Source organism: Leucoraja erinacea, chromosome 12, assembly GCF_028641065.1.
Source record: "Leucoraja erinacea ecotype New England chromosome 12, Leri_hhj_1, whole genome shotgun sequence".
Classification (NCBI taxonomy): Eukaryota; Metazoa; Chordata; class Chondrichthyes; order Rajiformes; family Rajidae; genus Leucoraja; species Leucoraja erinaceus.
The window spans coordinates 34375086-34447174 of record NC_073388.1 but is presented as its reverse complement, the minus strand read 5'-3'; the positions used below and the strand labels follow the sequence as shown (position 1 = coordinate 34447174).

The following is a 72089-nucleotide window of genomic DNA, read 5'->3' as shown; positions in this document are numbered from 1 at the left end:
CAAAACAGCAGGTGGACGTCCTCTACGCCGTGGAGTAGCCACTGTTACTGGGCTATCCTCGTCAATGTGTGCAGGCTTAAGGCGGCTCACAGAGACGAACTCCTCCTTGCCACCCATGTCCAATGTGAATGTCGAAACACCAGTACTGAGCACCCTGTACGGATGAGCATCTCTTCGGAGAAAAATTTAAGCACAATCCCGTAACATAGTAGGCACATGCACTGAAGACGAACCATGCCGGGAAGTGGGAACTGGGACCAAAGCACGCACCAGCTCGCGAAGGTCCGCCAACAACTGTGAGGTTGGAACCTCCTGGTCTGGAGGGACAGGCAAGAAATCCCCGGGAACCTGCAAAACTGAGCCATAAACCAACTCGGCCGAGGAGGTTTTGAGGTCCTCCTTAGGCCTTGTTCTGATGCCAAGGAGGACCCAAGGTAACTGGTCGACCCAATCAGGGCCGGTGAGTTGGGCTTTTAATGCCGACTTAAGGTGCCGGTGGAACCGCTCAACCAACCCGTTATACTCCGGGTGATAAGCGGTAGTCTGGTGCAGCTTCGGGCCGTACAGCTGTGCCATACCACATCACAATGAAGACGTGAACTGGGCCCACCTATCGGTGGTAATATGTGAGGGGACCCCGAAACGAACGATCCAATGGGATACCATGTCCCTCGCGCATGCATCAGCAGAGATATCCGCCAACGGGATTGCCTCCGCCCACCTGGTAAACCTGTCTACGATAGTTGGCAAGTAGGCAGCCCCGCGCGAACAAGGCAAATGACCTACCAGGTCTACATGGATGTGCAGGAACCTTACGTCTGGGATGGCGAAATCCTGGACCGGCGGGTGCACATGTTTCTGCATTTTGGAGTTCTGGCATGGGATGCAGGAATGGGCCCATGCAGCAATCTGCTTCCTTAACCCGTGCCAGACGAACTTCGCCATGACCAAGGCAGAGGTGGTGCGAATGGACAGGTGCGCTAGGCTGCGGCTGGTGTCGAAAATCCGACGTCGCCAAGCGACCGGGATAATAGGACGGGCTTTACCGGTGGAAATATTACAAAGGACTTGCACGCCGGAGGTGCCACATGGCACCATGACCAGCTTCAGCCCTGATTCAGCATTGCGATAAATCTCCATACCGGCATCTGCCCGTTGGGCGGCTGCCAGCTCCTCATAATCAATGCCGAGACTAAGCGCTGAAACTTAGGGCAGCGCTGGACGGGACAATGCGTCGGCCACAACATTCAGCTTGCCTGCCACATGCCAAATGTCAGATGGTAATTCAGAAATGTAGGCGAGGTGCCATTGATGTCTGGCAGACCAAGGGTCCGAAACTTTGGACAAGGCAAAAGTTAACGGCTCGTGGTCGGTGAATGCAGTGAAAGCGCACCCCTCCAGGAAATAACGAAAATGGCGGATTGCTAGGTAAAGCGCAAGGAGCTCCCTGTCGAAAGCGCTGTATTTAACTTCAGGGGCTCGCAGTTGCCTGCTGAAAAATGCCAGCGGCACCCAGCGATTACCCGCCCGCTGCTCGAGAACGGCGCCTACCGCGACGTCGGAGGCGTCCATGGTGAGGGCCATTTGGGCTGAAGCCCTAGGGTGTACCAGCATAGTAGCGTTGGTCAATGCGGTCTTAGCCCCATCGAACATCTTCTGTGCCTCTTCAGACCAGAGCAGGTCCTTGGGCTTACCAGCCAGACATTGGAACAACGGCCGCATGATGGCGGCTGCAGATGGGACGAATTGGTGATAAAAGTTAACCATCCTGATAAATTCCTGCAGGCCTTTGACCGATAATGGCTTGGGGAAATGACGGATAGCGTCGACTTTCTCGGGCAATGTTTGCGCTCCCTGAGAGGTGATACTTGGCCCTAAGAACGAGATGGAGCACAGACCAAACTGGCACTTCTCGGGGTTGATCAGCAACCCTTGTTTATGCAGTAATTCGAAAAGTAGGCAGAGGTGCTTGGTATGCTCTGCCTGCGAGCGGCTGGCTACCAGGATGTCATCTAGGTAGATGAAAATAAACGACAAATCCCGGCCGATCTGATCCGTTAGCCTCTGGAACGCCTGACCTGCGTTCTTCAAGCCAAAAGGCATTCTGAGCCACTCGAAAAAGCCGAAAAGGGTAATGGTGGCCGTTTTAGCATAAGGTCGACCTTCGAGAAAATGGTCGCACCTTCCCAGATGGGCCGAGAAATCCTGGATGTACGGGACTGGATACCAATCGGATGTAGTTACTGCGTTCAAACGCCTGTAATCGCTGCAAGGTCTCTAACCCCTGGACGCTTTGGGCACCATGTGTAACGGGGAAACCCAGGGGCTATCCGCCCACTGGACGATCCCCAGGTCCTCCACTAGTTGGAACTCATCTTGTGCAATGCGCAGTTTATCGGGCGGGAGACGGCGCGCGCAGGCGTGTACCGGTGGGCCCTTGGTGGGAATGTGGTGGACCACGGCCCTGTCGAACAGGGGCTTTAGCAACCCTGGTTTGTCAATGAGCAGGACTGCGAAAGGTTGCTGATCTCAGCTACCTCGACGAGTTGCTGTAGGGGCGTTGACGGGTTTTGCGGCCTGGCAGGGCGTGGGTCCGACACAGGGACCATGCGACCACCTCGCACATCGACTAACAGGGAGAACGCGCGCAATAAATTGGCCCCCAGGATCGGTTGTGTGACATCAGCAACGATAAACTTCCACCTGTACTGGCGGGAGTCGAAATCTAGATTCGCGGTCCGCGTGCCGTAGGTGCGAATATCGCTCCCGTTAACGGCCGAACGGACGGGTCCCACCTTACCAGTACGAACGTCTCGGGCGCTTGGAGGCAGAATACTGGCATGGGCACCGGAGCCCATCAGGAAACGGTGGCCGGAATGGCGACTGCGGACGAAGAGGCGTGCATTGGGGCCGATTGCGTTTGCGTCTAAGGACGACCGGCCGGGTCATTTCCCGGAAACAAACAAGGGCTCCGACATCTTCGAGCTTCGGGTCCATATCGTTGGTGGTAGTCGCACCATCTGCGTTGACTGTGGACCACTGGCCACGGCGATTCTTCTTCGGTGCTGGGCTGGACTTCCTCTTCTTCTCCTCGGCTGCACACATTGTGTGAACAGTGGGCTGGCGAAAAAAACACATGTCCCACCATCTGTGCGCCCACAATTCGTCAGCTCTCTCCGCAAGTTGTTGGGGGTCGCTGAAATCAGCTCCAGCGAGCATCAGTTGGACTTCGTCAGGAATCTGCTCCAGGAACGCCTGTTTGAAAAGCAGACTTGGGTTCCCATCCATCAGGGCTAACATTTCCACCATGATGGTGGATGGCCCGCCAGTCGCCGGCACTGTCCATGTGCAGCAACCTCGCTGCCCTGTCTCTGCGGCTGAGACCATAAGCGTGGAGCAGCAGGGCCTTCAGCCCTTCGTATTTGTCGATGGACGGCGGGTCCCTAATGAAGGGCAACAACCTCGAGGCACAGTCCTGTGGCAAAGCGCCCACCACATGGAAATACCTTGTGTCGTCCGCTACGATGCTATGGAGGTGGAACTGTGCCTCAACGTGGGCGAACCACAACTGAGGTTGATTAGGCCAAAAGGCTGGAAACTTGAAGGCTGGCGAGTCCTGCCTTGTGCTGGCCGATTCTGCGGGAAACCCTTCTTCCTGCATAATTCTTCAGGCTAATGATGGCTAGACAGGTCGGTGTCACCAATTTAGTGGTCTGAGAAACGACTACTGGAGTATCCAACAGATCTTTATTCGAAAATCAAATGTCCAGCGTACAGGCTTATCAGACATGTTTGCCCACAACGGTGGTCAGCGCTGAACTAATGCGCACAAGGGAAAAACCGCACAAAAACAACAGCCCCTCCCGAGTCACGTGACTGCGGCTTCTGAAAGCCGGGTTCGATATCTGCGTGCACTAGCAGGCGCCGCTACAACAGTGCTGGAGGAATCAGCGGGTCAGGCTGCATCCGAATAACTTCAGTTTGAGTCTTTTGCCCAGAGTTGGTAAATCAAGGAGCAGAGGACATTAAGGTGAAGGGGAAAAGATTTAATAGGAATCTGAGGGGTATATTTTTCACACAAAGAGTGGTGGGTGTATGGAACAAGCTGCCAGAGGAGGTAGTTGAGGCAGGAACTAATGCAACATTTAAGAAAAAGTTAGACAGATACATGGATAGGACAAGTTTGCAGGGATCAAACATGGGCAGGTGGGACTAGTGTAGATGGGACATGCTGGGCCGAAGGGCCTGTTTCCACACTGTATCACTCTATGACTCTATCTATCTTTCCCTCTCAAACCCATTCTCCTGCCTTCTCCCTATTACCTCTGACACCCGTATCAATCAAGATTCTATCAATCTCCTCCTGAAAAATATCCATTGACCTGGCCTCCACAGCTGTCTGTGGCAATGAATTCCACAGTTCACCACCCTCTGACTTAATAAATTACTACTCATCTCCTTCCTAAAGGAATGTCTTTTAATTCTGAGGCTGTGGCCACTGGTCCTAGACTCACCCACTAGTGAAAACATCCTCTACACAACCACTCCATCAAGGTCTTTACCAGGCTGGGACAGACGGCACAGCTTCACACAGTGTCCCAAAGATCATGTCCTGTCCTGCATCACCCAAAGCAGCAGAGACATTATAGGAGAGGGCAAACACCGTAACAAAGTAGCTCACAATGGTTTGGGTAACATTCAGGAATGTCTATGCATGTCACATCATGCATATTACTGATGAAGGGTCTTGACCCAAAATATAATCTATACTTTTTCTCCAGAGATGCTGCCTGACCAAATGAGTTACTCCAGCACTTTGTGTCTATTTCCCCTTCACCCATCTGACCAAGTCCACCTTCCCCCCTGCTTTCCTATGTTCCTTTCCACCCATAAACCTCTCTCTGCCTTTACATTTCACTCCTCTTTCAATTCTGCTCTACTTATCTACATGCATTTTTCTTCTTAACATTTTAGTCATAGAGTGATGCAGTGTGGAAACAGTCCCTTCAGCCCAACTTGCCCACACCGACCAACATGTCCCATCTACACTAGTCCCACTCACACACGTTTGGCCCATATCCATCTAAACCTGTCCTATCCATGTACGTGTCCAAATGTATCTTAAAGATTAGGATAGTCCCAGCCTTAACTACCTTCTCTGGCAGCTCGTTCCATACACCCACCACCCTTTGTGTGAAAAATCTACCTCAGATTCCTGTTAATTTCAGAAATATTGGTCATAAACTTGGTGCAAAAAATGTTCCAAAATAAGGCTCAGAATGCATCAGCGACCATCTCATACCTCATAGCTTCCAGGGTCCTCAAGCGGGCCCTGGACCCTGGCATCGAGGGACTTCACACTTCACGCAGCACGCACATTATTTCACATTAAAGTTTTTGTAATCCTGTCATACCACTCCCCTATTTGAAAATCATTCGTAGGGCCTGGAGATGCTCCTATTCAATATAGGAGATGCTGTTTTTTGAAGGTAGATAAATCTCCCAGGCCTGATCAGATATATCAGAGGATGCTGTGGTAAGCTGGAAAATAAATTGCAGGAGTCCTGGTTAGATAGATGAATCATCATTAAACACAGGAAAGGTGCTGTAGGAATGAAGAGTAGCTAATGTTGTGCCTTTATTTAAGAAAGGCTGCAAAGAAGAACCTGGGAACTATAGACTAGAAAGCCTAACACCCATGGTAGGAAAGTTACTGGAGAGAATTCTGAGTCAATATGGACTTCAACATGGCTTTTGTTAAGGTTACACATGGTTCTCTGCCTCTGGAAGGCTAGATGCATGGGACATAGGAAGAGTGAGTTAATTGGATACAACATTGTATTAATGATAGGAAAAAGAGTGGTGATGGAATGTTGTTTTCAAAATTGGAGGCCTGTGACTAATGGTGTGCCTTAGGGTGAGGAGGCTGAGGGTTGATCTTATAAGGATGTATAAAATATTGAAATAAATAGACAGAGTAAAAGTACAGTGTAGGGAAAGCAAGAACTAAAGGACATAGGTTCAGCACACAACAAGCACGCAACAAAACAAGTACCATAACATATACACTTTTAGAATCTGTCTCACACATGGCTCATGCTTGGCATAGACGTTGTGGGCTGAATGACCTGTTCTTGTGCTGTATTCATCTATGTTCTATATTCTTAGACAAAGCCAAAATGGGCTCATTGACTGAATGGCCTCTCTCTTGCTGAGTTGATTCCATGAATCTTTGAAACCAGTTGAAAAGTAAATAGGGTAGGGAGTAAAGACCTGAGATACATTTAGGGAACATGGGTTTGGAGAGATTAGCAGACCTGGTATATAACGCAGTAACCAGTTCTATAATGTAACATTTGAGAGGCTAAATAGCATTTCAGAGACTTGGATAAATATTTAGCAGGAGAATAGAATTTCTCCAATGAAGTTAATTTGGCTGAATGATCATCTTTCATATACTTACGCATACAGTAATTCACAATGTCAAAAGTGGAAAAGGACGATCCATTGCTTTGTTTGCGGCTGCTCTAGGCTTAGAGTGAACTGCCTGCAGGTCTCGCTAAAATTTGAAATGATGCCATTGCTGCTATTACAAGGTTTGGCAGAGGTGAAGGATTCATCAAGTCTAGTCCCATTCAGTGAAATAATAGCATTCAAGATCTGCCAAATATCATTACACATCAGCAGCATTATAGATAGGAAGTTGGTTTCTACATCAATGAACTGTCTCACAAAGGCTGCAACAGATATCTATCAATATGCTTTTTAGGCAGCTGAAGCCATTCTTTCCAGCTGCCCATTTATTCCAATTGGCGTCAGTTCGCAACTCTCTTCCCATACTCCTGGAGTCACTGTACAATTACCGTCACTGGACAATCAGGAGACGATAAACAAAAACATAAAATCAGATTCGGTGTAGCCAATGTAAAAGGCATTAAAAACAGTAGACAAGGTTTGAAGAGGTGCACATGAACCTTTGTCTGATCGGAAAAGGGTCTCTAGATGGAAGTGAGGGAGGAGGCGTAGAAACATGTGTTACATTTCCTGTGCTTGCAGGAGAAAGTATTTGGGGAGGGAGCAGTTTGGGTAGGACCAGTGATGAGTGAACAAAGGAGTTGCATAGGGGATGGTCTCTGCAGAAAGGGAAAATGAATAAAGATGGGAAGACGTGACTTGTGGTTGGATCATGTTGGAGGTGGTGAAAATGTCGAGAATGATGTGTTGAGTGGGGTGGTGGGGTGAAATATGGGGAGACGGATGGGATGCGATAGGTGGAGGTAAGCAAGGTAAGATGTTCAGAGTAAGATGTTCCATCTTATTCACAAGCACCATTTCAAACCTCACCTATAACATTTGGTGCTCCTGATTTAAAATCCTTTACATCACCTAGATCAAATATGGACTTGACGAACGTTTTGCATGGGTAGATTACCTTTGTCACTTACTCTACCCTTCTCCTCACCTGTATCCACCTATCACTTGCCAGGCTTTGTCCACTCCCACCTATTTTCCTGCTTATTCCCTCACTACAATCAGCCTGAAGAAGGGTTCCAAACCGAAACATTTACCCACAGATGCTGCCTCACCAGCTGAATTACTGTGTTCTACTCAAGACTCCAGTTTTTTGCAGCTCCTTGTGTCCCCATCTTAAAGGGAAATGAGCAGTCAACAATTTGGTTCAAAACCCTTCCGTTGGAGTTAAAGAGTGGATGGGATGTGATTGGTGGAGCTAAGCAAGGACTCCACATGGTGAGTCTGTCAAAAAGGGAAGGTGGAGACCAAATGAGGGAGATGGGATGGATAATTGGGAACAGTGGGGGGAGGGGACACAATAGAAAGAGACTGTTGATGATGGAGAGATGGAGTGGGTGAGGACGATGTTGGTGGAGTGATAAGCAAGGACCAAAAGGACTCTATGTATCTTGGGGAAAGTGGGGTGAGAACAGATGTGCAGGAAATGGAGGAGTTACAGGTGACAGCACCATGGGGGAGAGTAAGCCCTGTTACCTGATGAAGGAATAATCTCCAAAGCCCTGCAGTGGAATGCCTCACTCGAGAAAAGATGCGGCAGAGGCAGAAAAACTGAGAGAAAGAAATTATGTCCTTACAAGGGACAAGATGGGAAGAGGTATAGTCTAGGTAGGTATGGGAGTTGGTAGGTTTGCAGTGAATGTCAGTAGACAGTTAGTCTCCTGAGACAGAGACAGGGAAATCAAGAAATGAGAGTGAGGTGTTGAAGTGAATTTGAGGGCAGGGTGGAAGCTGGTGACAGTTTATAAAACTGATGCAGTTGTTGATGTCGTGGAGAAATAGTTAAGTAGTGGTGTTCTTATAGGATTGTGTGCTCAGCCCGCTGTTGTTCACATTGCTCACACATGACTGTGCTGCCAGATTCAGGGACAATAAGATCATCAAATTCGCGGATGACGCAACAGTGGTGGGACTTATCAGCGGAGATGACGAATCAATGTACAGGGAGGAAGTAAAACAACTAGTGGACTGGTGCGGCAAAAATAATCTAGAATTAAATGTCGACAAAATGAAGGAGATGGTTGTCGACTTCAGGAGGGCGCAGCCAAAGCATACACCCCTCAACATCAGTGGCACTGCAGTGGAGAGAGTGGAGAGCATAAAGTTCCTCGGTGTGCAAATTACAGACAGCCTCACCTGGTCCAGGAACACCACTGGGACCGTCAAATGGGCCCATCAGCGACTGCCTGAGGAAACTAAAACAGGCCTCACTTCCTGAGGAAACTAAAACAGGCCTCACTCCCCACCAACATCCTCAGGACTTTCTACAGGGATACGGTGGAGACTGTACTCACGTACTGCATAAATACGTGGTACTCCACCTGCAACTGCTCGGACAGGAAGGCTCTGCAGAGGGTAGTGAGGGGAGCAGAGAGGATCATTGTCGTCTCCCTACCCTCGGTACAAGAACTGTTCCAGAGCCGCTGTCTGAAAAAAGCTCAGAGAATTACTAAGGACAAACTGCACCCCCTCCACATACACCTGGATCTCCTGCCGTCAGTCAAGAGATATCGAAGCATCAAAGCCCGGACTACAAGACTGCTAAACAGCTTCCTACCACAGGCTGTGAGGTCACTCTATACTCACAGTCACTTGATTCTGCAGCTGGCACGGACACTTTAATAACTGGCACTGGCCACTTTAATAAATGGCACTGGCCACTCAAATCAGCTGCCCCGGACATTTTTATGATTGGTTTATTGTATTTTAACGTTGTGTTTTACCTGCTTTTAGCTATTTATTTATACTGTTCCATCAGGAAAGGGAAGACTAGCTTGGACCCATGCGTGTGCCCATGGCTATACCGTCGTGGAAGGTGGGAAAAGAGCAGGTAGTAACGATGGTTCTGCCAAGGCAACCTTGTTTGTGAGAGATAGAGATAAGAGATGTAAGAGATAGAATAAGTAGTATGGGGTGATGAACAATAGCTTTGGAGGCTGTGGAGGAGGAATCTCCTGAAGTAATGAAATTTGTAACGGTTTGGGAGACAGTGGTCTGGTGTTTGTTGATGGGCTCATGGTCAAGGGGTAGGTATTAGGAGGTTTCCAAGACCTTTGCTTCACCTCGGCATGGTAGATGTTAGTCCAACAGACTACAACGGCACTGCCCTTATCTGCAGGTTAATGAACGCTGTTATTTAAACAAATCACAATGATATTACTTAGTAGAACTAATTAATGTTGTTGGCAGGTAATTATCTCATAGCTAGCTGCCTTTGCCAAAAGGTATCACTCATGAGCAAATCTCTCTCCTCCTCACTGGCAGTTGAAACATAATGTGAAAAAATTTGAGGTCATCCATTTTATCAGAAAAAATAGAAAGGCGATTTCTTAAATAGTGAGTGGTTGAAAGTTATTGGTGTTCAGAAGCACTTGAGTATCCTTGTGGATGATGCACTGAAAGATAATGTGCAGCTTCAGCAGCAATCAGAAAGGCATTTGGTACGTGGGCTTCATTGCAAAGCAATTTTAATACAAGAGTAGAGAGTGGAGCAATAAAGGGACAAGAGAGACAAGAGTAGGGCAATAAAGACGCAGCATCTGGAATATTATGTGCAGGTCTGTCTGCTTTACCATAGAAAGGACATTTTTACAAATTAGGGATTGCAACCAAGTCTCTCCAGATTCATTGTTTTCAAGAAGGAACTGCAGATGCTGGAAAATCGAAGGTACACAAAATTGCTGGAGAAACTCAGCAGGTGCAGCAGCATCTATGGAACGAAGGAAATAGGCAATGTTTCTGGCCCTCAGGCTTCTGAAGAAGGGTTTCGGCCCGAAACGTTGCCTATTTCCTTCGCTCCATAGATGCTGCTGCACCCGCTGAGTTTCTCCAGCAATTTTGTGTACCCTCTCCAGATTCATGTTGTAGGAAGGAACTGTAGATGCTGGTTTAAACTGAGAACAGGCACAAAATGCTGGAGTAACTCAGTGGGACAGGTAGCATCTCTGGATAGAAGGAACGGGTGACATTTTGGGTCGAAACCCTTCTTCAGTCTCAGTCTGAGTACGAGTCCGAGTCTGAGTCTGAAGAACGGTCTCGACCCGAGACATCTTGACCTTGATTCCTTCTATCCAGACATGCTGCCAGTCCCGCTGAGTTACTCCAGCATTTTGTGTCTCTCCCCAGATTGATTCCTGGGATGCAGGATTTCTCAAATAGGAAAGTAGGCAGATGAGGCTTGTAATCTCTAGAGGACAAAATAATAATAAGTGATCTCATGAAACGTACATAAATCCAAAGAGGCTTGTCAGGCTAGGGGTGGATTTGATGACTCCAATGATGGTGGTTCCCAGAACTGCAGAACTCTGTTTCAATTAAAGAGTCAGCCATTCAAGAGAGAGCTGAGAAGAATCTTTGGAATTCACTATCTATTGTACGTATTTTGTGAATGTCTAGTCATTAAATATACTTAAAACTGATTGATAATCTATGGGTATTAGCTGAATCAGGGAATATGGGGAGAATGCAGTAAATTACTGTGGTTGCAGCGCAGTTCCACAGCTGGTAGAACTGCTGCCGAACAATATCAGAGACTTGGATTTCTTTCCCATACTATAATCAGTCTAAAGAAGGGTCCCGACCCTAAACATCACTTGTTCATGTTCTCCAGAGATGCTGCCTGACCCGTTGTGCTACTACAACAATTTGGCCTGTTTTTGTAAATCAGAATCTGCAGCTCATTGTGTCTGAACATGTTCCTTACAGCTGCTTGTGAAAGCTACCATTATATTAAAAAAGTTAATTATTATTGTGCTTTCAGGATTATTTCAATGAAATCCTGAAAGTTGCTACATGAATGCAAGTTACTTCTTCTATTACTTGAATGTGTAAAACTAAAGGAGAAATTCTTCTTGATGAGTGCCTTGAAGAATTTCATGTTGAAGCTCACATTAACTGCTACAAAAGCACTTAAAGTCCTCAATGGCTGTAAATACAAGTTCCTAAATAATAATTATTGTATGCAAGGCGAGATCGAATTATATCTATTGTGTTATTTTGCAAACATCTTGCAAACATCTTAAGGTTCAAATTTCTCTTTGCTGAGGTGCAAAACTGACTAAGGTCATGAATGTATTTGTGCTTAGCTCACACGTGAGTGTATAAATTAATTTTAAAAGATGTTAAACTCACAACCTTCCCAGATTAAATATCTAAATGATTATCCAGGTCTTTCATGAATCTATATGCTAATTTTTTTTTTGCAGATGTTCTGTTAGTTAAGGATGATGAAAAAGTTTGCAAACTTAATTTAAAAGCGGCATCTGAGTGTCGATGTTCAGCAACCATGGATGACCTATTAATTGTAGGCTAGGAGAGACCTTACAAGGGTAAGGTAGCAATCCTTTCACATCACATTCATTGTCTGTTAAGGAACTGTTAACATAGTCAATTTATCGGTATGGTCCGCCTTTCCATCTTCAATGTGGAATGTGCAGTTTCAGTGACATACACCAAAAGTCAATCACAGTGACATAAACTGAATTACAGTACATTACACTGATCATTACTTCCTGTCTATGTGGGTTAGTGCAGCTCCTGGCTGGGATCTGATCTTCAGTTCTTTACAGAAAGTAAGGAACACCTCTTGGAAGTGAATTATGCATTGCAAATCCAAAGCATTATTGAAGGACCACATTGAGAACTGCCATAACACATATTAAGATATATCAATGGTGACTCACTGAGACTACTCTTACACTGATATTTAGTGAAATAGTGCAGAAGAAATTTAGAAATACATTTTATCCTTTTAAAATCTTCCACAAACTGGATACTGGAAAATAAGTTAAGTGCTACCTGAAGGATGAAGGTGAGAGGTCTGATTATTTAAGTTTAAAACCTTCAGTTGTATGGGGATGAGGTGGTGGATAAGGAAGTTACATGGATAGGGAAGAAACCAAAGTAAAGTGAAAAATAAGCTCAGGAACTTAATAAATAAGGGATCTCGTGTATAGTTAAAATAACATGGATTAGAATCTCCTGTGAAAGATATTGAAAATCAAATAAAGTTATAAACTGGTGATGAAATAGGATAGAATACGTTAAAGCCAAGCTAAACAGTCGAGTACTGAATAGACTAGACTCAACAAAGAAACGTCTTTCATTTATCACTTGCCATCTGCGTCACTCAATGCGTTTCAAAATGTTTTGTGTTCTATAAATTTCCTCCAGTGCAGTCAGTTTTGAATGCAGATAGCTGTGACAGCCATTTCACATCCAGAACTAGCTCACAACCAAAGGCTGAGTTCTATGCAGAGAAAAAGGAGGAATCTGTTTGCTGTAAGTGGACCACCCAAAAAAATATCTTTCCACATTATTGGTTACTTAATCAGATTTTTGCCACAATAGTTGAATAGTTGAATAGGACATAAGGAAGGCTTTCTGTTCTTCTGTAAACAGCGTCAGGAGATTTTTAAAATTTACTTGATTTCCAGCCAACACCTTGAACTGAACCATATGGCTCTTTCCCTGCCATTTTTTTGGTTGCCATTAGCCAGGGTCTTACTCCAGTTTCATTGGTGGTTGAAGGTGCATAGATTGTCGATTGCATCTTGCATCAATCCTGACAGCAGAGAACAGCACACACTTTAGGGAAACACAAGGAACTGCAGATGCTGTTTTCTTTTAAAAGCAGAAAGTGCTGGCAGCATCTCTGAAGGACATAGAGAAGTGAAGTTCCAGGTTGGGACCCTTCCTCAGACTGTTTGTAGCAGAGGGGAGAAAGTTGGAAAATAAGTGGCTAAGGACAAATCCTGGCAAGTGATTAGATGCAGATGGAAATTAACAAAGAGGTGAGATGAAAAGGAGACAAAAGAATGCAAGTTAAGGAGTGAAGATGAGTGAAATGTGAAGAGAGAGGATGGGATATAGGTGGACAAAAAGAATATGCGCAGATGTAGTAAGATATAAACCTACTATACAACACTGTATTCCACACCCTTGAGTCTTCAATTGCTAAATATCAGCTGCCAATAGAAGCTGCCAAAACAGATCATGTAGATTCTGTTAAATCTAAGGCTACATCTAATGAGGCAAAACAAAATAATTGTCTTCATTGTTAAAGAATAGGGAGTTTCAATGGATTTATTTTATTGGTATTTAAATCATATCCATCTACGAAAGTGTACATCTATATAACTAAAAGTCTCATCTTGACCACTTCCTGTCTGCACTGTATATTGATTTAAAAAAAACCCTACCATATACCGCTATTGGCCATCTTACTCAGTCTTCCTCCGCTGAGGCAGCCCCAAGGATTTTTCAGATCAATGAAAAATAAAAAAAGATAAGCATATATAAAAAATCTTGAGATCAGCTGATTGGTCCTCTCGCCTGTGAATCACCATGATGAAGGTAACGCCCCTTCCGGGGGGGGGGGGCAGGACTATAAAACCCTGGATGCCTGGATGTGAGTCAGTCACGTTGGAAGATCGCGAGGGAGAGTCCACAACTGTGATTCTAAGCTGTGAATCAACTGAATTTTCAGTCTGCAATGTACTTGCAATAAATTATTTGTTAGCCCTTATTGATAATGCAATGAGTTGTTTGGCAATTTGGTGGCCTGCACTGCTTGAAATGCTCTGAAATCGAATGTGATGGTATGCACTGTTTGAAATGTTATGAAATTGAATGTGGTGGCCTGCACTCTGCCTGAAATGCTATGAAACTGAATGTGGTGGCCCGCACTCTGCCTGAAATGCTATAAAATTGTGCCACTGTGCCTGAAATGCTATGAAACTGAATGTGGTGGGCTGCACTGTGCCTGAAATGCTATGAAAACTGAATGTGGCGGCCTGCACTCTGCCTGAAATGCTATGAAATTGAAGATGGCGCCCTGCACCCTGCCTGAAATGCTATGAAACTGAAGCTCAGCCCACCAGCCCTGAGTGACTGAGCTGCCAGCCCACCAGTCCTGAGTGACTGAGCTGCCAGCCAAAAAGGCCCGAGTGACTGAGCTGCCAGCCTACCAGGCCTGAGTAACTGAGTCACCCAGGTGGGACAGCCCCTTGAGAACTGTAGATTGCAGATCTCTTTAAGAACTGTCTTTTTATAGTGTTACCAAGGCAGGCATGGCTCCTCAGGTAAGTGAGCAGGTGTCTCTGGGGAGTTAAACTTTTGGGTAAAACACCTTTCCACATTTCTTCCCGCATACTCTTGTACTTTCGCAGGAAGCCTTTAAGACATTACCAAGCCATTTGCATTGTCACAGCATCCAGCAAGGGAATTATTAAGTGTCGGCAAACATTAATCATATTTTTAAATAATCAAGCACCATTCTGAGTGAAAGTAAGTCATTAACGATTCACCTCCTGCGCTCCAAGGAGTAGAGTCCAGGCCTACTAAACCTCTCCCTCTAGTCCTGGCAACATCCTTGTAAATTTTCTCTGTAGCCTTCATATAGAGATGAAGGAATAAGTAATCATTCTTTTGAAAATTTAAAAAGAGAGATTGTTATTGCTTCAGTGAAGGGTGGATGAAATGTGAATTGAGTCGTTGAAATGCAAGGGAATTTAAAGTTAGGAGCTTGAGGGCATATGATAAGCAGCAGAAAACATCAGTGTTAGGAGTGAAATAATTAATTATGTATTTATTCTAAAACCTTGTTCATGGATCTTTCACTGCTTTGCTTGTCAAGAACAACTGAATGTGCCTCATAAATCAATAGAATATAAGGCCCTTAATCATAAAAAAACTTAATATATGCAGCAAGTAAGAATGTCATTGTTCTATCAGGGACACCTGACAATAAAACATTCTCGGAGGTACACAAAAATGCTGGAGAAACTCAGCAGGTGCAGCAGCATCTATGTAGCGAAGGAAATAGGTGACGTTTTGGGCCGAAACCCTTCTTCAGAATAAAACATTCTCTCTCTCTTGACTATATGTGTATTGATTCATTCATTTTATTGCACATTTAAAAGCATTCACTGGTTTTGCTCCAGGAAGTAGCTTGTCTGGATAGTTCAATCCAACTTACAAAGACTGTTGCCAGATTCAAATCATGCTCACTCTCTGAAGAAAACAAGAATGCAATCTGTATAACATACAATCAATGCAAAGTTAAAGCAACTTCAAACTGAACTGACTGTTATGCAAAACAGTTCAATTTTCTGCTTTTTCCCCATTTCACCAAGTTATCCATGTACCATTCTAGCCAAGCTTGTTTCCTGCATATTGTATCGTTGTGAGAAGCTATTTTGCTGCATATTTCCGGTTTACTTTTAAACAGTAAAGCAATGACGCATACAAAAGTGTATCTGAACCAACCATTCTCTGCCACTTTGTGCAATATCTCACTTTCACCTTAAATTGCTTCCCCTTTTGTACTTTCCTTAAAATAATTCTACTTACTCTCATTTTAGCTGATTCGACTAACTGCAATTTAATGAACAATGCATTTATGACTTCTACCAAGAATTAATGCTGATTGGAAACCAAATTACTCCCAAACCACAGATTGTTCAGCCAACTTAAATTTAAACAAAAGCCCTTTGCAAACAGCTGGGCCATTCTATCATGTGGATTGCCAATCTTCTGACCCATAAAGGAGGGGGAAAAGCTTTTTTTTTTTTTTTTCAATCATTAACTACTTTTGTGAACAGTTAAAATAGAATTAGTGAATGTGTCATGGATAAAGTATCTTGCTAAAAAATCATTGTGGCTTTAAGAAAAAATAATTGAAAAATGCCAGCAGATGCATTTGCTTTTGCTTGAAAGCTTCACTGACTTTAACAATACATCCCCTGGAATGTACAAAAAACAATATGGTGCCCTAGAGGGTATCAAGCAGTTTTTGAAGGATTGGAGAAGGAAACAAGTGTTTTATCAAAGCCAATGAGAGGCTAACAGGTTGTGTTGCTGTAACTATTGCCACATGTGCTTGTATTCTGTCTCATCTCTTATTTAGAATTCAGGTGATTGGTTGATGAAAACTGCAATAGATAGAAAGTAAGATAACATGAACCGGATCAGAAAGAAAAAAAATGCTCAAAGACATGGATTTCATGGTAAATGGCCTCCTTGGAGAAATGCAGCAGAGGATGAATATTTTGGTTAATATGAGACAAAAGCAAAACAAAAATGAAGATGAGAAATAAAATTTAAAAAAAACACCATGAAGGTAATCACCGTGTGCTTAGGACTAAGCAGATAAGCACAAAAGCAGAAGCTGAAATTTGGTGAACTGGTTTAAAAATATTTGAGCATAGAATTTAAAAAATCATGTTTAAAAATAGGAAGAAATAATCAAAAGTAAAAAGATCAGGCGATTGCACACAAATAAAAATTCAAGATTTGAAACTAACATAAATCTAAGAAATCATTTTAACACATCAATTAAACACAAGTAGAAATGAGCAAGCATGAGGTTCATATTGAACTCAGAAATATATTTTAAAAATAAAGTACCTGGCTAATTACTAGTGATTCTTTATCGGATATTGTTTCCTTTTTATTACTTATCTATCGAAAGTATCCAAAGGGAAACATATATAGAAATTAAGAGCATTAGTCTTGCCATTCACGTGCTGGCTCTGGAGAGGGCCCAGATGAGGTTTACAAGAATGAGTGTGTTAACATATGATGATCATTTGACAGCACTGGGCCTGTACTCGCTTGAGTTCAGAAGGATGAGGGGAAAACATAATTGAAACTTACCAAATAGTGAAAGGCTTGGATAGAGTGGATGTGGAAAGGATGTTTCCACTAATGGGAGAGTCTAGGACTAGAGGTCATTTTCTCAGAATTAAAAGACATTCCTTTAGGAAGGAGATGAAGATTTCTTTAGACAGAGGGAAATGAATCTGTGGAATTCTTTGCCACAGAAGGCTGTGGAGACCAAGTCAATAGATATTTTTAAGACAGAGACAGATATGAGAATATGTAGAATTCAGGATATTTTAGGACTAAGGTTTAAGTATTCTAAGTTAAGTTTTTTAATTTATTTATTTTTACATAATTTAGTTGTTTCATTATCCTTGCTGCGACATAATTTTTCCTGGAAAACATGTGATGTTTATGTGATGTTTAATGCTATTGTAATTGGCTAAGATGTATTATGCTGTGTACGATTGTAATTGGGTAGAAAGATTGTCCCCACCTATATAACCAGGTGATACTGTAGTTATTGGTCTAGAATCACCACCCTTTGTAAATTACCTCCCACTGTGTCAACCATATATTTATGCTAATTCCTTTGTTTGAGCACATGTGTTTCTCTGTGGTCCACCAGGAGAGTTTCCCAGGGCAGTACAGAGAAACCTGGTGACCATGGTGAAATAAAGGATGATTTAAAGTATTATAGTCAGCGCTTTCACTGAACGGACTAAGGGATATAAATACCGGAATTATAATTTGGGGGCTTGTCCGGGATCTCAGGGGAGGCCCTCGCAGGTTTGCGGTAAAAGGGTTGAGTTGTAGGGTCATGGAATCTAGGAATTTGGCCCCCGATGAGTGAATTTACTCCATCGGTTTTCCTCCGATTCGCTAATCCAGCTGCTCGGCAATTCGCTGGCCTTTGAGAGGCTTCCCGAAGAGACTGAGGTTAGTAGTCCAAAGAATACTGATATTGGGTCGGTTATGTTGATAAAGGTGTTCAGCTGAGGGAACATTTCAGTATTGAGGTAATTGGAAATACGTTTTGGGCTGAAGTAATAATTTGACAAATTACTTTTAAATCAGCTTTGAGGTAGAAAATCAGGATGTTGATAAACTACTTTGAAAACCTGTACTGTGTAAAAGGTTGGGAAGGGGTTTCGGGCTGAAGTAAAAATTGACATATTACTTCAAAACCAGCGCCGAGGTAGAAGTGGGAAGGGGTGTCTGTGGTATTTCAGGACTGCGATCAAAAAACATTCTGCTCTAAATTCTGTTAAGTCAAAGTGTTTTATTGAATGTTTTTGTTTAAGTTTGTGTGGTTTAATGTTGTATGTAGTGACTTATGTTTTAGCTTAAATTTGCTTATATTCTTGCTTAAGTTTGCTTATGCTTTTGTTTAGGTTGGTATGATTTTGCTTGAAAATTGAAGAGGTAAGGAGGATACCACATTTTTCTGATAACAGGATTCTTTTGCTGATAAATATTCTGCCCCAGATCTATATCGGTGAGACCAAGCGGAGGTTGGGCGATCGTTTCGCCGAACACCTCCGCTCAGTCCGCAATAACCAAGCTGACCTCCTGGTGGCTCAGCACTTCAACTCCCCCTCCCACTCCGCCTCCGACCTCTCTGTCCTGGGTCTCCTCCATGGCCACAGCGAGCAGCACCGGAAATTGGAGGAACAGCACCTCATATTCCGTTTGGGGAGTCTGCACCCCCGGGGCATGAACATCGAATTCTCCCAATTTTGTTAGTCCTTGCTGTCTCCTCCCCTTCCTCAGCTCCCCTGCTGTCTCCTCCCACCCTCCAGGCTTCTGGCTACTCCTCCTTTTCCCTTTCTTGTCCCCACCTACCCCCACCCCCGATCAGTCTGAAGAAGGGTTTCGGCCCGAAACGTTGCCTATTTCCTTCGCTCCATAGATGCTGCTGCACCCACTGAGTTTCTCCAGCTTTTCTGTGTAACCACCAATATTCTGCTGCGAGTGGTTTCACTTAAAGCGGTACATCAGATTCTTCAGATTTACTATTCAAATCATTGTTAACTTTTATCATTCTAAAATATTCTGAGATGTGGAGGGGTATTATGAAATTTATTTTATTGTGGAATTTATTTTGACGTGTAATTTTTGTGTTATGGGGATCTAATTGTTGTGTGTGAAATTTTTGACCAAAATGAATCACAAGACATGAATGAGCTAAATGCTATTGCATTGCTTACTGAGATACTTCACAAGATCGTGTGGCTTGTATTTCTCTCAGACAGGCTTTCTCTAGTGGAGCAGATAAGAGGAGCCCGTTAAAGATCTATAACTGATAAGCCACCAGATGGCACAGAAAAATAAGTCATTGGCTGATGCTTCTCGGGACAGACGGGAGCAGCCCGTCCGAACTCTCACTGCCCTATGCGACCAACAGTCTGTAAAGTTAACGCGCAGGATTCTTCAGGACCCCTCTCACATCCTGTTTCCTGAGTTTGAGTGGCTCCCCTCAGGACGCAGACTCTGCTGTCCGGGTTGCCGGGCACAGAGGAGGAAGGCAACCTTCATCCCCAGGGCTGTCCAGCTTTTTAATGCTGATCACTGACTCATGAACATATGAAATGAAATAACCTTCAATATGCACTTTTTAATTGAAGCACTTAGGAAGCATTTTAAAACTATTGCTATGTGTTGAATGTTGATGTGCGGTGTGTGTTGTGTGATTGTGCAGTGTGTCTGTGAAATGCGTGTGCTGGGTGATTGTGCAGTATGCGTGCTGCTTATGTTTGTTGGTTGTGTCCCTTTTTAAAAAGCTACTGTAATGCACCTTTTTAAATTGCCGCTCGGGGACGAATAAAGTGCTTTGAATTGAATTGAATTGAATTACTTAATGCCATTGGTATTCCGCGTTGTTAATTTGAGTGGACCTACATTTTTATGGAAGTTGTTTAATATATGTGGTGAACAAAAATAAGCTGTTTCTCCATGTTTAGTTCTAACTGGTGACATAGAGCATCTGTCCCAGACAACCTCAGAGGTCAAGTCAAGTCAAGTCAAGTTTATTTGTCACATGCACATACAAGATGTGCAGTGAAATGAAAGTGGCAATGCTCGCGGACTTTTGTGCAGACAAACAACAAAACAACCAAACAAATTATAAACACAATCATAACACACATATTCTTTTACATAATAAATAATAGAAGGAAAAACGTTCTGTAGAGTTAGTCCCTGGTGAGAAAGGCGTTTACAGTCCGAATTGCCTCTGGGAAGAAACTCCTTCTCAACCTCTCCGTTCTCACTGCATGGCAACGGAGGCGTTTGCCTGACCGTAGCGGCTGGAACAGTCCGTTGCAGGGGTGGAAGAGGTCTCTCATGATCTGGATGGTTCATAATGTAGCAGATGATCAGAAATGTATTTTTGCCCCAGACCATTCAGTGCTTTATAAACCAATATTAATATTTTGAAATCAATTATTTGACAGACTGAAAACCAGTGTAAAGAACTCAAAACTGAAGTGATGTGATCCACTTTCTTAGACTTAAAGAGGACTCGAGCAGCAGCTTGCGTGATCTAATGGTTGACTTTGGTTTGATAGAGAGAGACTACGAGGATTGATTTGGATGAGTGGGAGAGTAGAATCTGTACTAATGCTCACATGCTGTGGCAACCGTCACCATTCATACAGCCCCCAACCTACGGTAATATTGATTTTGCAGCTGTTGCAGCACCATCTGCGTCCACTATACCAGCTCCAGCAGCACCGGCAGAATTCCCTGACTCCAACAGCACCGGTATTGGTGGCATCCCCAGTCGCGCTCTGTACCAGGAGTAAGACTAAAAAGAGCCAACCCATACCGCAAGTTCTAACCCCAGTAGAACACGCAAGATTCCTAGATAACGGGGTTCTGAACCCATGAAGGACTGGGTAATTAACATGCTCAGAATGAAGCCAGAGAGGAAGCAATCCTTACCGCCCTTACTACCACTGTGCAAAAACCTATTGATATCTCCAAAATTCTGTATACTAAACCCAGGAAAGGAGAGGTGCAGAAGAATTTTCGGAAAGATTTTCAGAGGTATACATCAGTCAGTCAGGGGATGCTAGGTATCGAGATGGTCAGAATTCACCCCAGTTCTGTGCTATCCTAGTACATGTCTTCCAACTACTGTTGCAGAGGCAGTAAAACTAACAATATGGACTGGACTGACAATTCTCAGAGCCAAATGGCCTGTGCAGTTAAATGATACTTTAATTGTATCCAGCAAGGCCATTGGAATAAGGAGTGCCCATGGTGGAGACAAGCAGGAGGGGGTTATCAGCAAGAACAAAGGGGAGGTTGGCAAGGATATCAACGACAAGCGAGGTGCACAGACTTCTCCCAGTCTGATCAATTTCCTCAATGCTGACTAGCCAAATTAGTGGTGAACGGGTGCTACACTGACAAGGAACCTGTTCTGGTATTACAAGTTGCAGGAAAATAGTGTACCTTCATAGTGGATACAGGGTCATCCATTCAGTCCACTAACAACCTCCCCAAATCTGACAAGACTCGGAGATTATTTGGATTTCAAGGACAGGTCTATCAATACCCCATCTCTATGCCAGTCGAAGTAACTTAACAGAATGAGATGGTGTAGCATCAGTTTGTGATCACACCAGGCCTAGACTGTAATCTGCTAGGCCGAGATTTGTTATGTATATTTCAGTTAAAGATCATATGTGGAGATACTGGAATAACTGTGACACAGTGGATAATAAAGAGAATGTGTTACTCGTCAGTAACACCACAATGCTGGTCTCTAACACTGGAAGATGAGCCCCTGCTCCATATCACCTTAGCCTATGACCAGATTGGTGGGAATAAAGAGCTATAACCATATTTTTAATACTGTAAAGGAACTAGATGGCATTAGTAACTGGACCACAGGGAACAGCAAAGTAAGCTAAGGTGCCTTCGGAATTGTGGAAGCAGAACTATGAGGTTGCTTCTCATGCAAAGGATTTAGGAGCTATGGTTAAGCAAGCGATTGGTCTGGCAAATCCAAACACGAGCCAGGAACAAGAACTGTCTAATAATTGTACTGTTCAATTTTATCAGTCACCAAGGATGGTTATTACACAGCTACTCCATCATCTGGGGAGTGAGGTAACAGAGTATGTGGACCCACAGGTGTGGGCAGAAGACTCTACTCAGGTAGGATGCGTCCAGATTAAACCCATCCAAGTAGCTCCCCAGAAAATTTAACACTGCCCTCTATGTGACAGTACCCGCTGAAGCAGCAGGCAAGCTTGCAATTTAAGTATTGTACCACCATCAATGACTGGGGTAATTGGATCTTCGGAAGCATGTCAGACTGGCTAATCAACATGGCTATGTACCAAGCTATTGTGATTATTTGTATTTTTGTAGGATTAGCAGTTGTAAAATGTGTATTGGGGAGGATGCAGACAGCACTGGAAGGCAAAGGTGCTATGAGAATGTTGTTGGTGAGACGGGATGAAGTATGTAATGAAGCAAAGACTGAGTAAGTTGATAAGGTGCAGGAAGAGTTTGAATGACTGGGAAGGACAGATATAGGTAGGAACATTGTGGAGTTATCATGGAATGATAAAAGGGAGGAAAGAGAATATGTAGAATTGGGGATACTTTAAGACTAAGGTTTATGTATTCTGAGTTAAGTTTTAATTTTTTATTTTGACATCATTTAGTTAAGTTTCATTATCTTCGCTGTGACATAATTTTTCCTGGAAAACGTGATGTTTATGTTGTAATGTTAATTGGCTCAGATGTATTATGCTGTGTATGATTGTAATTGGGTAGAAAGAGTGTACCCACCTATATAACCATGTGATACTTTAGTTATTGGTCTGGAATCACCACCCTTTGTAAGTTACCTCCCCCAGTATCAACCATATATATATACGCTAATTCCTTTGTTTGAGTGCATGTGTTTCTCCGTGACCCTCTAGGAGAGCTTCACAGAGAAACCTGGTCACCATGGTGAAATAAAGGATGATTTAAAGTATTCTAGTTGGTGTTTTCACTGATCGACTAAGGGATATAAATACTGGAATTATCAGATAGATTCTTGATTAGTACAGGTGTCAGGGTTTATGGGGAAAAGGCAGGAGAATGGAATTTGGAGGGAAAGATAGACCAGCCAAGATTGAATGGCGGAGCAGAACGTGATGGGCCAAATGGCCTAATTCTGCTCCTTTCACTTATGACTTTCTTGGTGGAACATCATAAAGTTTCATACAAAATATTTGATTCCATTTATCATGTGCAAGAAGTTTTAGAGTGTAAAAAACACCAGGAAGAAATAACTGTAAGAAAGAACTGCAGATGCTGGTTTAAATCAAATGTTGACACAATGCTGGAGCAACCCAGCGGGACAGGCAGCATCTATGGAGAGAAGGAATCTCCAGAGATGCTGCCTTAGCCGCTGAGTTACCCCAGCATTTTGTGTCTACATAGGAAGAAATAACTTACAGGTACCAGCAAATGTCTAATTTCAGTCTATATTCTTGTGAGTTAATATGTTTTAAGAAATATCTAGTTTTGCTTTTTTGGAAATGAAGCTTAGCTAGAATAAGAAAAGTATATGGTTAAGGTATTGACTGCAGGAAAGATTCACAAGAATATTGCCAGGAATGGCAAGTTTGAGTTAAGGAGAGAGACAGAATAGATTGTCACTGAGTCCAGAGCAAAGGAGGCTGAGGGGAGACCTTAAAAGTGTTTATAAAATCATGAGGAGCATGGTGGATGGGCACAGTCTTTTTCCAAGGATAGGGAGTCTAAAATTAGAGTGCATTGGCTGAAGATGAGGTGGTGGAGAGGGGAAATATTTAAAGGTGACCTGAGGGGCAAGTTATTCACACAGAGTGGTGGGTATGTCAATAGAGCTGTCAGAAGAAGAGGTGGGGACAATTACATTGTTTAACTGACATTAGGGCAGTTTCATGGACAGGAGCAATTTAGAGAGATGTGGACTAAATGCAGGCAAATTGGATTAGCTCAGGTAGGCACCTTAGTCATCATGGATGTGTTGGGCAGAAGGGCCTTTTTCCATTCTGTATAACACAATGACACCATGACACCATACTTCTTCTTGAAATATGCATAATTTTTATGGGATGGCAGGAAAGTATTTTCCTGATTCCTCTGTTCAGATCAAAGAGTCATTGCCTCAAAATAAGGGACCACTGAAATGCAAAAATGTTTTTTCACCCAGATGGAGATGAGGCTGTGGATGTTGGTCTCTGAGTATACAGAAGTAGAAATCAATATTTTTTTTGACAATGAGGGAAACAAAGGCTAAAGTGTCAGGATCGGTAAATTGTGCTGATGTATAAGATTATCCTGAATGGAGCAGGAGCAATGGAGCTAAATGTCCTACTCCTACTTCTATTTCTAATGGTCTTACATATGTTTTTATCAAGAGAATGCATGAGACACATTCAGATTGAATTATCTACAAATATAATTAATATGGATGCAATATGTGTGAAAAGAAGACCACTTGTGGACTTGATAATTTTAGCTGGGGTAGAAAGAAAAACAAAAAGTGTGAAGACAAATGGTACAAGGAGTATAAAATCAATGAATCTTCAATTAGACGAGTTAAATGAAAGTATTTCAAAACAATGAAACTTGAGGAGATAAATGTCTCCTCCTTTATGACTTGATGTACAAAAGATTGACAATAGGAAAGCAGTGATTGAATTTGGCTGTTCCACCACTTGGAACTTCCTCTGCAGACTTGATTTGAGATATAAATAACTTCAAAATACTGAGAGGAATTCTAGCAGTGATAAATAATTTGACTTGGATTAACAATAATGTAGAAATGATGAAACCTTAAATCCAAGGGACATTTACTTAAAGCACCCCTTATGTGAGATGGGCATTGGATGGTCAACAAACTTGGACACAGGAACTGAGTTCTACATTTAAACAATTTAATGAGTCCCTTGTCTTAAATTGTGTTTCCATTTTAATTTAACTTTTTCGAAAAGGTTTCCAGGGCCTTGCGAAACCCAGCAGCTGAAAGGAGACAACATCTGTCACCACGTGGAGAGGTATCTTTTCAACTGTGCTTTTGATGCAGGGCAAGCAATAATCTTATTTCCCAGAGACACAAGAGACTGCAGAAATTGGATCTTAAGTTAAAAACAAACTGCCAGAGGAACTCATGGGGTCAGGCAGCATCATCCACAGATGCTGCCTGACCCATTGATTTCCTGCAGCAGTCTGTATTCCCAAATCCTTTTGTTGACTTTCAATTATCAAGATTATTTCCTCCTTCGACATTTGCTTCATGTGTTACCAGCCACACATCTTTGCTCTCAAACCATCTGACATCTATGTAATTACCCAAACCCCACCACCTTACAATTCCCTCAGAATCCATCACTTCGGCATCCCATCAGGATGAATTATTTTGCTCCTGGGTCATTACTTTTATTTCAGAGTTCGCTGACACTGTCTAACAGAAACATGTCTTGTGGGGAGGACATTTCAAAGCATTCAAGATTTGACGGGATGCGTGGTTGCCCCTTTGCAAGTCCCACTTCATTGAATATTGGATGAGAGTTGGACAAGGTTAAACAGTCTGAATTGTACCTCCTGTCACATTGTCCCAGTCATGTTGATTGCATTAGAATGGACTACAAAGGCACAATAATCTTTGTTGTGGTATATACATTTCCTTTACTTTACTTTACTTACTTTATTTTAGTTTTGTTTAGTTTCAAGATACAGTGAGTCCACCAAATCTGCACTCACCAGCGATCCCCACTCATTAACACTACCCTACACACGCTAGGGACAATTTGCAATTTTACCAAGCCAATTAACCTTCCACACCAGGGCATCAGAAATGTCCTCGTTCTTCAGGGAACGGGGATTCCCCTCCGCCACCATAGATGAAGCTGACACCAGGGTCTCATCCATACCCCGTAACACTGCTCTCTCTCCCTATCCCCGCACTCGCAACAAGGGCAGAGTCCCTCTGGTCCTCACCTTTCACCCCACCAGCCGGCAAATACAACACTTAATCCTCCGCCATTTCCGCCACCTCCAACGTGACCCCACCACTCGCCACATCTTCCCATCTCCCCCCATGTCTGCCTTCCGCAAAGACCGCTCCCTCCGCAACTCCCTTGTCAATTCTTCCCTTCCCTCCCGTACCACCCCCTCCCTGGGCACCTTCCGTTGCAACCGCAAGAAATGCAACACCTGTCCCTTCACCTCCCCCCTCGACTCCATTCAAGGACCCAAGCAATCGTTCCAGGTGCGACAAAGGTTCACCTGCATCTCCTCCAACCTCATCTACTGCATCCGCTGCCCTAGGTGTCAGCTGATTTACATCGGGGAGACTAAGCGTAGGTTGGGCGATCGTTTCGCAGAACACCTCCGCTCAGTCCGCAATAACCAACCAGACCTCCCGGTGGCTCAGCACTTCAACTCCCCCTCCCATTCCCAATCCGACCTCTCTGTCCTGGGTCTCCTCCATTGCCAGAGTGAGCAACAGCGGAAATTGGAGGAACAGCACCTCATATTCCGCCTGGGGACCTTGCGTCCGGATGGCATTAACATTGAATTCTCCCAATTTTGCTAGCCCTTGCTGTCTCCTCCCCTTCCTTAACCCTCTAGCTGTCTCCTCCCACCCTCCCATCCGTCTGCCCTCGGGCTCCTCCTCCTCCCCTTTTCCTTCCTTCTCCCCCCCACCCCCCATCAGTTTGAAGAAGGGTTTCGGCCCGAAACGTCGCCTATTTCCTTCGCTCCATAGATGCTGCTGCACCCGCTGAGTTTCTCCAGCAATTTTGTGTACCTTCGATCTTCCAGCATCTGCAGTTCCTTCTTGAACACAATTAACCTACAAGCCTGTATGTCTTTGGAATGTGGGAGAAAACTGGAACTCCAGGGGAAAAGCCACGCAGGTTCTGGAGGGAATTTACAAACACCGTACAGACAGCGCTTGTAGTCAGAATCGAACCTGAGTCTCAGGCAGCAAATCTACTGCTATGTTTAATAATAGCATTTACAAAAAAAAGCTTTGTAACCCACCTGTGAGTATTGTTCTGTGCGAGCAGGCTGGATGTTGAAATCCCACTGCAGATATCTGAGCATAAGAACACTCTGGAAATATGAGATCATCTTTGATCTGCCCTCACATGTCATGATAGAAAGATCCCGTGCTAAAATTTTGAAAAGGGCCATGATACATTTTCAATGTTTATCCCTCAATCCATGTCTTTCCAAACAAATTGTGTTAATTTCCTTATTTATATTAGTGAGACCGTACAGAAAGCAAATTAAGTCAGTTTAACTACATTTTACCTGTGACAACGTATTAAAAGTATCATTGACTTTAAAGATAATTAAATTGTCCTTAAGGGGATGTGCAAAGCACGCTAAACATTAATTTCTTAAATAAAGTTTTGAAATGATTTTCAAATGAAGATAATTGAAATTATGATGGGATATGTACAGTAATCTGCCATTGCATGAAGCTTGGTATGTAATTCAACTGCTTTCATGGGCACAAGTGGGGAAACGGCTTGACCTCCCAGCATCATGGGCAACTGGAGTTAAGAACAATCTCATGGAAGCGGTGTTGAACAAAATCTGGCACTAAGATATCTCAGAAAATATTTGGTCAGTTGTTCAGAAGTAAATTTCAATAAGAATAATGGAAAAGAAGAAGACATAACAGGGGGAAGTTTAGGGAATTAATTCGTGAGCTGAGCTGAAGGCAAGAGTCCTAATAACACTTATGGGTCTGTCCCACTTAGGCGACTTTTTAGTTGATGGTAGGAGACTCTGTGCTCGTCATATGTTCGCTGATGGTCTCTGGTGAGGTGCCTTCATGGTCGTGAGGAGTTCACGCATTCTGGGAACTAGTCATGGCCTCAGTATGGTCGCCGCAAATTTTTCAGCAGGTTGAAATATTTTCTGCAACAAAAAATTGGTCGCCATGGAGATAATCAATAATCCTATAGTCGTAGGTGCAGTTGTAGTGGGGTCACCATGTAGTTGTAGGTAGTCGTAGGTAGTTTTAGTTAATCGGTCATTTTCATTGGCTCATTGGGGGGAAAAAAACGTAAGCAGTAAGTTTCAGGACCAAGGAAAACCGACCGGTAAAGTTAAATATCCGCCGAAGTTCACAGCTGTGTATCTCTGGCTTATTAAAATTTGCTGGCTTCTTAAAAGTTGTCTCCACTCCATCCACCCCTTTCTCCGCCCCTTCTCCCCCCCTTCTACACCCTTCTCCTTCCCCCCTCTTTCAAAGGACTAGCCATCTTAATTCAGGTGGTTTTTCAGGCGACTGCCGGCAACCTGACAGTTGCCGGCAATCCGCTGATGTCGCCTAAGTGGGACAAGCCCATTAGGGTGCTAAAGACTTAAAGAGTCTTGGCATCACAAAGAGTTGTAGAAATGTAAGATAAAAAAGAAAGGGAGAGATTTCACCATGAAGGTATTCAAAAATACGATCATATGAAGGCATTGCTTAGCCAGGAGCCAATGCAGGTTGGAAAGCAGACTGGTAGTAGGTGAGTATCACAGGATGTGAGTTAAGACGTGAGCAACTGGATTTTGACTGACCTCAGATCTATGAACGCTAGAACATGGGAGGCTGGCAAGGAGTGAATTAGAAGAGTCATGAGGGGAGTGTTTATTTGTCATGCACACCAGATATGAACTGGAACAATGACATTCTTACATACTGTAACTTTATGGGGCATAGGTGCTTTGGTAGCAGATGACCTTAGGTAGAGCAGGAGGCAAACAAACTTACAGATGTGGGAAATGCAATCAGAAACTCATCCCAAGGTCATATGTACAACATCAGATGGGGAAGATTCAAGTTTCTGTTCTGGCTGTGCCAGGGCAGGAGATGGAGTTAGTGGCTGGAAAACAGAGTTAGTGGCAGATACAGAAAGCATTGACTCCATGCTTTCCAATATTCTTTCGTACACTATCAGGAAAGACATTTTTGTGTCTTATTAATATGATTACTACATCTCGTACTAAAGCTGTTATCAACACCACTATATCCTTTGGGAAACCAGGAGCAAATGTGAATCACTAATGGACCTGTCCCACTTGGCGATTTTTTAGGCATCTGCCGGCGACTGTCATAGTCATAACAGGTCACCGCAAAACTGGTGACAACCTACGTCATCCTGGCGACAACCTATGACAGCACCTGCATCTGGAGAAGTCAAGCTATGCTCATTCGCGTCAAACCCAATGTCTCCGAAAAATGTTCAACATGTTGAAAATTTAGCGGCGACCAGAAAGACGCTACAACTTTTTGCGCGACTCAGGAGACTATTCCCGGCGACCACCGGCGAACATGTGGCAACAGACGAGTCACCTGTAGTTGCCGAAAAAATCGCCGAAGTGGGACAGGCCCATAACTAGGTTCACCAAGAGGATTGGAGAAGGAGAAAGCAAGTCTTGGTTTCTCAAATCTGGGAACTTTCTTGAGAGATTAAGTAATATGCTAATTGTGGAACTCTTTTCTGTATTATCGATGATATCATAAAAAATGATTTAAAAAAAGTTGTCATGTCGTTAATGTATAAACATTTATATTTCTATTAAATAATTGTTTATCACCTCTGACATGGATACCTGGTCATTTTTAAAACAATTAACATTCATAGAATCATTTTAAAATTTACAGACACCAGGGGCAAAAGCAAGCTTCAGGTAATTTTATTAAAACAGATTGATTTTTCAGGTTTTATCTTGACTGCTGAGCAAAGGTTTTAGAATAAGCTAAAATGATGTATAATTCATGAGGTGTGAATTATTTATTAAGAAAGAGCAGATTTTATGAATTCCATTAATTAGTATGGTAGTATAAAAAGAATGTTTCATGCAATTGAGTTTTCAGCAAAAATGTACAACGGTCAACTCCAGGAATGCAAACTGACCTGAGAAAATTAGGAAATGTGATAAACCAAAAAAGAACAATAGACAATCATTGTCAATACCCTTTGTCTTTCATTTGAGGTGGAACTTGTCAGCCCCAGAGGACTTCAATTAATCTGCATATCCAGTAGGTAATCGTAGAATTTTGCAATATTCGTACATACCTATTTAAACATTGGAAAACTGCAACATGGCAAAATGAGATTATGGCACATTTTCTAAACTTAATGATGCCAAAATGAATCTGCTAATTCAATATTACATAATTGTGAGTAAAATGTATTTACTGACGCATCGATGTGATGCCTTTTGAAATGTATTTATGAAGTTAGTAAATCAGAAGGTGAAGTTTTGTGAATTGTACTGTCAGTTTTCTGTCAATCTATTCAATATTTAGTGACATAAAGCACCATCTGATAGAAAAGTTACATGTAAATCGCATCAATGAATATCCTTGGTGACTCGTTGAAAATCCAGGACTCTGACACATAGCAACATTTTTGTAGCATCATCAGTACATTTATTGGTTCTCCATTAGCTTTTCAGCATTACAGCAACTGAGGATAAATGCTGGTCTCTGCCTTTAACAGGCACATCCTAAGATTAGTGAAACAATGTGTTAACTTTGCCACAAAAAAAATTGATTATGCCTTTCATGGCAGATACAAATGGATACTTACATCTACCCACTTTGTCCAAGGAATTATCCTCAGCAGGGCAAGGAACAATTATTTGTCAATGTCAAAACATTCTACAAGAGTCCTTTATTCATCTTGTATTCGATGTGTGGTTGTAACAAGATCTCTCAAGAAGGCGGTGCACTAACTTTTGATGGACATGATCTCTTTGAAATTGGGTTCATAATCACAGGTCATCCACTCCTATCTCCTCTTGTCTATGACACAATGACATGTGATATAAAGACTGCACAGAAAGAGAGTTTTATTAATGGATTTTGTGCTTGTTCCTGCCCACAACCAGAACTCACAGTTCCCAGAACTCACAGTTCCCAGTGCTCAGCACTGACACAGGCTTGATTGGGTCAGGGAGGAACCGACTGCTGATTCCCTCTACATGAAAGGACTCCCTTGCAGCAGAGTGGGCTACGAGCAGCAACAAAACCCAGGGAGTAAATCTTCGGGGCCTGTACAGGAAACGTTAAACCACATCAATGTAAATCCCAGATCAATTTTCCTTGGGACAGTGCCAGAGGGCCTGTTCTAGATTGAACATGTGGTATTTGCTTATTACAATGGGAGAGTCTAGGACTAGAAGTCATAGCCTCAGAATTAAAGAACGTTCCTTGAGAAAGGAAATGAGAAGGAATTTATTTAGTCAGAGGGTGATGAATCTGTGGAATGTTTTACCATAGAAGGCTGTGGTGGCCGTCAGTGGATATTTTAAAAGCAGAGGTAGATAGATTCTTGTTAGCACGGGTGTCAGGTGTTATGGGGAGAAGGCAGGAGAATGAGGTTAGGAGGGAGATATAGATCAGCCATGATTGAATGGAGGAGTAAATGATGGGCTACTATTTGGCTCCTATCACTTATGACATTTGTTTGTCCAGATTTAGGTGTTTCAGGCATATTTTGCTAATTCATGATTGACCTTAAGAAGGTGTTGATAATATGCCTTCTTGAGCTGCTGCCCTTGAAAAGAAGGTACACTCACAGTTGGATTGGGAATTCCAGGAGTTAGATTCAGAATGATGAAGACTCCGTGATTCATTTCCAGATCAAGTGTTAATGTAACTATGTGCCTACTGCTCTTATTGGTAGTTATAGCCCTGGAGTTTATAGATGTTTTTGGAAGAGTGTAGGCCAGTGTAGCGGCAAATTTTTATATCGTTCAAGAGATTACTCCCTCTAGCCACTAAATGTACAGCATGTTTAAGGGTAATGGCTTTATACGCAGGCGAGCTCACCGTCGGAGACCTTCAGAGCTTCTTCACAGATAAGTCTTCAAAACACAGTCCTTTTGATTAATAAATTCTTTATTGTTGATGAAAAACAATAAGATACATCAAAACTTCTTCCGACTTGTTACTATAATCTTCATCGAACTCCAGCTTATCGCTTTAAACATTAGAAAACTCCTTGTGGCTCCATTACACTTCGCATGGTCAAAGGGTAAACCTTCTCCATGCTGGTCCGAAGCTAAAAGTAAAAATTAAGCGTCTGTGTCAGAAACTTAGCTCCAAACATGCCTTAAAATATGACATAAATCCCACCCACAATATAACAGGCAGTCTAAAATTTAAAGACACATGCCATCATTAATGACACACAAAACAAGCCAAATGGCCACTACAGCCAGTAACTGGTGCATTTTGTAGAATATGATATCCATATGGCATACCGTCATAGAGAATATCCATACAGCAGCCTCAATGCATTAGTATTGGAAACACTAACAGCTCGTCACACTTGAGACCCTTCAGAAGATTTTAAGTATCTCTGATCATCACATGCTAGAAATTGATTAGAAATGTAAAGTACTGTAAGGAAAAAGAAACAAGGCTCTTATGGCACCCACCTTTGTATTGAGGACTGTGACCTGATTCAAATTGCAAAATACATGGAAACTGGTAGTGTTGCAGATAGTGAGGAAGGTTGTCTAATGCTAGTCTAGGGATATAGATAAGATGGAAACCTGGCTAGAGCAATGGCAAATGGTTTAAGGTGAGAAGTAGACACATTAGAGGGCATCAGAGGGGAATCTTTTTCATACAGAAGGTGGATGAAGTTTAGAAATGTGCTGCCTGAAGAGGTGGTGGTGGCAGAGACTACACCAATATTTGCTAAGCTTCTAGACAAATACTTAAATCACATTGGCAGCTATGGACATAATGCAGGAAAACACAATCAAAGTTAATAGGTACACCCGGCACATAGACTCATCGGGTGGAAGGTCCTATTGTGTGCTGCATAACCGTAATTGTATGTATTGCACTACTCATCACCACTATGGCTAGCATAAAGCTGAAGGGCTGATGCAGCATGGTCAATGGCTGGACAATTAAACACCGATTGAAGCACTGGAACAACTAAACTTTATTTTTGGATAGCACAACAAATCACCCTATAGGATACCTAAACCAACCGCGGGTTCAATCCTTGTATCTGCCTGTCCAAGCCCTTCAGCAGAGACACCCTAAAAGGTCACGCATTCTCAAGCGCTCTTCCAGAAGATCGACAAAGGACCTCACGGGGGCTGCATTTTATAGGTCCGCGAACCTTGAGGGGCTGCACTACAGAAAGGTGGTCTGTTTACAATCCAATCCAACATAACAAATTACAACAGTACCTTATTGACAGTTACACAGACTAATGACAAAATCTCATTTATATTGTTGCAGGAGAAGCTTCTAGAGGAAGCGAACAGAACTTGAATAATACAACATTTACCCTGGAATCCAAACAAACCGGCCAGACGCTTAACACTTTTACCAATCAACAAATGGCAGGGTAACTGTCTAGCAACATTATTTACAATATGTACACTTAGTTTGCATTTATCCAATTAACCTCATGCATTTTACATTTCCTTGGATGTCCTCTGCAGAAATCCCATCCATCTGTCAATTGATAATGCAACACTGATCTGGGTCCCAGACTTAGTGGCACCATTCAGAAGCTTGTGCTTCTGCAGAGCACACCAGACTTGACCAAAATGGCCTAGCAATACATGAATACTCACTAAATTTTGGGTACTATGGCTGCTCGGTTTTAGCCAGGAAAACATTCCTCCCTTTTATCAAACATGATACCAAAGATACATTGTTGACTGGTACATTAACAAACGAATTAACAACAAGATAATGATGTTTCTTCTCAGAATCTCATCAAGCTTCCCCAGTTTTCCTGGGTGTAGCTTCATGATTCCCGTCTGATGAGTCTTCACCTCCCGAGTTTTCGTGGGCGCGAACCCCATCCATGTTGCCAATCCCTCTGTACTACTTGATCCATGGCAAAAAATTATAATTCCTAAGAGAACTTGGGATGAAGTAAATTACAATCCCCACTTTCACTAATGCTTTCCTCTCCATTCCTGTCATCCACTATCAACCAAAAGCCCTCTTTCTGTATACTATTACTATTCTGTGATATAACTTTCCCATATTATGATCAACACTAACATGTAGTCAGTTATCTCTGCAGTCACATGGTGGTTTCCAATGTACCTCTAATGAAGGTTCCTCATATAAGTGTCAACTTGGTTCAGTCCAGGTTTCCCTACAGGCATGACTCTCAGTCAAAACAATCATGGGGAATGCTTCAATTCAGCAAAATTCAGTCTCAGCCTTTAATTTACTATTTCAAATTTCAAGGTCTGTCTTACCACTTTTCAATCCATAGCTTGTGGCCGACAAACACAATTTAATTCAATTGCTGTGGAATTCCCAGCTGTTTAATTTCATCAATTTAATTCCATATGTTGTGGTTCATCATTTTAAATCAAGCCAATTAAGAATACCGAATTTAGGGAACATTTTCTTTACACCTTGATAATAGTAGCTGCTTTATTATCAAGGGTTGGATAAATTTCGATCCACTGGTCAAATACATTGACTCTGACAACAAGTACCCACTCCCCTGGTACCTCTTACAACCCAATCACTCCTTCTTTTCCAGCAACTCTTTCTAGGCTGTCAGCCTTGATTTCTTGAAGGGAGGCTTGGTCCTTTGCACTTCCTCATTCCCTATTCTTTTTATGCCATCTCTCACGTTCTCTAAATGTTCAGTCATGTTCTTACTCTACCAGACTTCTGTCAAGTTCCTGTCCTTCCTTTCATGACTGTTACCAATCGTTCACTCTTCTCTGGCTATCTATCTGGGGGTGAGACAATAGAAAAAACAGGTTAATTTTCAAATTTCAAATTTCAAATCTTCCTAAGCCATATTCCATAACCCATTTCCAATTTTCAAATTTTAGAGTCCTTCCAATTCATCACCACACAATTCAGTATACATTATACATTATTGGCAAAAGTAACCACATATTCCCTGCTTCTTTTTCCAATTCTGCATTCTCCACAACATGTGGCCAAAACTCTCAAGGTTTAGTACCTGAAGCTCAATTTTCAACAAATAATAACTCAACAGTCCTCATTGGATGTACGAAGGAACTGCAGAAGCTGGTTTACACCAAAGATAGCGAAGATAGACACAAAATGCTGGAGTAACTCAGCGGGTCAGGCAGCATCTCTGGAGAAGGGTCTTGACCTGAAACGTCGCCTATTTATTTTCTCATGAGATGCTGCCCGAACCACTGAGTTACTCCAGAATTTTGCATTAGGCATTCATCTACCTTACTCCTGAGGTAAAAGGATGACATTGAAAATGGATCTTAATGCCCTACATATTTGCATTTACATGTTTTAATAAATAACCTTTTGAAATGGTCTGTCAATATTAAATATGAGCACTGATCCCTTCTTTCACACGCATACAAGTACATGCACACACACATATACGCACATTCATTATGTTTTCATTGATGAATTCATTCAGAAAATATTTGAAACCTCTCAGAGTCTAGTTTTCCATATATATTCCCCACTGTTACAATTTTAACCATATGCTTTGATTATAATTTTATTGCCTCCCTGCTATTGATAGATTTGGAGTATTTACCAAGTTAGATATATCAGCAAAGAGCTCAAATTTCGTTTTGTATAATTTGTTATGGATTATTTAAAAATAAAAAACAACATTTTCTTATGAGATCAAATTTTTTTTCCAGGAATTGACTTTCCAGTCCTTCAGCGCCAATCAATACATATCATATATGAATTCTATATCTGAATTTTTCAGTCACATGCCTGGACCTGAACATTTACAATTATCACAGCGGTAAGTAACTGGTTCCATACTTTCTGAAAGAAGAGTTTGATCGAACAATGTCATTAGTAGCTGTGGCTTTGTAGCTCACATCCTTGCAACTATTGCCTGCTAGAGCAACAGGGCCTTCTGGGCAGCAGGTCCTCAGAAGTGCCCACTTTAGTGATTCTATGAAATCATTGTATAAGTTAAATATTTCCTTGCTCATTTTTCATTTCAGTAAATTCCTACAAATGAAAAAGGAATGAAAGAGGAATTTACAAATCTTCTCGCAACCATACCAATTGAACATAAACTAATTGTGTTGCACTACCAATGTTTACAATCTGAGTTCGTGGAGGGACTGGCTTTAAGCTGATGTTCTTAAATTAGTGCAAAGTAATCTGAAAAATCAATTGAGCTCCAATAACTTCCATCATTTTGAATTTCAGTCATCTTCTACATGGTTGGGTTGCTGTTAGGCAAATTGGACAAAAAAAAATTGTTTAAATTCTTTGCACTTTGTGAAAGTATCCCAACATCAGTATCTATTCTCCATGTTCATGCAGTGGTCACAGATAACATCCTCCAAATCCTGCTCCTGCTCTAGATTCTACAACAAGCGCAATACACATGTTAGGAATTACTAAAGCCATAACACTGCAGTTATCCATAATGATGAGGTATGTGCTGCACATGAACCTGTTCCGCAATGAAACAACAACAAGTGGTGAAGGATAATACAGGATCGGACAGCTGGAGATTATGGGGAGAGGTTGGATAGGCTGGATTTGTTTTCCTTGGAGGGGGCTGAAGGAGGAGAAATGCATGAAGAGTTTTGCTACTTCCGCTACGGAATATCATCCTGTATTATCTAAATGAATCACCAGGCAAAAAGGACTGCAGAGCTTCTTCTTCTTCTTCTACTTCTTGCGTATGATGTGCACAACCTAAAGTTGTAGGACAAGTTGTTCTATTTGATCTTATTTGATTGTGCATGCCAGGTTGATTGCATTCGTCGAAACAGGGCGGACCATGTGAAGGTTGCAATCTCCCACCCCGCTGCAGAGCTAATGCTGCTAAATGGGATAGGTACTTGATGGTTGCTATGAATGTAGTGGGCCAGAGGGCTTATTTCTGTGCTGTGTGACTCTGTGATTTCATGATTCTGTGATTTAACGGTTGCAGGGATAGTTAGGAGCAAAATCCTGCAGAGATTTGAAAATTTAAACTTGGCGCACTTGAAACTGAAGAACTACTGCACCCAGTGAGGTTAATGGGATGATGATTTGCATTATGGATGGTGATGATCAAATGGATTTTGTGCAATGCAGGATCAAGGCAGATAACTCAATTTGGGTTCAGATCCTGACCTCATGCACTGCCTGTGTGGTATTTACACATTCTCCCTCTGACCACATTGGTTTCATTCAGGTGCTCTGTTATTCCATATCCTCAGATTGTTTCTAGGGCAGCACAGTGGCACAGCTGTAGTTGCTGCCTTGCAGCTCCGGAGACCCGAGTTTGATGCTGACTATGGGTGCTGTCTGCATGGAGTTTGTACGTTGTCCTCGTGACCTGCGTGGGTTTTCTCTGGGAGGTCTGATTTCCTCCCACACTACAAAGACGTGCAGGTTTGTAGGTTAATTGATGGTAAAATTGTAAATTGTCCCTAGCGTTTGTAGGATAGTGTTAATGTGCGAGGATCGCTGGTTGGCCCGGACTCAGTCGGCCGAATGGCCTGTTTCCGCGCTGTATCATTAAACTAAACTAAACTCATTCCCAAGATGTCTAATCGGTCATTGTAAAGTGGTGGAGGTGGGCTCGAGTTAATGAGAACGTGGGGAGAATAACATGGAATTAGTTAACTCCATAACTCCCTTGTCAATTCTTCCCTTCCCTCTCGGTCCACCCCCTCCCCGGGCACTTTCCCTTGCGGCCGCAGGAGATGCAACACTTGTCCCTTTGCCTCTTCCCTCGACTCCGTTCAAGGACCCAAGCAGTCATTCCAGGTGCGACAGAGGTTTACCTGCATCTCTTCCAACCTCATCTATTGCGTCCGCTGCTCTAGATGCCAGCAGATCTATATCGGTGAGACCAAGCGGAGGTTGGGCGATCGTTTCGCCGAACACCTCCGCTCGGTCCGCAATAACCAAGCTGACCTCCCGGTGGCTCAGCACTTCAACTCCCCCTCCCACTCCGCCTCCGACCTCTCTGTCCTGGGTCTCCTCCATGGCCACAGCGAGCAGCACCGGAAATTGGAGGAACAGCACCTCATATTCCGTTTGGGGAGTATACACCCCCGGGGCATGAACATCGAATTCTCCCAATTCTGTTAGTCCTTGCTGTCTCCTCCCCTTCCTCAGCTCCCCTGCTGTCTCCTCCCACCCTCCAGCCTTCTGGCCAAAGATCCAGCCTTCTGGCTACTCCTCCTTTTCCCTTTCTTGTCCCCACCCACCCCCACCCCCGATCAGTCTGAAGAAGGGTTTCGGCCCGAAACGTTGCCTATTTCCTTCGCTCCATAGATGCTGCTGCACCCGCTGAGTTTCTCCAGCTTTTCTGTGTAACCTGGAATTAGTTGAAAATGGGTGCTTGATTGCTGGCACAGACTGGATGGGACTGTATGGTTGTACGGCTCAATTACGTTAGGCATATTGAAGTGTCAGCAGTAAAGTTCTTTACATTGTGCTTAAGGTTACAATCGTGTGCTTGTTACCTTTGAAATATATAAACATTCTTCACAGAACTACAGCCTCGTAAACATGTTTTAATACCCATTTGGAGTGCCATATTTAATAATACTATGCAAATTGATTTGTTGCACTTAGTGAACTAACCAGGAATTGTGCACTGAATCAGCCACTCGAGTTCTTCAGGAGCACAACATACTCAGATTTCAGAAGATCAAAGGCAACCAGTTGGTATCCACTACTGTCACACCAGTTAACTTTGAAATTGAATATTCATCCTATGCCCCTGAAATACACAAGCTATGACATTAGGCTTGTTGTCATTTTTTTCTCAGTGTAACAAGTGCTGCTTTGCTTAGTATTCTGTGCACAAATCACAAGTGCATGTTTTTAGCATTATTTATGTAACTCAATAACTATGTTGTACAGAAGAGCAGGCATCACACTTGCACATCAGAAGCTTGCAGTGTAGACTGTCAAATTGGCTTACCATGATCCATTGACTGTGCGAGAGGAAACCAACTGGTACACGCACTGCATTATTAGATACTACACTTACATCTACAGCATCAGCAACTACTATACTTGGATTCCTACACACTGCAGTTACTGCACAAGCACCCTCTAAACTTGCACCACGACCTAAATATTGTGAATGCTACCCTGGAAGAGAACACAGACATTGGTTCACTTGTCCTTTGTGAATTTGGAAGATTTTGTGGAGTTTTTATCAGTGTATTTATCCAGAGCTTTTAGATCTTGCTGTGGATAGACCAAGTCTCAGAAGCATGGAGGAGGGCAGGCATCACTGTTGCCCAATAGACTATGAGTTTTGGAATCGGGTCTGACATCTTGAACTTCATGTACTCTTTTTCTAATTTCAACAAAGACTATGTTGGTGCATTGAAGATAGTGGTGAATTTCATCCTTAAAGGTGTCTTTTCATGAGGAGGTAGCTCCTTAGATATAGTCCAAACTTTCCATGGTCTTGCTGTGGACCTTGTTGATGGAGAGGTTGTGGCAGTATTTTGCTACATGCTCGGAATGCTAAGGGTCCTTGGTCTTGTTTTGTCTTGTAAACCCGACCCAAAATGTCACCCATCCTTTATCTCCAGAGATGTTGCCTGACCTGCTGAGGTACTCCAGCACAATGGCAACAGGTGAAAACACAAGCTTAAACTAAACTAAACTAAACTAAACTAAACTAAAGCTAAACAATCGGCACTGGTAAAGGTGGTTCATGGGTTTCCACCTGAATGAAGCAGCAAAAAGGATGTTTATCACCTCCGTAAGACATTACGATAAGTAAACCCACACCTGCACTTATACCTGGTACAACCACTAGTACATCACTCACACCCACACCTTCACCTGTACCTGTACCTGCTATGCACACACCCATTACACACACATCCACTACACCCACACTACGGCTGAGTTTCTCCAGCAATTTTGTATACCTACACTCACACTACTCCTGTGTCTTCCACATCCACATCCATATCCACTAAACCCACACCTACTACACCTAGATCGACACTAATACCTACACTTACGCCCAGACCTACAGCAGGATGAAAAATAGATGAAGGAGCCCCGTGAGAGTGTAGTACTTTAATCTTATAATCAGTGTAATCACGCACATCTCACAATATATCATTTGCAGTGTTTGTATTTACATAATTTCATTTGTGAAATTTGCTTGATTTTAATGGTGTTCCATACATACAGTATGTTAGGTCGTACATTTCTGTGTACTGCAGTTCATTCAATGCAGTAAACATCAGCTCCACAAGAAGTCACAAAGTCCATCTCTCAATGTGCCACAACTTGGCAGAAGGATAGCCAGGACAGCATTGAATTCGTATTTGAGTCAGAAGGAAAATAAATGTTGCTTTGAAGCAGCCCCTCGAAGACCCTGCAAAGGATTGATGATTAGCAGTACTGGAACACAGACACGGCAAACTGCAGTCGGAAAAGGGAAAGTAGTTGGGACGTTGAAGGTCTGATGTCCGCTGATGTACAATAATTCAGTAAATCCGCATCCAGTGCTCAGGCAACGTCAATTAAAAAGACAGCAGTAGTCAGTACTACTGTGAGAGATGGAGAGAATCCAATAACCGGAGGAATCACAGGAGGGTTGAACACAGTGCAAGGACGTCTTCTGTGCAGCAGTGTCACTGTTCAGGCAGGAAACAAGAAAAAACAGCGAGTCAAATGCAGCCTGGAAGTATACAAATGAGCATGAGGATCCTTCACTGCAAATATTAAGAGAATGGAACTGCCTCTTACAATTGGAAATATTCAGGAAATAAATGATCACTTTAAAAATGCATCAAAGAGTGTAAGAGAATTGTTTGATTGACAGATCAGCTCTGAGACCAACAGTTGCTTCCTTCTTCTATTGAAGCACTCCATCAGAATCAAAATTTCAAGATTTCAATTAGGTTTAATGATTATATGCACCAGATACATAGAAAATAGGTGCCCTTCGAGCCTGCACCACCATTCAATATGATCATGGCTGATCATCCAACTCAGTATCCTGTACCTGCCTTCTCTCCATACCCCCTGTTCCCTTTAGCCACAAGGGCCACATCTAACTCCCTCTTAAATATAGCCAATGAACTGGCCTCAACTACCTTCTGTGGCAGAAAGTTCCAGAAATTCACCACTCTCTGTGTGAAAACTGTAACCTCCTGAATCTTCTGAATTTTGTAGCCGGCAGGGCAGTACTCTGCATATCGCCAACTTGGACAATTTTTAACATTTTTATCAAGCCAATTAAGCAAGCCAATTAACCTACAAACCTGTACATCTTAGGAGTGCGGGAGGAAACCGAAGATCTTAGAGAAAACCCTAGCAGGTCACGGGGAGAACATACAAACTCCATACAGACAGCACCCGTAGCCGGGATCGAACCCGGGTCTCTGGCGCTGCATTTTGGTGCAAGGCAGCGACTCTACTGCTGCGCCACCGTGACTGCCAACGAACAGGAATAATTAATTTTTTACTTGCTGCAGCTTTACAGATACGTTAGAGGCAACACCAACAAAATAAATATTCAATAAATTATGTTATTCTAAATCAGATCATGATAGGTCAAAAACCAAAGTACACAGAAACCATAGTCGTGCAAAGTCTGTAGTGGTTTGTTGCTGAGGTGGGGTTGTGGTTAGGGTGGTGCAGGTTCAAGAAGTTGTTCTTGAACCTGGAAGTAGTGATTCTCAAGCCCAGTAGGTTCTTCCTGGTGTGAACAGTGAGAAAATAATTATGACACAAGAAACTGCGGATGAAATGAAATGAAATGAAATGCCTTTATTTGTCATTGTAAGCACTGCCTACAACAAAATTGTTGTTGCCATTCCATTGGTGAATAATATACAAACATAAAAACACAGGACACAATTTAAAAACAATGTTAAAAACTAGGTATTAAAATAAATAAGTAATCAGTACTGTACATGGTGATAGTAAAAGCTCAAGGTGGGTAGTAGCATGGAAGAGTGCAGCATGAATAATACTCAATGTTTTTTCATGTTGAGTGTGAAGATTGCTTTGGGGAAGAAACTGTCTCTGAGTCTGGAGGTGCGTGTTTTGGCTGACCTGTAACGCCTGCCAGAGGGCAACAGTTCAAAAAGGTGGTGACCGGGGTGTGTGGAGTCTTTGATGATTTTAGTGGCTCTGCTGAGGTAGCGTGAGGTGGCAATATCCTCCAGAGAGGGCAGTGGGCAGCCGGTGATTCTATCTGCTGTTTTAACCACTCTCTGGAGCCCTTTCTTGTCTGCAGCAGAACAGCCTGCATACCACACTGGCATGTAATATGTCAGTAGACTCTCAATGGTCGCCCGGTAGAAGGCCACCAGCTGCTTCTTCTTGGTGTTGTGCTTCCTGAGCACTCTCAGGAAGTGGAGTCTCTGTTGTGCTCTCTTGACGGTTGCAGAGATGTCGGCCGACCAGGGGAGATCTTCGGATATGAGGGTTCCTAGGAATTTGAAGTCTGGACCCTTTCCACACATGCCCCATTCATGCAGGGCAGGGCCGGGTCCGCATCCCGTTTCCTCCTGAAGTCCAGTATTAGCTCCTTTGTCTTGGTTGTGTTCAGTGTCATGTTATTTACTGAACACCACTCTGACAGTCGCTGTATCCCGTCCCTGTATGCTGACTCGTCCCCCCCTGAGTTGAGCCCGACTACAGTTGTGTCATCAGCAAATTTAATAATCGTGTTGGAAGGGTGGGCAGGTGTACAGTCATAGGTGTATAAGGAGTAGAGGAGTGGACTCAGCACACAGCCTTGAGGTGTGACAGTGCTTAGTGTGATGGAGGAGGAGATGTGGGGGCCGGTTTTAACTCTCTGTGGGTGGTTTGTGAGAAAGTATTTGATCCATGTGCAGATGGGGGAGGAAAGGCCTAAGTCAAGCAGTTGGCTGATTAAAATATCCAGAATTATTGTATTGAATGCTGAGCGATAATCAATGAATAATATCCTCACGTAGCTTTCCCGATGTTCCAAATGGCTCAGTGTGGTGTGAGTTGCTATGGCGATGGCGTCCTCAGTGGATCTGTTATCTCTGTAGGCAAACTGATGTAGGTCAAAGGAGGGAGGTGGGCTGGTTCTGATGTGATGCAGGACTAGTTTCTCGAAGCACTTCATCATCACAGGTGTAAGTGCAATCGGTCTATAGTCATTCAAGTCCTCAGGGACTGACTTTTTTGGAATAGGAATGATTGTGGCTGACTTTAAGCAGGATGGTATGATAGCTTGTGACAGGGAGATGTTAAAAAACTTTGTGAAGACCCCAGCGAGTCGGTCAGCACATGCCTGGAGTACTTTACTCGGTACTCCATTAGGTCCAGCAGCCTTACTTGGATTTACTGACCTCAACACACGTCCCACATCCTGTTCTTGTAGTGTGAGTGTGTGGGTGTTAGAGGCGGGTGGAGGCAGTGAGTCTGTAGCAGGCCTGTTAGCCTCAAACCGGGCCAAGAAACGCGGCGTCGGCATTTACAGTGCTGTTGGTACTGCCTTTATAGTTGGTTATGTGTTGTAAGCTTTGCCACACTCTCCGTGGGTCATTGTGTGACAGGTGGTCCTCGATCCACTTCTTGTAGGCCACCTTGGCCTTCTTTATGCCTCTCTTCAGGTTGGCTCTCACGGTGCTGTACCAGGTTTGGTTACCTGACCTGAAGGCGGTGTTGCGGTTTTTAAGGAGCGTTTGGACGTCCCTCATCATCCAGGGTTTCTGGTTGGGAAACACCCGGATGCGTTTATTGACTGTGACATTGTCAGTGCAGCTTTTAATGTAAAAAAGCACTGTTTCTGTGTATTCCTCCAGGTCCCCTTGATCGAATAAATCCCATTCTGTGTGATCAAATCAGTCCTGCAGCTGGGATAGAGCCCCCTCGGGTCATGTTGTGATGGTTTTGGTACTTGGTTTTGTTGTTCTTCTGAGGGGGGTGTATGCAGGAAACATGAGCAGTGAGAGGTGGTCTGACTGGCCGAGGTGAGGGAGAGTTGCAGTTCTGTCAGCATGTTTGATGTTTGAGTAAACATGGTCTAAAGTATTTTTCCCCCTTGTTGCACAGTTCACATGCTGGTAGAAGTTGGGGAGTACGGTTTTAAAACTTGCTTGGTTAAAATCCCCTGCTGTGATGTGTGCACCATCAGGATGGGCTCGCTGCTGTTCGTTTACAATGGCTAGTAAGTAGCCGAGGGCAATGCTAATATTAGCATCAGGAGGGATGTAAACAGCAGTGACGATCACTACACTCAGCTCCCGGATGCTGGATTCTTCAGTAAAACACAAAGCGCTAAGTAACTGAGCGGGTCGGGCAGATTCTGTGAAAAGAATGGACACATTTCATTTTGGGTCGGGATCCTCTTCAGGCTGAGAATATCGGAAAACGCATAACGAGAGTGGTGTGGAGTGGTTTGATTATATTAGCTGCATTCTTGTAGATGCCTTCGATGGTGAGGAGATCAGTACCCATGATGGACTGGGTCATGTCTACCACCTTTTGCAGCCTCTTAAACGTTCTTCTACCCTGGAATGTGGAATCTGAGGTAACTGATGGGACAGGAGTGGGTGGTGATGTGGGCAGTGGATAGCTGGTGAGGTGATAAAACCTTTCCATCCTGCACACTGCATTTCAGTGTGCTCTTGAAGCATGGAGTCCTCAATATCCGTTTAAATTCTCCTTCTCCACTTTGCGTGGGCATGGGTCTGGGTTTCCTAGGAAACAGTGAGGATGCTGTGTTTCATCAAGAAACTTTGAGCACATCCTTAAATATTTTTCACTGTCATCCTAATAATGTCTTCTCATGACAGAGCTTGGAATACACTGTGCATGCTATTGAATATGCAAACAACATGGTCTGCCCAACCAGATGCCTGAGTATTACTCAGGTCTCACTGTTGGGAACACACGCCTGGGAAGGAACGTTGATAAGGAAATTTGTTTATGCTTCAAAAGTATTTGGAAGATTTTATAGAGTCAACGTTATAGATTCTTTCCAGTACCATTTGGCTCTGCTGTAAGTAGTTCAGTAGCCTGCAGGAAGATAGAGATCATTGCTACCCAGGAGACATTGGTTTTTGGACAGTCTTTACCCATGGCCAAAGGTTTGCTGGCACATTAATGACAAATGTGTATTTCATCATCAGTATCTGCCTGTGCTAAGAGGTACTGTAGCTCCCAGGATATGGGCAGTCTAGAGTTTACTTAAATGTCCGAAGGCAATGTAGTGTAACAGGGGTGGGTTTGGTATTGAGTGCAAGGCTGATCCTCTCACACACTGCTGATTGAATGAGTCAACCCAGAGTTCAGCTTTTGACAATGCATAAACACAAGCATCGTTTGCAAACCACAGGTTTAGGCGAAGGTTCAAGTTATCTTGGTTCTGGATTGTAAGTCAAACAGTTTTCCATTATTTGTGAAGACAGGTTCCATTCCAGTGGAAGAATGATGCAATATTTTGATGTGAAAGATTGAGCAACATGTTATGGCTGTGATGCAGCCTTGGTTGACCACTGACCTTACAGAGATCAGCTCTGCTGTTGACCCTTTGACTGGGATCAGGGCTTGCATGTCTTCATGAAGCAAGCATATGGTGGGCAACTGAATTTGAAGAAATTGTTATATGGTCTCACCAGGATGAAACACAGAAACACAGAAACACAGAAAGTAGGTGCGAGAGCAGACCACCAGGTCCGTCGAGCCCGCACCGCCATTCGCTCATGGCTGAACACTAAACAGACACACTTACCACAAACAGTAGACACAAGACACAGAACACAAGACACTACCCTCCCCTTTATACCGCTATCACCCCTCTCCACCCCAAGAACCTCGTGATCTCCTGGGGGAAGCAAAAAACCGGATAAAAACCCAGGTCCAATTCGGGAAAAAAAAACCGGGAAATTCCTCTCCGACCCCAATCTAGGCGATCGACACTTGTCCAGGAGATCACTCAGGTCTTACTATACTAACCATACCTAGGTCCATATCCCTGCCCTCTCCCCGTAGCCCCTTATCCCCTTGGCAGCTAAAAAACCATCTATTATAGTCTTAAATATATTTAAAGTTTCTGCTTCCACTGCTCCCTGGGGCAGTGAATTCCATAAATTAACCACCCTCTGGGTGAAGAAGTTCTTCCTCATCTCAGTTTTAAAAGAGCCCCCCCTTATTCTGCAACTATGTCCCCTAGTTCTAGTAACATGAGACATTCAAAGGCTTTAATGTGGTCAAGGAATGATGCATGCTGGATGATGCTATGCTTTGCATTCCCCTTGGAGTTGTCAAATAGGGAAGATTATATCCATTGTACCTCCAGATGGATTGGATCCATACTGTGATTTGGAGAGCAGCTCCTCAGCCACTGAGAGAATGTTTCAAGAAATGGATACATAAATGCATACAGTTATACAGCACAGAAACAGGTGCGTCAATAGACCAAGATTCTCTTTAAACCGTTCTTATCTATGTAGCTACTGAAGTGTCTTTTAAATGTTATATTTGTACCTGCCTCAACCACCTTGTCTGGCAGCTCGTTCTATGTACCCACCACCCTCTGTGTGAAAACCTTGTTCCTCAGATCCCCTTTTGATCTTTTCCTTCTCACCCGAAACCTGTGCACTCTCATTTCAGTCCTCCTCCTTACAGATGTGGACAATGAGGTTGTGGATTTGTGATTTAAGCTCTTCTATGCTCAGTTTTACCATCTGCGTCCAAGGCTCTTTTAATCCGGTGGCCCCAAACAAAGCCAAAGATGTTTTAGAAACTTAAGTACTGCAGGAATTGAAGGATTAGCTCAATCTCCAGTTATTTGGGATTGTCCGAAAATAGTAGCAAAAGTTCAATTCATAAAACAAGACAAATATCACATGCAAGGTAGACAAAGGTGCTGGAGAAACTCAGTGGGTGGGGCAGCATCTATGGAGCAAAGGAAATAGGCAACGTTTCGGGTCGAAACCCTTCTTCAGACAATACCGCATGCAAGCCATGCAAATTCCTGTTACAGATTCAATGCATCCATTTGCCACGTATTATATATAAGGTCATAAGGGATAGGAATAAAATTAGGCCATTCGGCCCATTAAGTCTATTCTGCCATTCAATCATGGCTTATCTATCTCTCCTTTCTAACCCCATGACAGAAACAGGACTTCCAAATCTAAATCCAAGACAGCATTGTCAGCATTTCAATAAGAGAAAATGTATCTAACAGATAAAGAGAAGTCCTTAGTTTAGTTTAGTTTAGATATACAGAGCAGAAACAGGCCCTTCGGCCCACAGATTCTGGGCTGACCAGCGAACCCCGCACACTGACACTATCCCACACACTATGAACAATTTTCAATTTTGCCAAGCCAATTAACTGAAAAACCTGTGCGTCTTTGGATAGTGGGAGGAAACCTGTGATCCCAGAGAAAACCCACACAGGTCACAGGGAGAATGTCCATACAGACAAGCACCAGTCATCATGATCGAACCCGAGTCTCTGACGCTGTAAGGCAGCAACTCCACCACTGCGCCACTGTGCCGCCCGTCAATGGCGAGTTCTGAATAACAAACAACTACAATGCATGGACTGGGTTAATGGTTAGAAAGCATGTCGACAGAATTGAATAATAACTTGCTAGAATTGAAGGAAAAGTTAAAAGTGTTCATGCTGATATTGCTGCAAGAGATGTTGCAGAACATACTGGAGAAATTTATGAAGGAAAGTTTGATTCAGAACAACCATTGACAAGGAGGTAAAAGTCCACCGTAAATTGAGACAGATGTCACCCATTCCACAATTCCAAACAGAGTATAGTAAGACACTAACAAACCAAATCTGTAATTATTTTCACACGTGAAACACTCTTTCAGAGAAGAATGAGTTGTAATACATCCATATGTAAATTAACCTTTTTTTCAATCTCTTACCTTGCCCCGGAGATGCAATTGTTTTTTGGGTCATATCTCCGGTCGCTTTGCGGCCTAACATCATGGAGCTGGAGGCCTCACTCGGGACTGACTTTGAGCCCCACCGCAGGGCGTGGTCTTACCATCGGGGCCGATTCCTTGCCTTGGATCGTTCCAAACGCGGCGTCGAATTTTACCATCAAGGGCTCGCAGTCTCTGGAGAGACCGAGGCGTGTGCTCCGGAAGTGGCACGACATTCAAATTGAAGATCGCCTGGCGCGGGAGAGCTAAGATTCCCCTCGATGCAGGAGTTGATCACCCCATCGAGGAGGCCCGCTACCGGCTATGGGAGTAAGATCGTCCCATCAACTGGAGGCTTGATGCCCCTGATTGCTGGAGGACAAAGAAAGGAAGAGATTGAATTTTTTTCGCCTTCCATCAGAGTGAAGAATGTGGAGGAGTCACTGTGGTGGATGTTTATGTTAAATGTATTTTGTGTATTCTGTTGCTTTTTATTTGTATGACTTACTTGGCAAAATAAATTATTCGTATGTTACCAAACATACTTGGCTAACAAAGTATTTTTGTATTGTATTGTATTCAACAATGCTTAATGGACCATCTCTCCACACATTGCAGCCAGTTAATAAAGTTAGTTGTTGTGTAATTACCATGGTGTCAAGAGCAAGGTGAAGCCTGAATATTTTGTTGTGAATTAATTTCCAGTCTATATCGGAAGTTTCATAGAATCTTTATAACTTAAGTGGACGAGCACCAGCAATACTCCAGAACACAAGAATCTGCTTGATCGGCACCCTACCACCAAACTAAACACACCCTGCCTCCAATATAAATGCACCATGCATGTCCTATACACAAACTACATTAAATCAGCTCATCGAGGTTTCTTTAACAGTAGTTGTTAACCGCATTGCCTCTACTACCTAGAAGGAGAAGAACAGTTGTTTGCCATTTCAATAAGTATTGCAATTTCTCAACTCGAGTAATGATAGCTCATCACAGATTAAAAAATTGATGTCTTTGCGGTTTATTGAACCACTGGGCCAAGCTTTGGTACAGATGTAAGTACAGGTGCACAACCTTTCATCCGAAATTCTGGAAACCGAAAAGCTCCGTAACACGGACATTTTTTCCAGGATGTTGTCTGCACACCAAATCTAGCGTTTGGTGCCAATCTTGTCCCGAAATGACCCACGGTCAACCCAGGTCTGTACTACTGTAGCGGCTGCCTCCTCCCCGGAGACCCTTAAACATCTGTAAATCATTGCTTAAATGTTAGTCAGTTAGTTTGGAGGGCTTTTATGTGGTGGTGGGGGGGGTGGGGGGGGTGAAGGGGGAAACTTTAATTCTCCAGAGAACTTTAATACTCGATCCCTGGCTCCGCGGCGCTCCAAATCCAGTGCCGCCCGCGGCCGGACGCACGCAGCCCCAGCTCCGCGATGTTGGGAGTCGGCGGCCACAATGCTCCGAAGCTTACAGCACGGCGACCCAGAAAGGCATTGCCCGCTCCCCGCTGGTATCCCAGCGCTGCGCCGCCGCCGACTACCAACATCATGGAGCTGGGGCTGCGGGGCCAGGGATCGATTTCGCCGGGGTCTGAGCTCCAACCGGCGCTGCTCTTGGCCGGACGCCCGCAGCCCCAGCTTCGCGATGTTGGGAGTCGGCGGCCACAGCGCTCCGGAGCTTACGGCACGGCGACCCGGAAAGGCATTGCCCGCTCCCCGCCTCTCCGTCCAGGTAGGGGACTAAGAATTAAAGTTTCCCCCTTCACCCTTCACCACATAAAAGCCCTCCAAACTAACTGACTAACATTTAAGCAATGATTTGCAATGATTCCCCGGTCTCCGGGGAGGAGGCAACCGCTCCAGACTTTCCAAGCCGCCCGCGCTACCTATCTAATCTACGCTAAAAATCTTCCATTCCGACATCCGAAAAATTCCGAAATCCGAGAAGTGTCTGGTCCCAAGGCTTTCGGATAAAAGGTTGTGCACCTGTACTTCAATTCTTGCCCATTGTAAATGTAAGTGGTTGCAATGGAGATACCTGTCCTCTTCATCTTAGTGACCCATATAAGGTCCAGTATGATAGATAGGGTAGGTAGTATTCAAGAATTGATATCTCTTTTGATGAGCAGGTGATGGTATACCTTGCCATGGTGTTATCCCTCGGGAGGCTGGGCAGGTGAGAGAGGATTAGGGTACGTTTTTTCTTTGTGTGTCATTTCCTTTAGTTTCCCTTTGTACTTGGTGCAGTAGAGATGGCAGGTGGGATAGTGGAATGCTTCTCCTGCAGGATGTTGGAAGACAGGGAGACTTCCAATGTCCCTGAGGACCAAACCTGGAGGAAATGCATTCAGCTGCAGCTCATTACGTTAAAGAATTGGATCATCAGCTGGACTACCTCAGTAGATATAGAGAAGTGGCCACACCTAAACCTAAGGTATAAACAGAGAGAAGATGGGTGACTATCAGGAAAGGGAGTAGGGATGAATAGAGATAGAAAAACAGCTAGGTAGTCATATTACTGAATGGTGCGTTAACTTCTACAATATTGACTTCAACTCACTTAATACAAACGCCATAGATTTTGTTTGGTGTATTTAAGAGGGCTTTCGAGAAAAGTATGTTCAATTTGATGATGGACCAACCTGGACATTATGATGGGAAACAAATCTGGCCAGGTGACCTGTGTTTCAATGGAAGAGCGTTTTGGAGATTATGACCACAAATGCATACATTTTATGATTATTTTGAACAGGGATAAGTCTGGACCTTGGGGAACTGTACTTAATTGAAGGAAAGCAGATCACAATGTCATTAGGCAATAGCTGATGAGAGTAAATTGGGAGCATTTGTTATCAGACAAGTCAGCGTCTGATATGTGGAAGTCATTTAAAAGCCAATTGATCAAAGTTCAGGACCTGAATCGTTGGAAGACCGTGTGAGTTAAAAAATGTATGTCTGAGTCTTACACCAGGGATAAAGTGTAAGATATGAAAGGCCATATAAATATTAGGTATTACTCAGGATTTTTAGATATTGTCTGCACATAATATACAGTTTGTAGTCAGATGTGAGAATAATGGTGCAGTTGTTGATGGATAAGACTTGATGATTCGCCAATGAAGCAACTACCTGTTGAGGTCATCACCATTTATCTGACCCTGCAGCAATATCTCAGGAGTTTCACACTTGGAATTGATCATCATGGACTTCCATCAGCAACAATGGTGGATCAGGATGGTTTCTTCCTACCTTTCTTTCTTTCCTCATCTCAGTCCTAAATGGCTTACCCTTTATTCTTAAACAGTGATCCCTGGTTTTGGACTCCCCCAACATCTGGAACACTTTTATATGTTTCTATAAGATCTCCTCTCATCATTCTAAATTCCAGTGAATACAAGCCCAGTCGACCCATTCTTTCATCATATGTCAGTCCCACCATCCCAGGAATTAACCTGGTGAACCTACGCTGCATTCCCTCAATAGCAAGAATGTCCTTCCTCAAATTAGGAGACCAAGCTTGCACACAATACTCCAGGTGTGGTCTCACCAGGGCCCTGTACAGCTGCAGTAGGATATCCTTGCTCCTAAACTCAAATCCTCTCACAATGAAGGCCAACATGCTTTCTTCACTGCCTGCCGAATTAGCATGCTTACTTTCAGTGACTGATGTACAAGCACACACAGGTCTCGCTGCACCTCCCCTTTTCCTAATCTGACACCAATTGAGATAATGGGTGTGGTTTTTTGACGAAGAGCGTGTGAGGTGTCTTGGACATAGGTAGGGAGGGATTGGACCAGGGGGGGTAGGGAGGGATTGGACTGGGGGGGGGGGGGGGGGGGGGGGTAGGCCCTTGCTTACCCTCTCTATCCCCTCCCCCTTCTCAGTTCTCCCACTAGTTTTACTGTCTCCAACTACATGCTATCTTTGTTCCATCCACTCCCCTGACATCAGTCCGAAGAACAGTCTCGACCCGAAACATCACCCATTCCTTTTCTCCAGAGATGCTGCCTGGCCTGCTGAGTTACTCCAGCATTTTGTGTCTACCTACCTTTCCGATAATAATCTGCCTTCATGTTTTTGCCACAAAAGTGGGTAACCTCACAAGTATGCACATTATACTGCATCTGCCATGCATCTGCCCATTCACCCAACCTATCCAAGTCACCCTGCAGCTTTATAGCATCCTCCTCACAGTTCACACTGCCGCCCAGCTTTGTGTCATCCACAAACTTGAAGATGTCACATTTAATACCCTAAATCGTCTAAATCGTTAATATTCCCCCGACTAAACCTAGGCTTAGAGGATCTCTCTCTCTCTCTCACTCTGCCTTCTACCCTTCAACTTATCTACAAAGGTGTTCAGAGTTATTCCTGCCAAAAGGATACCTCTCTAAGCTGCGATGATCCAGCTTCTGGAAGTTTATAATCCATTCCGACAGGATTCAGAAGCAATGAACAATGTTCACTTTGATTGTCCACCAAGTATTTCCATCCTTTCTATGTAACGTCAACTGGGGCCAACAATTTGCAACTAATGAAACAAATAGTCTCTGGCAAGTTGATTTAATAATGAGGCAGAAACAACAGATTTCATGTGGAATCTGTAACGGATCAAACTCCCTCAGGAAAGTTGTGCATCTAAATTCTACCTTGCCTTTTTTCAAGTGCATTTCGATTTCTCTCAGAATTCAGATGCAACTTGAATTTGATTTGAACGTGTAGATAGTGTATGAATTTCTACCAGAGTATGCAGTGATCATTGTACCTGGCCTTAATATTCTTGTGCCAGGCTGGGAAAAATCAGTCTATGTTCCTGTTGTTGAGCCAATCAAGAGTAAAATTAGGGTGCTTTTTATTGGCAAATGTTAATGGCTAATAGTAATCCAGAAATCTTTTTGTAAAGGGATATGGATCCTGGAACAATTGAAATTTTCATGTCTGTTATTAGTTGTTGTGGCATGGTGGTGCAGCGGTAGATTTGCTCCCTTACAGCACCAGTTCTGTATTCAGGGTTCGATCCTGATTACTGGTGCTGTCTGTACAGAATTTGAACATTCTGCCCATGACAGTGTGGGTTTTCTCCGGCTGCTCTGGGTTCCTGCCACCCACCAAAGATGTATAGGTTTGTTGATTAAATGGTTTTGGTAATAATTGTAAATTGTCTCTCATGTGTTGGATAGTGCTAGTGTAGGGGGATCACTGGTTGGCGTGGACTCGGTGACCCGAGGGGCAATAGACAATAGACAAAAGGTGCAGGAGTAGGCCATTCAGCCCTTCGAGCCAGCACCACCATTCAATGTGATCATGGCTGATCATCCCCAATCAGTACCCCGTTCCTGCCTTTTCCCCATATCCCCTGACTCCGCTAATTTTTCAGCGCCCTATCTAGCTGTCTCTTGAAAGCATCCAGAGAACCCACCTCCACCGCTCTCTGAGGCAGAGAATTCCACAGACTCACCACTCTCTGTGAGAAAACGTGTTTCCTCGTCTCCGTTCTAAATGGCTTACTCCTTATTCTTAAACTGTGGCCCCTGGTTCTGGACTCTGCGAACATCGGGAACATGTTTCCTGCCTCTAGCGTTTCCAAACCCTTAACAATCTTATATGTTTCAATGAGATGCCCTCTCATCCTTCTAAACTCCAGAGTGTACAAGCCCAGCTGCTCCATTCTCTCAGAATATGACAGTCCTGCCATCCCGGGAATTAACCTTGTAAACCTACGCTGCACTCCCTCAATAGCAAGAATGTCCTTCCTCAAATTAGGGGACCAAAACTGTATACAATACTCCAGGTGTGGTATCACTTGGGCTCTGTACAACTGCAGAAGGACCTCTTTGCTCCTATATTCGTTTCCTCGTGTTATAAAGGCCTGTTTCAGTGCTGTATCTCTAAACTAAACTAAAGTAAGCTAATGGGGTTTTGTAGGTAAGAGAATTAATGAAAGGATATAAACCAAATGAGTTTAAGTGATGATTGAACATTTAATTGAACAATGTAATTGGCTGAAAATCTGAGTCGACTACTTTTGATTGTTATCCAATGACTGTTAATGAGAAATGCAGTGTCAGTAAAGGCAGGATTAATTGTGGTCTCTTTGGCCTAGATTTAGAAATAGGAAATGACCAATTGCCAAGCCACAGAGGTAAAATATAGCAGCGCCTCAGGATAAAAGGAGGAAAAAACTGCACGAAAAGTAACTGTCTAATTGTCCAGATTTTGTGAAATTTAACAGTGACAACGTTATGCCTTGCAGTTACATCTGCAGCCATACTAACATAATAATAGTGCAAGAGTTTCCTTTGGGATTTAGCAATGACCCTTTCTCTCTGCGGAGGTTGATGACCAGTGACAGGTGGTTTGTATTTAAAGCAAGAGGAAGTGCCAAGAAAAATTCAGCTTGTTGCTTCTAAACTCTGTTAATGACATCTGCCTTGGGTGAAGAGGTCAACTGTGGACCTTTGGCGTTGTGATGATGTGCACAAATAAGCCAAGAGTATCAGCCGAGTCAAGTACATTAAATTTCTCTCTGGAATGTGTTATTTTACTGCACACAACCTCCCACACATTGAAATGTAACAGTTTCTTAGCATGGATAACTCACAGCAGGACTGAACAGATCTTCCAGAATAATAGCAGTCATTCGTCTTCCTAGGCAGGCTCTCACACAAGAGGCTGACTTGCTTCCCCTCCTGCATAGAAGGGACTGGAGAACGAGGTGGTGTGTTCCTTCTACATTTTATGCAAGACCTCCATATGCTCCTGATGTGTGACCATCCATAATGCACCTCCTCCATTCTGAGAAGTCATATGACAGGAATTCCAAGGAATCAGTGAGCATGATGCATTTTGGCAAGGAAGCTTTGAGAATGTCATTGGATAGTTTTATCTGTCTGCCTAATATCTCTCTCTGGGTCCGAGCAGCCTTTGACAAATGGAACATAAATCAACCAGTTTGCAGAATAGTAGATATAAAAGTAATCATTCTAATCAGTTCCAACAGACACATGCACAGATAGATGCACAGAGTCTCTTGTCCAGAGTAGGGGAATCAAGGACCAGAGGACATAGGTTCAAGGTGAAGGGGAAAAGATTTAATAGGAATCCGAGGGGTAACTTTTTCACACAAAGGCTGGTGGGTGTATGGAACAAGCTGCCAGATGAGGTCGTTGAGGCTGGGACTATCCCAACATTTAAGAAACAGTTAGACAGGTACATGGATAGGACAGGTTTGGAGGGATATGGACCAAGCAGGTGGCATTAGTGCAGCTGGGACATGTTGGCCGATTTGGGCAAGTTGGGTCGAAGGGCCTGTTTCCACACAGTATCACTCTATGACTATGACATGGAAACCTATCCCAAATAGGAAGAAGTGCCTTCATTTATTTGACAAACATATTCTGTGCTGGTCCAGTCCAATGAAATTATACCATCTGGTATGTTAATTCACCTCCCAGAGACTAAAATCAAGACTCATTCACTCTTTTCATATGACTGGTAAAATACCATCTATAACCAGCAGTGCAATTTACTGTATCATGCTTATAAATTATTAATTCATCTACATTGCATAACTTAGCAGACACGTAAAGTAATCATTCAGAATACATCAAGGGACCAGCAAAACAATGACATTTTCATTCTTTGTACTTCAGTCCCAATTTTCATATCAGTTGAAATACATGCTGAACAGAACTGTTCCAGTATTGTTTGTTAAATGTTTCCCTCTCTCATCCCTCATCCTTCACCCTCAACCCATGAAGAACACTTCATAACTTTAACTTTTCATGAGATTTTGAAATCTTGTTGCAAGACGTGTGAGATCTCCTCTCGTTCTATGTGTACTACCATTGAACTCTAGTGAATGTGAGCCCAGTCAACCCAATCTCTCTTCATATGGCAGAACAGCCATCACTGGAACTTATTCAGTAAATCTTCACTGCACTCAGAATCTCATTATGAAAACTATAATTATTTGCCAGGAAAAAAGGTCTCAACCCAAAACATCGCCCATTCCTTCTCTCCAGAGATGCTGCCTCACCCGCTGAGTTACTCCAGCATTGTGTGTCTGCCTTTGATTTAAACCAGCATCTGCAGTTCTTTCTTACACATTTTAACAATATATTATTTTTATCCTAAAAACCAGGGACAATTTACAGAAGCCAATTAGCCTTTGGAATGTGAGAGTAAACCGGAGCATCCAGAGAAAACCCACACGGTCTTCGGGAGAATGTGCAAATTCTATACAGACAGCACCAATAGTCAGGATCGATATTGGATCTCAGGCGCTGTAGGGCAGCAACTCTACCGCTGTACCACTGTGCCACCCTATTCAATGACACTGTTCCAAGAGCACACCAAGGAGGAGAATTCAAAACAATCACAACCCTCTCAGAGAAATGCCTAAAAAGGGAGAATGCCCATATCTTGAAACTATGACTCTTGGTCAAATGCCCCCACTGGGAAAAATTTCTCTCAGTATTCACCCTGACACTTCTCCTTAAAAAATAATTGTATTGAATGTCGTGCCACAAAGTTGTTCCGTGTGATTACGGTTTGAAAATTGGCTACTTTACTTCCTACATCATGACTGTAATTATGCATCTGAATATTTCATTCTTAACTAAACACTTTGAGAGGTCATGAAATCATAAAGGCTGCATAATTGTTAGCTAGTATGCAATTTTTTCACCATTCAGAACTATCAAACCATTGCAAGTTTCCCAAATTGACTGAACATGGAAGAGCGCAGAGACTGAAATCCTCAAGGAGTATTTTGGACCTTGCTATGCTTGCCTGCTTTTCTGCTGAAAGAAGGAATGTAGAAGCATGAGCTCTGTGGGGAAAAGGGGGTATGGTGGAACATCTGGAGTTACAATCAAAAACAGTTTTGTTTAATTGCGCAGTGAACTTTCAGTCAGTTTGATAATTAATTGGCATGGAAAGCAGCAATGTGGGAAATGTTTAACAACTATATATTGTGAAAAAAAAGATTGCTTTGTTAAATAGTTAACTGGCCAACAGTGTTATTTTATATTTCGAGTTGTAGGAATCATCTTCTACATAATTACAGACTGAAAATTTAATTGGATTTGATCTATTTCAGTCTCAATAAACAGAATCAGGATTACAATTCTTTGTTAAAGTATGAAGTATGTGCAAAACTGTATTTGTGAATGTTCATTGGGGAACCTCCTCAATCAGCTAGGATGTTAATAATATAACAGACTGCCATGGCATGAAAAATTGAATGATTTCTTACTACAGGCTCAAAATAGTATGTATATTCATGTCATTTAGCTATGATTTTTTTTTTTAAAAGAGAACCATTTATTTTAATATATTAATCAGCTTTTTAATCTTTCTATCCCTTTTCCGATCTAGGATATCTATTGTTATCAAAAGATAGAAGCAGGAGTTTAAGATTTGTCTTAATTTACAAACCAGAATTATTTCTTAGAATATGGTCTCCATTTATTGCATTTTTGAAAAAGTGAATTGGTTTAACACAAAATCAGAGTTGAAACCTGAGTTTGGGATTGGATGAATAATTATACTCAACATTTCCTGGATCTACTCCACAATCTTGTTATTGGTAGTTTCCTTTTGCGCCTCCTTTTCCTCTCTATTAGTTTCTCTCATCTTTTTCTCTCTTTATTCTTTAAAATATATATTTTTTAAACTGAAGCTATGTAAGAAATCTGTAATTAAATTGTCGCTTACTATATTATTTGTATATTTATTTCTAATAAAAAAATATATATTTAAAAAGGTAGAAGCAGGAGTAGACATTTAACTTCCCATCCCAACTTCTGCCTTCTCGAAGCAGTCCTTCTGGAAACAAGTCCATTGTTTGTATTCTAAAGTGAAATAAATGGGGGGGAGGGGGTGCTGCACTGGCAGCAGCCTCTACCTACAGCCAGTCTGTCCCTTCAATCTTTTTTTTATTTTTAGTTAGTCTAAAGTTTGTTCTAGGGGGAAACTTTAACTTTTCTATGTGGGGGAGGGGGGCAGGGTAAGGGGGAAACCGTTTCCCAGTCTCTTCCTGGTGGGGACGCGACTATTTCTCCGATTCGTGTCCTCGCCCCCCACCTCACGGCCTACCACCTGGATCGGAGCGGCCTTTCCTGCCGGGGAACGGGAACCGGACCAGGGCTGCTACAGCGGCGGCGCAGCGCTGGAGTCACTGCAGAGCGGGCAATGCCTACCTGGGTCGCCGTTTGGAGCTCCGGAGCGTTGGGCCGTTGCTCCAACATCGTGGAGCTCTGGTGCGGAGAGCTTCCAACGCGGGCGGCGCTGAACAACATCGTGGAGTCCTGGGGCGTCTTGCAGAGGGTCTCCAGCAACAGTCTCCACCCGGCGCGGCCTACGGACTTTGGAAGCCGCTGACTCCGGTAGCAGGGGGCCGACTCTGGTGTCCACGCCGCTGAGGATGTCCCGCAGCCCCGACGTCGGACTTACAACACCCCGGCAAGCGGTCCTGGACATCGGGCCGCTCGTAGCTGCAACTGCGGAGGGCTTGGGGAGGCCCTGACCACGAGGAACAGTGGAGGAAGAGACCGACTTTGGTGCCTTCCCACTCAGTGATTCTGTTGTGTGGGGATGTTTTATGTTAAATTATATAGTGTGTGTTCTTTATACCCTTTCTGGCTTAATCCCTCTCTTCACCACCTCCAGTTTAAATTCCAGTTGGAATATTTTGGAGGACCCCAAGAACCAAGAACCAAGAAAAAAAATGTCAATAATCTTATGAATGATGGCGAAGTGAAATGCCACAAACTGCTATAATCTGCTAACTGCTATAATTGTCTTTATGTAAAAGAAAGGAAAGATATCTAAAGCTACATCATTGACTAGCAGTAGAGTCATTGGCCAAAAGGTACAATCTTTTCATTCATCCGAGTCAACAAACTATCATGTAATGCAGATAAATGTCTCCAAGCTGGCAATGGTGGTGAAGTTAGCTTATTGTAATATATTTGGTACTGGCATAACTGCTAGCAATATTCCAGCTGATCATTTTAACATCCTCATTATATACAATGAATTCACATAAAATGATTCAATAGCTTCATATGATACCTTTGAGGAAGCTTGATATACATCTGTGTTTGTTTTGAGAATTATTTATTTATGTACATTTGCAAAATGATTCCTATTTCACTCTAATTTACTTGGCACGTGACTGATTGACTCACTAATTCATTTATTTTGCTTTAACACATTCTTTTAACTAATTTTCCTGTTGTATTTGTATGTTTTTGAAAGTACCACCATTTTCTTCAATTGAACAATTGAATAATATGAACAACTAATCTGAATTGTTCACATTTTTCAGATTTAGCTCTCTTAATATCTAGTACCATCAACAACATTCCAGCTGCAGTAACTTAGCTAAACTAATAATTATTGCCCAAGAATCTGTGCACTCCATGGAAGTCTGATATGTCACCAGAGGAGCCAATAAAAACATTACAACATTAGAATTATCCCAGTTTTTATAATAACATATGATTAAATGCTGGCAAACCTTTCAGCTGTCCTGCCTCAATACTAATTAGATCATCAGTGGACTTTTCGGTACCAGGAACATTTCCCAGTTTCTTTAGCAATTTCTGCGCAGAATTATCCTAATGGTGTCTTGACCTGGAGGACTTGATAGGTGCCAACGTTCTATTTTAAGTTAATAGCTTGTCCTACCTGAAAGCAAATTGTTTTTTTAGCAATCCCATATAAACAAAATGTTCTCTCTAATATAAGTAGGTTTCATTCACAAAATACAGGCGTGTTTCCGTTCTTCTCCACACTATCCTTTTCGAACACATTTAAACTTTGAGTTACACATCTGGCCAATTATTTGCATATCTAAAATACACAAAAGGACCCCATCTTTGCCTGTTAGGTGGAAATCAATCAAGACATTTAGTTAAAATTGACCAGGGCCTCTAGCACCCAAAGATCTGATTTCTTCCTGCAAGTTCAAGAGGTTTGTGGACTCCCATAGTTATCTTGACCACACTTCTTACCACCCTACTTCCTGTAAAGACTATCCCCTATTCCCAATTCCTTCGTCTATGCCGCATCTGTGCCCAGGATGAGGTGTTCCATACCAGGGCATCGGACATGTCCTAATTCTTTAGGAAACGGGGGTTCCCTTCTTCCATTATAGATGAGGCTCTCACTGGGGTCTCTCGATATCCCCCAGCTCTGGAGGGGGGAGAGGGGGGGCGGGATTAAAATGCCGTTTTTCCTGCCTGTCGGAGTCAAATTCTTCAGGCTGTTAAGCTGCTGCTGATCGTGGACTTTAAGAGGGCACATCATCCGAGGACGTACACACCATTGAGGATAAATGGGGATACTGTGGATAGGGTGAGCTGTTTTAAATACCTGGGAGTCCACATCTCTGAGGATATGACATGGACATCACACGCTGCAGCACTCGTGAGTAAGGCAAGAGAGTGCCTTTACCACCTCAGGCAATTGAGGAAATTCAGAGTGTCTCTGAGGATCCTCCAGTGCTTCTACTCAGCGGCTGTGGAAAGCATCTTGTCCGGAAATATCACGATTTGGTTTGGGAACTGCTCTGCCCAGGACAAGAAGGCTCTGCAGAGAGTAGTGCGTTCGGCCGAACGCACTATGGGAACTTCAGTCGCCCCTCTGCAGGAACTATACATCGGAAGGTGTAACTCCAGAGCCAATAAGATCATGGGAGATCCCTTCACCCCTGCAACGACTGTTCCTGCTGCTACAATCAGGCTAATGGCTCCGTTGCCATGCTGTGAGAACAGAGAGGTTGAGAAGGAGTTTCTTCCCAGAGGCCATTAGGACTGTAAACTCCTACCTCAGCAGGGACTAACCTTACTGTACCATTCTACTGTTTTTTTTAAATTGCTGTTTTTTTACAGTTTTCTTTCCTTGTACAATATGTAAAACAATATGTGATTCTGTTCCATTCTGTTTGTAGTTTGTTTGTTTGTTTGTTTGTTTTTTGCACAAAGTCCGCGAGCATTGCCACTTTTCATTTCACTGCACATCTCGTATGTGTATGTGACGAATGAACTTGACTTGACATGACTTGAAAAATCGTTCCGACTTCCGTTCATGGTAGTTTTTTTTTTAAATCGCGGGACAATTTAATCCCTGGAGCAAAATAAAAAGCTACTTCTAACGCCGTCAACGCCTACAAAGGGACGGTTCTCACGTAGGGGACAAAACAAAATGTAAGTCGTCTATTTTACATATAAACTTGCTTCTTAGGATGACTTTAATCAAACTTTCCTTGGCGATAATGTGATTTTTGCCCCATACGATCCGGCAGTGTTTTTCTTGCCGATATGGGGTTCAAATTCACTGCAACCACAACGTTCCAATCGATCGTGTTCCACAAAAACCCACTTAATCATCTTGTTGCTTAAAATGCCCATTAATTTATGAGAGTTAAACATTAAATTCCTTCCATTTGGCCTATAAATCCATGACAATGAGATTTTAAAATCATGTTATATTGTGAATTCTTGATGTGAATGTTATTTGGACTCTTAGGCTATTTAAAAATGTTAACCTTTTCTTAAGAAATGGATAGATGTTTAGATCTAGTAATTGAATTTTGTAATTAGCTACAATTAGGTATCTAACTAATTATATGCTTTAATTTCATGTCATCCAAGTAAGATTGTTTCATATTTGTTTCAGAATGCTTCAATCTATAACAACTGAAAATGTCATTCAGTTCTCTAAATTTTTAAGAAAGTTATGGACTTTTGACTGTCCTCAATCACAGCTTTTGAGTTAAGTCAATGGAAAAGCAATAGGGAACAAGATGGTAATTTCGGAGTATGAAAATGGCCATAACTTTTTTAATACCGAAGATATGAAAGTGAATTAGGCGTCAAATTAAACTTCATATTGGGCTTTATCTGATGGGATAAATTGCAGACTTGATTTTTAAATCTCAAAATTTTGTGACATTGCTACATAAGATGATAGTGGAATAAATTAAAGCACAATGGATTGGTGGTAACAGACTAGTTGACAAAAAAAAAAGAAAGTTGGAATAATGGATCTTTTTCGGAATGACATGCTGACATACTGTAGCATTTACTGTAGTGCTTTGGTCCCCCGAATGTTCTAATTCTAAGTTTAAACAACGGCATGAAGCCAGGCAGATGTGTGAATTGCATGAAGAAAACAAATGGTAGAGTACAGACATTACCCAGCACACTAACACACAGTTTATGAATGGTTGCCCACTGTAAACAAATTTCAATCATGGTAAACGTTCACAATAACAGTTATAATTATACTCTTACCCGCGCTAAAAGTGGAATTGAAAACAGTTTAAATACTAAATATTGTTATTTGCTACAACATCTGCGGATGAAATGATTTAAAATAAATATTTCTAAGTGAAGCATTGAACAATACAATTTAAATCGATGCAGCTGTTTGAAGCAACTCCCAGCCACCCACCCGCTTCCTGTAAGTAGCCGCCGATGAAGTTCTTTGTCTTGTATTCCTGCACCCTTCTCCAAGTACTAATGGATTGTACTACAGGACCAATGGGATTGTACTATAGGCGACCCAATAGTCATCGAGAATTAGAAAAACTGATAAGTAAACAGATTACAGAAAGATGCAAAAGCATCAAGGTTGTCGTAATGGGTCACTTTAACTTCCCTAATATCTCCTCTGCAATATGTTCATGACTGCATTGAGACAGAGCAAAAACATATCCAAGGACGTAGAGGTGATTTAAAGATATCAGACCAATTACTTACATGCACAGAATTCTCACTGCAAACGGGATGTTTCAAACTCTCTGTGAAACAGTTACCTTGCTTGAGAAAATGTACATCATACGATTCTGCTGTCCATCGAATTATAGACACACACACCAAAAAAAAACATAGTATGTTCCATACTTAAAGAAACATTATAGTCAATTCTACATTTATTAAAGATACTTTTAGCATTTGCAGAGGAACATTTTACGATTACTAGACTAAGTGGAACCCGTTGGGTCCCATGTTCACATGGGAGGGCTGGTTCCACAACGCAATATTCCACCTCTCCACCAATTCCAATATTGGTGGCTAGTGGGAGGGAGGGAGGGGGGGGGGGGCTTTCTGCAGCGCTTGTATGGGTGTTGTGAGCTGAAGGAACTGGTTTCCAGAGGGCTAGTATGGACATTGTGGGCTGAATGGATTCTTGGGCTGGCAGCTCAGTCACTCAAGCCTGGCGTGCTGGCAGCTCACTCACTCACTCACGGCTGGTGGGCTGGCAGTTGACGCTCGGTTATTCCTTGAAATTCCATTTCAAGCAGGGTGCAAGGCCACCAAATTCAAATGTAGTTTCGTACCATTACAAGCAGGGTGCAAGGCCACCAAATTAAAGTGCAATTTCATACTATTTCAAGCAGGGTGCAAGGCCACCAAATTCAAGCAGGGTGCAAGGCCACCAAATTCAAGTGCAGTTTCATACCACTTCAAGCAGGGTGCAAGCCCACCAAATTCAAGTGCAGTTTCATGCCACCTCAAGCAGGGTGCAAGGCCACCAAATTCAAATGCAGTTTCATGCCATTTCAAGCAGAGTGCAAGGCCACCAAATTCAAATGCAGTTTCGTGCCATTTCAAGCAGGGTGCAAGGCCACCAAATTCAAGTGCAGTTTCATACCATTTCAAGCAGGGTGCAAGGCCACCAAATTCAAGTGCAGTTTCATACCATTTCAAGCAGGTGCAAGGCCAACAAATTCAAGTGCAGTTTCATACCATTTCAAGCAGGGTGCAAGGCCACCAAATTCTAGTGCAGTTTCATACTACTTCAAGCAGGGTTTCATACCATTTCAAGCAAGGCCACCAAATTCAAGTGCAGTTTCATACCATTTCATGCAGGGTGCAAGGCCACCAAATTCAAATGCACTTTCATACCATTTCAAGCAGGGGGAAACCACCACAAAATACCACCAAAAAAACACATAAAAACCGCACTCACAGTTCAGTAGACATTCAGTGTGTTGGGTTTCGGCCCGAAACATTGTCTATTTCCTTCGCTCCATAGATGCTGCTGCACCCGCTGAGTTTCTCCAGCTTTTTTGTGTACCTTCGATTCTCCAGCATCTGCAGTTCCTTCTTAAACAAAATTCAGTGTGTTCATTTGGTTCTCAGATCAGACTGAAAGTCATGACCTCTCTCTCCCCTATCTTGCATTGACTGAGCCATATCCACACTTCCGGGTTCTATAGTTCCTCACCCTCCCACCGGAAGGGGCGTGGCCTTCATGGCGTGATTGACAGGAAAGAGAATCTCAAAATATTTTAAACAATAATAACTCTTTTATTTTTCATCGATGGGAAAAATTCCTCTGCACCTGATGAGCGGAAGGGGACTCTGAGTAATATGGCCAAAAATCACAGCTATTAATGGTGGCATTTTTCCTAAAATCAATATACAATGCAAACAGGAAGTGGTCAAGTTTAGACTTTTAATTATAAGCTTTTTCAAACCAACCACCACCACCACCACCACATCTGCTTTGCTTTTTCAAATCACCACCACCACCACCACCAACTTTTTCAAACCAACCACACACCACCACATTTGCTTTGTTTTTTCAAACCAACCAACTACCACCACCACATTTGCTTTGTATTTTCAAACCAACCAACTACCACCACCACATTTGCTTTGCTTTTTCAAACCAACCAACCACTACTACATTTGCTTTGCTTTTTTTTTTTTTTTTGTGTAACCACCACTACATTTGCTTTGCTTTTTCAAACCAACCAACCACCACCACAATTGCTTTGCTTTTTTAAACCAACTAACCACCACCACAATTGCTTTGCTTTTTCAAACCAACCAACCAACCAACCACCACCACCACATTTGCTTTTTCAAACCACATTAAGGGCACTCACAGGTCAGTAAAACCAATCATAGTTTAGTAGACATGTGTTCAGTGTTATTTACAGTTCAGACTGAGAGTCGTGATCTCTCACTCCCCCACCTTGCAGAGACTGAGGCAGTCCACACTTCTGGAAGGGGCATAGCCTTCATGGCGTGATTGACAGGAGAGAGAATCTCACCATTTTTTAAACATTAGTAAGTCTTTTATTTTTAATCGATGGGAAAAATCCTCTTGTTCTGCGCAGCGGAGCGGGACTCTGAGTAAGATGGCCACAAATCACATCCGTAAGTGGTAGCTTTTTTCTAAAATCAATATGCAGTGCAAACAGGAAGTGGTCAAGATTTGAATTTTAATTATATAGATAATGGGAATTATAAATGCCGGTTGAATTTTGTTTTAGCCACTATCTGAGTTGGTATTAAGGTCTGTGACATGGCCTCTTCCCAAACATTAACAACTTAGAATCAATGTATCAATTAATATATAAGCAAACCAATAGCTGCCCTGTGCTCTCAGCCAGACTCCATATGAAGCCAACGTTTTGTGTAAAGCTTACATAGTCCAGAGGATCTTCTCCATAACAACCATTGTATCTTAATGACTTAAAAACTGGCCATTTATATTATTCTGGTGGGCAGTGATAATGGCCAATTATAACATAATCAGCAATGGTTATAAATCAGACAATGCAGTTGCATCAATAGATACATCAATTGGTCATACTGTAGTGCAACAGGTAGTACTGCTGCCTCAGAGCTCTAATGATCCAGGTTCAGTTCTGAACTATGGTGGTGTCTGTGTGGAGATTGAATGTTCTCTTTGAAACAGGCAGGTGAGATTTCACATCCACCTTTTGTGTGCCTTTCTCTCTCTCCCTCCCTCCCTCTCACACAGGCTGAGAGACTGCCTTTGTGAGTGTACGTCTCTTTCTCCCCCTCTCCCACACACAGTAAGACCGAGGTACTGTGCTCAGTCCATCTGTGTCTCCCACATACACAGTAAAACTCTGCTTTGTGTGTGTATATACGTCTCCCCTCATTTCTCTCTCTCCCCCCACCCCTCTCTTTTTCTCCCCCTCCCCACCTCTCTCTTTCTCCCCCTCTCCCACCTCTATCTTTCTCCCCCTCCCCCACCTCTCTTCTCTCCCCCCACACACAATAAGACCGATGTATTCTGCTTAGTCTCTCTTCGCTCCCACACACACAGATAGACCAAGGTCATATGCGCTCTTCTCTTCCGCCAGTCACCCCGAAGTACATCACACTGCCTCTGTGCATCTCTCTCTGTCTCTCCCCCCCTCTCTCCTAAGTAATGTGGCATCTTCCTGCAGTAAAGTCACGGCATCAGTACAGACATGTCTCCAAATGAGCCAATTCAACCAAGGGAGGATATTTATAGTGTGTGGAAAAAAAAGTGACATCATTTGTGCCACGTGATGATTTAATTACACTTGACAGTTTGCAATGTCATTCAAGATTTAACAGGAAAGCTTGGGAGACGGACAAGTCACTCGCACAAATAACAGAAATGCCGAGTACCGTGGGAACTCTTTGTCTACCCCCCCGTTATATCGTGTGATATCGTGCTAGACCACGACCACTTCACTCTGGTTACATCTTGCGTCAAGTCGCCCCGTGAGAAAGGCCTATTATGGTGCCATCCCACATCCCCAAATCATTGCTGATTGATAGATTATTTGAATATTTTAAAATACGGATAGCACAGGTGGGTGGCAGGAGAATTAATGGGGAATTGACGTTCATGCGAGAGCTAATGCAGGGAAATAAATTGGGTAATGGGATGATTGGATTACTCTGAGACCTGACAAAGACTTGATGGTCTGAATGGCTTCCTGCAGTATCATGAGAACTATGAGTGCTGGTGGAAAAGGGCAATGAATGAAGAATTGGCTTTGTGGCTGGCAATTTTACCAACAAACTAGTAAAAAGGATTGATATTGTACAACAGCAAAGTAACAATCATAAAGTTGACAACTTTAATATACATGGCTATGATGTCATAACTAATAACTGTATAGATGGTGAGAGCAATTGTTTGGGACTATAGAACCGTAACTGGAAATTAGCTGATATCAAAATAATTTGCATTACATTTGATACCAATCTGGCACAATGCAATTTCAGTGATAAATGGAGGACAAAATGCAGCTAACATGGAAAATATTTACAAAGATCTGACAAGAGTTTTCAGTTTTCACAGTTGGCTGAGGTTTTAACTGAACCAGTATAACACTGATAATATGACTCATTCTCCAACTGTAGGAATGGCTTTGTATGTCCATCTGCAAATTGACCTCTGGGTGGTGTGTGGAAAATCTATCAACATTTTTGCTGGATTATTCCCATAGTATTGTTCTAACAACCTAATCTACAGACAAAATTATCATCACAAAGAAATGATGATTACTAATGTCCCTTAAAAGAAATATAAATCAATTAGAGTTTATTATATGTTAAATTGGATTCATGTGTACACTTAACCTTCCTACATGGTTCAAATCACATATTTATTGCTCAAGTACATCCATATATCTTAGTTTTTGATCATTGTTGAAAATAACCAATAGTTATAGGTTTCATCTTGGGATCTTTAGAAACCTGAAACATAGAAAATAGGGTGCAGAGGAGGCATTTGGCCTCTTCGACGCCATCAGCGCCATTCATTGTGATCATGCTGATCGTCCCCTATCGGGGAGCCCCGTCGCCTGCCTCCTCCCTATCCTGGACCTCCCAGCCCCTAGAGCTCTATCGTACTCTCTTAAATCCCTCCAGTGACTTGGCCTTCACATGCCCTCGTGGGCAGGAAAATTCCACAAATTCACAACTCTCTTGATTGGTTCTTTAACTGCATTGTGTTAATAAAATCCATATGCCCAAAATAGAATGGTGACCTTTAGCCTAATTTAAATCATTCTAAAATCGAAGCCAATGTTTAAGTGAAGTTGGACACTAGTTAAAAGCAAAGTAGTTAGCATTTAGAAGTCAACTTTCAAATGCTTCTAATACTCTCTTTTCTATTTTCTGGCACGAAAAATTAAGATTGGAAAAATCTTTCCTGGAGCGATAGTAACAAGAAAAAAAGAATGTGCAGAAAAGTTACCACCATGTGAAACCCAAACCCATTGGTCCAACACAGATCTTCCATGTACAATTTAATGCCAAAGCCTCAATATTGTTAGACCCTCAAGCTGAGTCATGGCTTCGGATCATCTTAATTTTCAAAGTCCACATGGAAACGGTGTGGCCAACTCTGATTCTTCACTTGGCCAAACAACTTTGTTGAAGTTATTTTATTTAACAGAAATCTCTCCATTACCAATGTCATGTTGATTCTTTCGAAATAATGCAGCCGACACATAGGTATTGTGAAATTCAGCATTTGCAATTTTGTGCTGCTAATTTAGTTTATAATATGTTCCATGTGGTTATGATGCTTAATTCCATTTATTAATCTGTATCCCTGAGAATCTTTGGAAAAAATGCACAACAAAGATAAGGTTAAAGAACAGAAGATTTGTACCATCATTGAATCATTGTGTTATGGTATAAAAAGTGTGATCTGAATAAAAAACCTGAGAACAACACATTCCTCAATAATCCAGCATGGACTTGATGGGCAAATGCCATTCTTCTGTGCTGTAAATAATTATAGAAATATGGAATTAAGACTTAGTGGGAGATTCTTACTAAATTTGGTGGAACTTTTCATGAATAAATTGTCAGTAAAAACTGTACTGATAATTCTGAAAAGTCCCCACTGTGTGGGGGATGTTTTGGCGTAAACCCATTTCCTAGTGCTCTGCTCTACTTAAGGAGAATTCCATGATTCTTTGAAAAGTTTAACATGAGAACTGAATCAGAAATAAAAGACAGAACAAGGCCAGTGCAATAATTTCCAGGAAGTTAGGAAAATAAAAGGGAGGAGTAAAATGCTCCATCTAGAACCCATGAGGTAAAGATAATAAGTTATTTATCTCAAGAAGAAATTCAGTGAACTTGTGTAAACGATTTGTAAGATTTCCATCCACAGTTTTGTTATTGTCAGCTTTGCTACACCTCAATGAAAATCTTGGCACTCCCTTTTCATTTTGTATTCTAGCAATAAGCCATACCCTTCAGACACACTCGTCCTTTTTCTGTTTCTAAACTCATTATTAATGCTTCTTCCTGCACTCCTCATCCTTCTGCACCGAAACAGACCATCTATTATGGAATCATACATATTGAATATTCCTCAGTATGTTAATTAATAACTAACACATTCCCTTTCCCTCAGTAGAACAAACTGGCACATATCGATGAGAGAATATCAAGAGAAAGGCTCCATGATTTTAAATATAAGGATTTGTAAAAAGATAGGCATGGTTTTATTATTGTCAGGTGTACCAAGGTACAGTGAATAGCTTTTGTTTGTGTGCTAGTCAATCAAATTAGAAAATACTGTACATGAATACAGAAAAGTAAAAACAATAGAACACAATAGAAAAAATAGTAATCGCAGAAATAGTCATAGATTGTGCATATGAAAAAGAGATTAGCTAAAAGATGGCAACAAAAGTATAGAATGATAATATAGCCCTCATTAGACAAGGACTCGCAGTGGGCAGCAAATACTAGTTACTCGATTTGTTACATGACATGATGATAGCCGCGGAAGGCATGAGATAGCCTTTGCTTCGTTGGGGGTCAAATGCAAGTACACTGGATAATACTGGGATCAAAAGATGAAGGCTATGTTAGGGGGAAATCCAAACAAGCACATAGAAGCTGGAAACATGCCGCGGTCAGGCACACTTTAATAGGGATAGAAGCCTTTCAGGTCCAAGGATCCTTGCAGCTTGATTTTGAAAGTGAGAAAATAAGCAAGTTGCAAGGCAGGGAATGCGAAGGTCTAGGGTAACTGTTTGGTTTATATAGTAACTCAAAGGGTGGGCAGGAAACACTTAACGTCAGTACGTGAAATCCAAAGTAAGAACAAGTAACAACTGGAAACAATGATATGCAACTGCATTGCAGAGCGATAGAAATGTGTGATTACCTTGACAACAGGTGTTGAGGGATCTGGAGCTGCATGTGTGGCAATGATCGAGCACTGGGGGAAGCTGAAGACAGTCCAGAGCCATAGTGAGAGTGTGGTAAGGAAGTCAGTGGCGTGGCCAGGGTCTCAGGCAGTCCACACCCCGTTGCTTTGTAGCGAGTAGTCTGTAAAATGGTTGACCCAAAAGGTTTTTTCATCAGCGTGGTAGCCAATTAGTCTAATCAGAATTGAAGCGACTTGAAAATGATTTCTATTAGATCTTTAAGGATGATTTGGTACCTAAGTTGGCATGTACATTTGACGAAACGGGGGGAGCAGGTTGCATCTCTGTAGTTAAAAGGAGATGCTATCTGAAGGGCGAGTAGGTGCTAGATGAAGAGAATCTAAGAAGTTTCATAATTAATGGAAGGCTTTTCAGAGGGGATGGGATGGAATTTTTATGTGCTGATCCAGACTAAATCACACAAATATGCAGGTGATCACAGATTAATGGGTCAGGTAAGTGGATGGGAGTACAAGGGGACGAGCTTATTTTGCTGATGCAGAGGGAGGCTTGAAAAATATGGGTAGAGAACCATGCAAACTCTGCCCAGGGGAAGCCATGGTTAAGGAGGATGGGACATGTTAACAAGCATGGAAAGCCTCATCGGAGATGATACACTTTAGATAAAGACTGTAGAATCCTTCATCAGTGGGCACGAATGCTGATCTACCTACATCACCGGAGCCATGTTCACTGTCAGGCAGTGTGCTGACCACTGACATAGAAAATAGAAACTTGAGAAATGAGGCAGTGGGTACCATTCGCCCTGTCGCCTGCACCAACCATTATATATGATCATGCTGAGCACCACTCAGTATCCCCGTAAAAAGGCCTTCTCGTCCTCCCATGACCCCAGCACTCTCTGTCTTCTAAAGAAACGGTGGAGATAGTATTGAGTAGTGAGTGTGGAAAGAGTAGAGAAGGGTGCAGTCCATGGGATTATGATTTACTGCAGAGAAGATGTGTTACAATTTATCTTGTGATTTCCAGGTTCAAGAGCTCAGTTAGATCTTAGAGTCAATTTGTGAGATACATCTGTAGAAATGTCTCAGTTCCAGGTTTGTGACAGGGTTGAAGGCCAGCGTTCAGAACTTAATTCAACCGAAATACGGCATGGCATGGGAAAGTATCCAAGAAATTAATTACAACGTGACCCAGAGAAGAAATTGAAGTGACAAGTGTGACAAAGGATTCAGTATACCAAACATAAGGTCGGTCCACGGTTGGAGTCTAAAATATGGATGAAAGATGGGTGAATGGGCTAAAAGTATAAGTATTTTTAGGTGGCAAAATACGATGCTTCTCAGCACATAGCGCCAAGGTTGATTTGAGTTGGTAGAAAAGCAAGCTGCGAACATTTTACTGTTATATCTTGCAGTAGGAGAAGCGATGAGTAAGTGGGGATATGCTGCAGTTTGGGAGGGCACGGGGGGACCAGGAAGATAAAAGGATGCTGAAGAAGGGCAACATACCTGACCACAATTCGTCTGCGATTCCTTGGGGTAGTTATGGGAAGAGCTTGGCTCTATTTTGGCAGGGTTATTTTGGATCGACGGTTGTTGGCACAGTCTAGGTTTTTTTGTCTAGAGTCATGAAACAAGAGCGAGAGTTGGTGTGTGGTTGCCATCAGGAGGTGTAGCAAGTAGGATAGACAGTTGGAATGATAAGAAGACAAGAATACTTATAAATATAGGTGTCAGGGTAGGCCTTCTGGCCCTTCGAGCCAGCACCGCCATTCATTGGATCAGGGTTGACATCCATCCCCATCAGTTAAAAACGCCGCCCCGTTTGTTCCGGCCCTGCTCCCCATATCCCCGTGACGGGACTTCGCGTCCGTTAAGACTCATCTAGCTCTCTCTCGAAATATTCTAAAGTCACCACAATATTGGTTAGACAGGTCAACCGGGGAGAATGGAGGTCAGTGTTCGAGGCATTATTATATGAAGATATGTGTGGCTCAAGATATACTTTTCCAATATATTGAAATGGAAACCATTTAAAAATAAAGGCCTCATTAAAAAGTCTACAAGCGTATTTAAGGTGATTTGCAAGATGATCAGTGCCACAAGACATGAGGCC

The 72089-nt window shown here is 42.7% G+C and overlaps 1 long non-coding RNA gene across 1 annotated transcript; it reads left to right on the top strand.

Annotated features, from left to right (window-relative positions):
• Positions 1-14715: 14715 nt before the first annotated feature.
• Positions 14716-57729, top strand: LOC129702240 (uncharacterized). Its single transcript, XR_008724348.1, has 4 exons — positions 14716-18072; positions 33416-33524; positions 35803-35912; positions 56151-57729. It is a non-coding gene; the product is annotated as an uncharacterized LOC129702240 (long non-coding RNA).
• The last annotated feature ends 14360 nt before the right edge of the window (positions 57730-72089 follow it).